The sequence below is a fragment of the Uloborus diversus genome, chromosome 8 (assembly GCF_026930045.1).
Source record: "Uloborus diversus isolate 005 chromosome 8, Udiv.v.3.1, whole genome shotgun sequence".
Taxonomy (NCBI): Eukaryota; Metazoa; Arthropoda; class Arachnida; order Araneae; family Uloboridae; genus Uloborus; species Uloborus diversus.
In genome coordinates, this window is record NC_072738.1 from 45,508,018 (window position 1) to 45,580,106 (window position 72,089).

Below are 72,089 nucleotides of genomic sequence, written 5' to 3' on the forward strand. Positions count from 1 at the left end.
GACTTGATTAGAAAATATTCTCATCATTTTACCAGCTTGTCAATATTTGCGTTTCTATGGTTGGTGCGGGTGCGATGTTCAACTGTTATTTTGGGAGAAAATTATATGGGTTTGATTTTTCGATGCTAACAAGGATGATTAACTTTAAATAAACTGTTTTACTTGCCTTTTTTTTCTTTAGATGTCTACATTTTTAAAAATACAATCTTTTAACATCCGATAAAAGAATCATATTTTGTTCATTTTTCAAGCTAACTTCGTTTTATTAGGATGCAAATAAATGAAAAGTCTATTTTTGTTAGAACACGCACGTCAAGTTTTTAAAGCAAAATTCCATTTTCTTTTATGAGTCAAAAATTAAAATGCTGAATCAATGGTTTAATTTTATTTTTGCTTTAGCTGTGTCCACAGATATTAATGATATGTTTATCATAGGACTCTAAAATGCAATTTAAAAATAATTTTATCAAAAATATTTCTTTTACAAGCCGTTTTTATACCTTTGATGCATTCACTTTGAGAATTGCGATCTCTTTGCATCCGCTATGGGATTCCAATTTTTTGAATTTTTGATGTTTAGTACACTTTGTTAAGAAGAAAACAAATAAAATCTATTTTTATTTTTGTTAAAAATCACGGTATTTATAAGTTTTAAACGAAATTCTGTGCAATTTTAAGTGTGTCTTGGGTCAAAAAGTTAAATGCTGAACCCCCTCGTCTGAATTTTATTTATTTATTTATTTTTTTTGTTACAATTATTTTAAATGCTGTACAGAAATATTTCTAGTATAATTTAACATAATGTAGAATGGTAGATAAATATTGCTACTTGAGTTAGCGATGCCACTCCCCCCCCCCCCCCCTGCTAAATACTAGAAAAACACCCCAGAATGATATTCTCAACATAGAAGAGGAAAACACTCTACTTTAAGTTTAAATGATGTAGTTTGTGCCTGCTCTAAATTCTAAAATTTCGATTTAACAAATTTTTTTTTTTTTTTTTTTTGCGAAATTATTTTATTTTTCACAAAAATAATTCACTTTTCACAAATTTTTTTTATTTTTCACAAAAAACGGACCCTGTGAAAAATACTGGACAGACCCCTGCAAAGCCTTACTGTTGTGGATTTTATAATTAAACAATATTTAAAAATTATAATTAAACGGTAGCATTCAAATTAAGTAGCACCATGAGTAGCATCAATGGACCCCTGGGGCCTCGTAGGTCGCAGTTTAAGAAACGATGTACAGCATCATTTATTATATCTACGGCTTTCTCGCCAAATATGTTTCAACGCTCATCACTAAAGGCATTGACGGCCATCGTTTACGATACGTTTTGTGTTGATTGCATTTAAAATAGCTCCTGGTGGTTATATGTTGATAACCGTTTTCATTTGCTTTGAACCAAGGTTCACAAATTTAATGATCAAAGTCAATCTTTGAAAAAACTTCATCTAGGGCAGTTTTTTACGGGCTTTTCATTTAGATTAAATTCATAACTATACAAAAATTAGTTTGTGCAGAAAAGAGCAATTTTATGACTCAAAATATTAAATTAGACCTCTTTGGGTGTTTTTAAAAAATTTCAAAAACCCGCCTATATGAATTCCTGAGCAACAATTTACCTTTGTGCCAAATTTGGAAGAAATCCGATGAAAACTGTGGATTTGTATAAGGAACATACACACATACCCACACACCCACAAACATACATCCATTTATATATATATAGATGGTTAAATGAGGAAGAGGAGTTACTTGATAATGTTTATAATGATTTTTTAGAAAAAAATATTAGGCAAGTAAGGGTAAAAATTATAAGCATATTTACCCATCTATTTGGGCACTCCTTCACAAAATATTCTCTTTTTTCTTGACACTTTGTTTTATCTTCATTATTTTGCTCTAAGCATTCCCAGTATGAGTCTCTGGAATCCCAACATTTTTTTCTTTGTTCTTTATCAGGAAAAGGCATCTGCAAAAAAAAAAAAAGTCTTAATATTGATGCTATACAAAAGGTTACTAAAAAATTACATGCAGCACAAGATCTTCAACCTTTCTGAGCCAGTGTAAAAATTTGAAACTGAAGCCTTTACCTATCTTCCTTCCAGTTTTTAAGTTGAGTTACAAGGAGAAAAAACAGAATTAGGGTAAAGTTGCAGCCCAGAGCGTCCCCCCCCCCCCCCCCAACTTGCTCCCCCAGATCCTGCACTGATTGTATGCAATTAAAGAATGAAACTTCTTCATTAAAATATAAATATATTATATTTCAGAATAAAGCTAATCTGAGATAAAAATTGCATACACTTTCTGTTACACCAGTTGAAGAACTCAGGGGTGTCACCGGCAGGCTTGGCTCTATTAATTTTGAGCCGCCTTGCAAAAAATCAGCAGGGAACCTAACTGCCTACTGGATTTCTATGCCATTAAGGGGCCCCTGGCCGCTCATAGCGGGTACGTAGACCCGGGCCAGGCCATCAGGCTTAAATTTTTAGGAATGGGGAAATTCTCACTTTACCAAATGAAATTTTGAATTTTACTGAACAATAAAATACAAGCATGGGCATATTCCATACCTATATTACAACTATCAAGAACATTAGGCCTCATTAAAAAAATACATTTAAATATTTTAAAGAAAAAAAAAGAAATGTGGCAGTACTGTCTGCAAATTCGCCCAATCCTCAGCAAAATTTGTTGCATGCACAGTGACCTCCTGTAAACTCCCAAGGGGGCCTTGGGAAGAATTTTATTAACAGTATAAAATAAAAAGTTCAGAGGCTCTGATTTTAGAATAAAACCTTACTTAAAAAATAAAACATAATAATAATAATTAATACAGAATTAATAAGAATACTTATAAGATTGGTGCAGTGAGAGGGAGGATTAGGAGCTCGACCCCTCTCACTACTACTAGATTTTAAGCCATTGTCATTCACCAAATAGTAGTTTATACATAATATCACCTGTATAAAACATAGATCAGCAGCATCAAACCAAACACCAAAGGGATGATATGCAACAAGCATATAGTCCCACAGCGTGAAAACTAGATTGTTTTCAAACTGTTAATATTTTATTTATCATGCTGTAACTCTCGAATCAACATACAAAAGGGGAAGGAGAGAGGAAAGAAATGAGCGGTTGTAAATGTCAGGGTTGTTTGGTTTAAAAACCACCTTGGTTTAAACTAAGTGGTTAAAAAAAAAAAAAACATGTATTTTTTTAATGTTTTTTTTTTTTTTTTTTTTGAAAGTAAAGAGTAAAATCTGATTAATGCAAAGTAACTAGCAAAGATTTATAGATAAATTAAAGATTTAATAAATTTAGAAACTTACATTTTTTAAGGTAATGCGAATTTGCTACATAGTTTTTATTTTGTTTCTTTCTTTTTTTAAGTCCATGCAAGTTCTCTATAAGGTACATAAATATACAAGGCAGACCAACTAAGTTTTTCTAAAAGTATATGGAAAAAAAAAATCTAAGTAGCTTTTTTATGATTTTTAATTATTATTATTTTTCAGTCTTTTGCATTTCAAAATAAATAGTTCAAAAAGCATATTTCAACCAAAACTTCATATACTACCTAATTTGCTTGATTATTTAAGATTTATTGAGATAGATTATGTACCATTGAAGCGATGCATAGTGTAAAAATATCTCAACACTAGAATCTTTAAATGACAAGAGAGAAAAAAAAAAAAAAAAAAAACTAAAGAAATCCAAGAACATTTTGAGTAGGCATAAAATTGTGTTTATACCTGCACACTTTTTGCATCCCCCCCGTTTCATGTATGTATGGTGGTAGAATAAATAAACATGAATTTTTATGAGTCTTCCTTATTAAAGTATGTTAAAAGAGTATTTTCATTAAGGTTTGTTCTGAAGCTTTTAATTAAAACAATTTTTTTTCTTTGATACAAAAAATTGTATTCCCAAATGCATTAAACCAGGAGAAATAATGTCTACAATGGAAAACACAATGATTTTCTATAAACCTACTTGTCCTGTTTCTATAATTATTGTCACTGATACAATAGGTAAATAAATTACATGATTTACAAAATATGCATTGATCTTTTGATTTTTAAAGTTGTAAAATGTGCATCAGACTAATGATTCATTTGTAGATACTGCAAAATATTTTCCATCTTTAAGAATACGTGATTTTAATTTTACTTTTATTATTATTTTTTTTATAGTCAATAGCTATGATTATAAGGATATTAATTTGCAAGAATTTATTCTTGGTTATTTGTAATTAATAATATCTGAACTATCACAGAAATTATTTCTTTGATTATTTATACCAAGACTCATTTACGTATTGTACCTATTTTTTATAATAGTTAACGATTTTCAAACAATATTCTCCTTTGGAAATATCTAAATATGAGGAAATGAAATTACAAGATTTTTCTTTTAAATATTTAATTAATTACGAAGGAATTTGGTACAAATATGAATATTAAACATTCCTTAACAATTAATTCATAAAATCTTCATGATTTTCCTAAAATAAAACTGTATTTCTTACTGGTAGTAATAAAAACCAAATAATAAACTCGGTTTAAAACCAAAAAAACTTTTTTTCTTCAAAAAAAAATCGGTTATTATACCAATTCTGCTAAATGCTAAACAACTATCGCAACTATCAATCAGGTATTACTGCATTTTAGGAGAATTACATTGGGAAGTTGGTAGGGGGTCTTCAAATTTTTGATGTGAATAATTTTATTTTGGTAACCTTGTTGTTTATGGGAAACATATGTAATGAGATACTTTCCTAGTTTTTGTTTCCATAGGTAAAGGAAAATATTTTTCGCGCAAGCGTTATTACCAAAAATTTGACGCCAATGGATATGGATCTCCCGCTTCCCAATTATCGAAACTTTCCATTTTATTTTCTCATAATATTTTCGATCTCTTGCCGTAATAATTAAAAGCGCCACTTTCCTAACTAACTAAAACTAACACGATGCCGAATGAATAAATTCGTGTTAATTATCCAGCAAACCGATTGCCGGCTTTTATTTTGATACAGAATAACAAATAATACTTTCAAGAAGCTTTTTTAGAAACTGGAATTAAAATGCATATGCAATTTATTAAGTTATTTTGATATTGAACGTGAATAAGCATAGTTACAACATACTAAGGTCGTAACCTTTAAAAATTAACAAAAAACTTTACACCTTCACACCATTAGTCTCCACAACAATGATCGATCCCACAAATCCACATGTAAGTGTTTTGCTGCCAACCCTTGTACACATTTTATCGTCATAAAAGGTTATTTACAAAAAAAATTCCTAATTTATTGATAATTGCACTTAAAATCAGTAGAGGTGCTCAGAAGTGCCTACAAATGTGTTATTACATTGCGTGAAGTAATACAAGCAAGATTTTTGAATGAAATTACTGTCATTTCATAAGCTGCGTGTAGTAATTTGATCATCAAAAACTAAACAAACAACCCACGACCACGCGGTTTTTGTGGACATTTAACATCTTCTCTAAATATAGTATAGTGTACTTTCTCGTTGATTTCGTGAATGTAGCAAATTTAAAACACAAAAATACCCTTTAAAGCAATAATATTTTGCTCTAAAGTAGGAACTAGCATTTTTTGTCATCATGGCGAAAATACCAAGGCAAGTAAAAGACAAAATAAAGCCATTAGTTCAAAAGCTACTTGACAGTAAGTTTCTTTTTCTTCATTTATTTCTGTTGTGCTATGAGTTTATACACGTACGTGAGAAATTTTGTTCAATTTCATACTTTGTTTCGTCATACTGTGCTTAAAACGAGAGAGAGAAAAAAAAAAAAGTCTTGAAACTGCTGTAAATCATCCCGTCTTTATTTTGACCAGATGTTCCGATTTTGGCAGGACAGTCCCGCTTTTTGCCTCAAAGTCCCGCGTTTCTGTTAAAGTCCCACCAAATGGGGAAATAAAGATAAATTAGACTTTTTCATCATTTTTGTGAGCATTCATTGTAAGATAGACAGGTAAGTAAAAACCGTATAACACATATTTACCGCAATTTTAAAAGGGAAAGCGTGGCATCTGAAATATTTTAGTGAAATCATAGAAATTTTTAAACTCACTTTTCTTCTGAAATGTAAAGAATTAAAACCAAAATTTCTGCATTGTTAAACAAGAATTGATGGGAAAACTGATATTAATTTCGTTCTTTTTTTCATGTTCCAAAATATCTGAATTAACTCTTTTAATTCAGCTTTTAATTTTGATGGAAAAATGATGCTGTTCATAAAATGGATCAGGAGCAAGAATTTGGAGAAAATTATTTTAAGAGTTTATCGGCCTATAAATAAACCTATTGATATGATTTGGCTGGAGTTGATAAGCAATAAGGGCAAAAAATTACGTTTAGGGAACATTTATAGGCCACCCAATTTAAGCCAGGGTCAAGATGAACAGACGTTTAGTATTATTAGTGACATTTCAAGCAAAGGGTCAGTCATCATAATGGGAGATTTTAATTTTCCAGGAATTGATTGGAATAATTTTTGCCATAGTAATAGCAGAGAAGAGGAATTTTTGAAAATAATTGGTGAATGTTTCTTAGATCAAATTGTAACTCAGGGTACTTGACAGGACGTGATTTTGGATCTAGTGTTCTGCGACTTGGAAGGTTCTGTTCTGGGATTATGTGTAGGGGAACACATTGGAGATTGTAACCACAACAGTATTAGGTTTGCTATTAAATTTGATACGCACATAGTAGAGAATTTCAGGTTTGGGCCCAATTTAAGAAATACTGATTTTATGGCACTTAGGCAGAGTTTGAGAGCAGTTTTTTCTTCCGAATTGGACAATAGCGATGTGAATCTTCAGTGAGCAGAGTTTAAGGAAAATCTAGTGAAAACGGTTGGGGATCATGTTCCCTTTAGGAGAAAGGGTGTCAATACTAAAATTTGGCCGATCTGATTCTCCAGGGAAACTAAAGACACTCTAAATAACAAGCAAGCGGCTTTTCATAGTTTTAAAGAAACTGGTCACAGTGCAGATAGGCTCCAATATTGTAAGGCAAGGCGTAAATTTAAGTATTTGGTACGGATTCAGAAAAGAGAGTTGGAGCAAAGACTGGTAGATAACATAGACAGGAATCCTAAGAGGTTTTTTGCATACGCTAATTCGGGGGAAGTTCGAAATAGTCATATTGGGCCACTGGTTGATGAGCAAGGAATTTTAATTCAGGACAATAGTGATATTGCTAGTATTCTTAATAACTTTTTTTTGAGTGTTTTTAACGATAACTGTATCTCAACAGTGGACACCAGCAAGACACAAGCTATAGTACAGCTTGAGAACTTTGTATTTTCCAGGGATGACATTTTACTTCATTTAAAAAAATTAAGGAGACTAAGGCTCCTGGACCAGATAATATTTATCCGAAAATTTTAGTCCCTTTAGAAAGGGTCTAAAGGGAGTGAAGGAAATTATAGACCTGTGAGTCTAACTTCGGTGGTTTGGAAAATTTTTGAAACATTGACAAAGATTAAGATAGTAAATTTTTTGGAGACTAATAATCTATTGACTAGTTCAGTACAGTTTCAGGAAAAGTAAATCTTTTGCAACTTTCTAATTTATTACATTTCTATGCCAAAGTTACCATGGCTTTAGACAATAAGAAGCCTGTAGATGTTGTTTACATTGATTTTCAAAAAGCTTTCGATAAGGTACCGCATGTTGCTCTACTTAGCAAATTAGCTGACATAGGAATAGGAGGGAAAATTTTCATTTGCGTAAAGAACTGGCTGACCGGAAGAAAACAAAGGGTAGTTGTGAGGGGAAATTATTCTAAATGGAGTGAGGTTTTAAGCGGGGTTCCTCAGGGATCAGTGTTAGGGCCAGTTTTGTGCATTGTTTTTATGAACGATATCCATATAAAAATATTTCTGGGAACATGAATTGTTTTGCTGATGATACCTAAGTTATGGGGAGTGTAGAAAATGAAAAACAAGCAAATCAGCTGCAAGAGGATCTAGATTGCAAAACAAAAGATCATATTACGGAGTGAGCTGATAATCGGAGTATGGCTGTTAATGGGAAATGTCAAGTGCTACATTTAGGGCATTTAAATAAGTGTACAAGTTATTATTTGCAAGGTTCAGTCATCAGTCAGGCAGAAAAAGTTACTGATCTGGGCGTCTTAATAAGTCAGGATTTAAAGTTTAGTCAACACAACAGTGCAGCTTAGCTAGTAACAAAGCCAATAAGATGCTTGGGTTAATCAATAGATCTATTTCAAACAAATGTAAAGAAGTTCTTCTGCCCTTATGTAGAAGTTTGGTAAGACCTCATTTGGAGTATGCTGTTCAGTTTTGGTCTCCTTATCTTAAGAAAGATATTAATGTCTTGGAAAGGGTTCAAAGCCGGGCTACAAGGCTAATAAGTGGACTTTCTCATTTAGACTATGATTCCAGGCTTAGAATGCTAAAAATGTAGTCTTGAGCAAAGAAAAGACCGAGGGGACATTATTCAGTTGTTTAAATTTATTAAAATGAAAGATGTTACGGGGCCAAAGTTTAGCACTGAAAACAGGACAAGGGGTCACTGTTTTAAGCTATTTAAATCTCAGGCTAACATGGATATTAGGAAAACTTATTATTTTAGCAGGGTAGTGGAACCTTGAAACAGCTTACCGGAAGAGGTGGTAATGAGCAAGAGAGTAGATAGTTTTAAGAGGGCCATTGATCTTCTGGGGATGGTAAATTGACTTGGACTAGCCTAGTTGGGCCCAGAGCCTGTTGCTGGTCATCACTTTTGTATTTGGATTTGTATATATAATATATGGAGGAACCCTTAATTAGTTAAATCCCTTCCCTTTCATTAAACTAAACTCTGCTTAACATTATGAACTACTAACATATTTTATTCCATTACCTACATCACTAGTAGCAGAATCCGGTTTTTTAATTTATGTAATCAAATCTTTTATAATATACACTATTAAAAAGAAAAAAAAACAAAACAAAACAATATTCTTGATTATGCAAATTAAAAAAAAATGTTTGCTAAAATAATTAAGATTTTTAAATTTTGCTCTTCCAATTCAGTTTCATGAAAAAAACATTTTTACACATTCCAAGATTTGTTAAAACTTGGTGTTATGGAAATGCAAATATTAAACTAGACAGCAAATTTAAAGACTAGATTGCATATCAGGGCCTTCATATGCCGCCTTATTTTCGTTTATTTTGTTTTGTTAATTTTTCATTTTTAGAGAATTTGCTTTTAGAAAGTAAAATTATTTTCTTCATGTCTTAATGTATTTCAAATTTTTTGCAGAATGCTCAAATGTAAAGGTTTTAACAAGGAAGTTAGAGTGGGAAGAAATTACAGAAATTTTAAAATTAGTTGAATTAATCCAAAACATTGAAAAAGGTGAGCTATTAAATGAATTTCTCTTTCATTTAATGAGTTTTGTAACTGTTTTCATTCATATTACTTTCTATTTTTCTGTATTTTATCAATCTTAGAGTATATTTCTCATATGTAATGCAATTTACCGTATGTAAACTTTCGTATTCTTCATTTGTTCCAAGTTTACGTGTATTCTACTATTTAAAATCAGGGTTTTAGCCCATCAGGCTTTGGTGTCACTAGGCCTTCGTTCAACGAGCAAGACCAGTTACGACCGGTTGGTTAATCAAATGACAGCAATGACGTCAGCGGTTACTAACCGGTTGTTCACAAACCAATGCCTTATCGAACGCTTTCAGTTGATCAGCATTTACTTGTGTGGACATGACACAGACGAATAACACGCAGGTGAAAAATACATATAATTGGTCAAAAATGTCACGTGGTTCCATCTACCAATCAACCAACTAGAGCTACGGTGGACCGGCAGATCAACCGTTGTGGCTCATAAAACGACATCGGAAGCAACCAGTTAACTGGTAGCTCTCATGAACGCTGCGGTTAGCAACTGGTTACTCACTGGTCGACCGGTGAGGGTTGTCGAACGCAAGCTAGAAGGGAGGAGGATGAAAGATACAGGAATGTTTAAAAATAGATTTTGTACTAATTGAGTTAAAATGGATGTATTTGAAATTACAAGTTGAATGATCAACTTATATATACAGCTTATTACTGATATATATATATTTAACTCTCTCAGCTTATATACAAAGAGAGAGTTAGAAATGGTTTGTTGATAACGCTTTATCATCAGTTGGGCTTTTTGATGACGATGAAAGAGGATCAAGTGAATTTTTGTCATACGTATCAAAAATGGAGGATTTCATTGCCGCTCAACTGCACGTTCTCACCTTACATATATATTGACATTGACACTACAGACACTTGGTGGCACCCCTTACTTCTTCCTATGACACCCCGTGATGCCGTAGCACCCAATATGAGAACCCCTGCTGTAGGCGGTTTTGTGGCTTTTGGTGGTGGTGCACCCTTGCTCTTCGGGAGAGGTGGATGGTACCCCTGGCAATTGGATGCCAGAATTGATTGATCGAGCATTTTCATAGAAGTTTAAATAAGAATTGATTCCTTATTACTAACATTTGTTGTATTTTTTCCATTTTAAGCACTGCATATTATTCTTAGTCTTCTGCATTATGTTTTTAGATCATAGGCATCCGTTTCCTGACAGAAATGTACACTGGGACAAATTTTATTCATGGTGTAGGGAAAATGGAGCTGATTTTGATGCTGTTAAAGTGAAAGAGATAAGTGACAAAAATTTTGGTTTGATTGCTGAAAAAGATATTAAGGTACATCTCAAAATTATCTTAATCTTGTTTTTGACACAACATATTTATTAACCATAATAATGCTCTATCTTGAAGAAAAATGCATGAAAAATAATGGTATTTAGGGAAGAACAGTTGATAAAAATTTATAATAAGATAAAAAGAAATAGTTAAAAATGTAAAAATACATCCCAAAAATAGTAACTGTACTTAACTGTTATTGCCTCTAGTGTGAAAAGGATATAATTTATTTAAAATCATAATATTTTTCTAATTTTATTTTGAACCCGATTAAAATTTAATCTGAGGCAGCATATAAAAAGTAATTTTTTGTTTTTGCATTGTTGTATTTGATTTATTCTTATGAAACCAATGTCAGTATCTTAAAAAATAATATCTTTTTCCAAATTCAGTGGAATGAAAAAGGAAATCTTCTAGCCCTACACTTTGAAATTTTAACATCTTCAGTTTTCTTCAATCAAAAAGAAACTTTTAGCCATCATTTTATTAGTTTTATAATCAGTAAAACAATCATAAAAATAACAATAAAACAAAGAAGAAAGAAAAAAGCTACTGCTTGATTATTTTTACACTTTACACTCTTGAACTGAATTTAACTTTTTAGAAATAAGATTTTTGTAGTCTAGTCAGTTTATACATATATTATTGAAAAATTGTGTGATAAGTAAATTTGTGGATGCAATAGTGGTAAATCAAAACTGGAGAAATAAAATAATGAATGAGTTACCTAAATTAATCGTTTTTTATATTTTATATTGCATTCATATTACAAACTATTTATGTTAGCATTTAATTTTAACTAGTGCTCTGCTTTTTTCTTTTAAACTTTTAATACAAATATTTAATACCTAATGCTATATGAATAACTAAATTAATGTTTACATTTTCAGGAAAATGATCCATTTTTATTTATTCCAAGAAAAATTATGATGACTGAAAACTCTGCTAGTTCTTCAAGATTAGGTAATATTTATTTGTATACAGTACTTTTCTGAAACATAAAAAAAATAAATAAATAAATAAATAAATAAATAAATAAAATAAAATAAAAAAAAAGTGTTGAATCAAATTACAAAAAATATAGGATATTTTAACAAATATGCATGATATATGGCTTTAAATGTTACTTCTTCATTACAAAAAATAAATAAAAAAACATGAACTATAAAATATAGAAACTAAAGTGTGCAATGGTGATACTTTGAATGTTTTCAACTTTTTTGATTTATTTTAGGACCTCTTATTTCTAAAGACCCAGTTCTGCAGCATATGCCAAATGTTCAAGTAGCTATGCATCTGTTGTTGGAATTCATAGATACAAATTCATTTTGGAAGCCATATATCAGTATCCTTATATTAAACTTCAGTCAGCTGAAGAACTTTATATATATATATTATATATATTTTTTATTGCTTATAAGTTGTTAGCATCATAGTAAGTTAATATTTATTCATTTTCTGTATAAAAGCTAAAGATTTTATGTTATGTTTATTGTACGAATAGTAACAAGCAATTGGTCAGCTCTCTTAAAAATATAAAGCTGATATGGGACTGACAATTACTAAAAGTTTCTAATGATAAATAGTGGTGTTCCCATAGGTTATGCTCCATATACGCAGTATACTCTCAAACATTTTTTAGACGTATAGCGTATACCCTCAAGCTTCATAAATTTTCATATTATGAGATACTATGTATTTGATCACATACACAAACTGTGCGTAATGGATTACTGGGAGTATACCCTCAGAAAAATTGATGGGAACATCACTGATGATAAAGTAATATAAAGTGACAGATGCCTCTGTTTTTTAGTGTTAATATGCTTTTTCAAGAAATGTTTTTTCTTTTTCATTCAATTTGTGAAAATAGAATCTAATATATTTTAACGAAAATCACATATTCAAATCAATCTAAAAGTATAATATTGGCAACTTATTTGTTGTTATCGTATTTAATAATATTAATCTACTTTTTGCTTTCGAGTTTCACTATTTTCTTGAAACACAGCTATATCCAATGTGTTAGATGGATGTCGGCTGCTGTTTCATGTAATCTTATTAACTGTTGTGGTTAGAAAAAATATTTAGGGGAATCACCTTGGAGTTTGGAAGGACTCACCAAAAGAAAAGATGATTTTAACCTAATTTAAATTACATTTGCATTATTTTTACAGTAAAAATCCAGATACTCCTGGGAAAAGCGTCTCCCCTCACCCCCCCAAACTACAGCACTGTTTTGAAGAAATGTTTTGCTTCTCTGTGGTACTGTATTTTCTGTTTATAATCCATGGATTATGTGATAAAAAAGTTTAAAATTTCGTTGTGCATATTATACGTTGCTCTGAATAATCTGATGAAAACAATTCTCTTTCAAAAAGCTTAAAATGAAGTTTGGGAAGAAATGCTATTTATGTTCTGTAAAATGCATAACACATGGGACTGAAAGCTTTCATGATTTGGTAATGCTTGATTCGATCAACTTCTGCCACCCTACTCTTTGTTCAAGATGGATACTGCTGCGAGCCAAGCAAGCGGAGTCTGGTGTATTCAAGCTAATTTTCTAACCAATGAGCATGGGCGGATTTATGGGGGGCCGAGGGGGGTCATTGCCCCCCCAGTCTTGGGAGGACTTTATACATGGTAACAACACACCTTCAAAAATGTGAAAAGAAAAAATCATGATTTTTTTTCTTTTTTTGAAAAGTTCAGAAGTGAAAATGACGAGAATAGCGACTGTCCTTTTCTGATGGGGGGGGGGGGACACCGTACACTGTATTACAAAGAGTAAAGCTGTCATCGGGTTGTTGAAATGTGTTAAAAACGACTACTTTGAATTAAAACCATCAGAGCAAGTATATGAGTGAAAATATGAGTAATCAGCCGCTATACTTAAAATAGTCAACGACTGTTTCAACAAATTGGAAACTAAAACAAAGATTTGAAAAAAAAAAAAAACGGATTTACCTATAAACTAAACAAGCTATAATTGAGGGCACCCGCTTTGTTGAAGGCCCCCAACTCCGGAAAATTTCATGATTCGTTCTTTAAAGAAAAGAAGAAAAGTACTTGGAAAAATAAATTCCATTTTAAAGTGCTTGAAAAACTTGAAAATTTGGAAAAGTGTGGATACAAACCATAAATTTAAAAATTTATAACAAATGATGGGAGGTGGGGGGAGAAATGCCGAAATGTGTCAAATTTAGCTCTTTGCCACATCATGCATCAAAAATATAAAAATCATGGTTCTCACATTTCTGTAGCATATTACTTGAGATAAAATTTTGTGACTCACATGTTTCATATATTGCTGTTTATTTAATCCCGAATGCAGTAATTTTGGAAATTATTTTGTATTATGTGCGTTTATCTTACTTCTTCTGCATATTGTTAATCTGTGCAGCCCAGAAGGGGGGGGGGGGAACACTACCTCTATTTTTTTTTTTTCGTTTTCTGCATTACTTGTAATTGAAAATAAAAAGTTGTTGTAATGAGAAATCAATAGTTTTTTTTCTTTTAAACTTAAAATGTTGTTGTTCCTGATGCCCCTTGGAGCACCCAAGGTAATGAATAACGAAGGCGCCCGCTTTTGAGACTAATATGAGAGGCTTCCGTTTGATTGAGCCCCATTTTAGGTGGAAGTCTGACTTTTGCTTAGACACATAAGACAGATAGCACAATTCAGATTTATTACAATACAAGGAAATCAGAACACCCAGGGCTGTAGGGGGGAATTGAACGCATGCCTCTCTGCATGCAGGCAGTTGCTGAGCAATACCGCTCGGCCACCGAGGCCCCAAACTTAAAAAAGTTGTTTTTTTACAAAGTTAGAACAATACTGTAAAACAGCACAATTAAGAACTAAATTTTAGAGACTGGAAAGTCCAATTTAAGTGCCTTAAATAATTTTAACTGTTCTCGAGTCCTCGAAACGGATTAAATGAGTCTTTAAAATTCCTAAGCAAAGTGTGCTTCAACTTTATTTCTTATCAAGTGTATAAATTATGAATTGTCCAAATGGGCCTATTTTCTAAATCTATACACCATTTCTTTTAAAGCATTTTTTTACTATTCATCATTTTGTATTTAATTCATTGTTGTATTTGTCGGTGGGTTGGAAGCATGATCAAAAACTAATTGAATTGAACCAACAGCCAAAGTAAGCAAATAACAATGCATAATCTTCTATTCTTTCTCGCTTTTTCTCTCTGAGAACTGCTGTAATTGCTTTGTCAACCCAAAAACAATTTTTACTGTGTATTATCGTATTTTGCAAAAGAGTGTTTTGCTATTTGTCTCCGAGATTTTAGTAGTTCCAGTTACCCCTTCTAAGGCTTCAAAATGCAGAATTTCATATCTATTTTACAAAAATTCCTCCAGGATAGAAACCCCCGTTATCCCTAAAATAGGAGATATTCTATCCCCTATTTAAAAGGGACACCATTTTCCACATTAGATATGGACTCCATTTACCACCTGTATAATAGATGGGGAGGGGGGGCTTTAAAAATGGTCTTTTTTTTGTCACCGATAGAAAAGTTGACCAAACTACTAAAGAAACCCAAACCCTGAAATAGCTTAGGGGCACGCTAAGTCTAAATCCAGCCAGTTGTAATCAATAGAACTGATAATGCTAAAAAAAAAAAAAAAAAAAAAATGCTGCCCCCCCCCCAGGAACTCAGTTCTAAATCCATCTATGCCAATAAGAGTGGCAAATTACACGTCACTCGCCCTCACACATGCTTTCACAACTTAGCTGACGTATGTAATGCTGCTAGAATCATTTGTGTATTCCAAAAATGACTCCTTTAAAATCTTAAAGCTTTAATATGATCTTTTGAGAATTAAAAATGCAAAGTAAAAGCCATCACAATATTTAAATATAGCAAACCAAGTTAGGAACATTATACAACAAACCAGCACGCTAAAGTGTAAATTAAACATCATTCATTCCGGAAACCATCGATGATGTAGCACTCTTTCAAAAAGAGAAATGCGCGCCACTCAACTGCTAGGTAAGATCATTCACCCTAAAAATTGCCCATAGGCGGATTTAGGACTGAGTTCCTGGGGGGGCAGGATTTTTTTTTTTTGGAGCAACATTTTTAATTGCCTTCCCCCCCCCCCTGTCTATTTTCTGTGATGCATAAGGCCATTCTTTACTTCTTTATGTGTCATTTTCATTACTGTGTGTAATCATGCTGTCCTTTTTGAATTGACCTTAAAAGAGAGGGGGCTGGTATTAATAGAGTGACGCAGGGCTTCCTTTTAAGTGGGATATAGAATATCTCTAATTTTAGGGGGCCCGGGGGTTACTCCCCCGGAGGAAATTATATAAAATGGATATAAAATTCTGCATTTTTATATCTTATAAGGGTTAATTGGAAATAATAGGCAAATATTTTTAAAAAACGTTTTATGCTTTAAAAGTGCTTCGTGATGCAAGTTAATACTTTCAAAGAAATGGTGCACAGATTTAGAGAATAGGTATCAAGAGAGTAACAAACTACCCATTTGAACAATTCTTAATTTATACATTTGATAAGAAATAAAATTGAAACACACTTTGCTTAGGAGTTTCAAAGACTTGTCTAATTATTTTCAAGGTTTGGTTGGTTAGATTGGATTTTTGGCTCAAGAGCCCTGGTAGACTATACTGCGCCAATTCTTTTCAGGGATTTTAGAACCTATCGATAATTTGCACTTTCCAGTCTCTGAATTTGAGTAGTAGATTATACAGTTGTACAGTATTGTTCTTTGAAAGAAACAGCTATTTTAAGTTTAAAAGAAAAAATAATTTTTTTTTAAATTTCTCATCACAACTTTTTTTTAATTATAAGTAGTACAGAAAACGAAAAGAAATAGGGGTACTGTATCATTTTTCCCCCGGGCTAAACAGATTAACAATATGCAGTAAAAGTAAGATAAAAGCAATCAATACAAAAGAATTTCCAAAATTCTGCATTCGGGAATAAATAAATAGCAAGATATGAAGCATGTGAGTCAAAAAATTTATTTCAAGTAATATGTTACAAATGCGAGAATCATAATTTTTACATTTTTGATGCAGGATGTAGCAAGGAGCTGAATTTGACACTTTTTGGCATTCCTCCCCCTACAATTTGTTAGAAATTTTAAAATTTAAGGTTTGTAGCCACACGTTTCCAAATATTCAAGGTCTTCAAGTACTTGAAAATGAAATTAGTTTTTCATGCACTTTCCATTTTTTAAAGGAACAAATCACAATTTTTTGGGAGTTAGGGGACCACTTCAAAGCAGGGGCCCTACGTTATAGCTTGTTTAGCTTATAGGCAAATCCGGCTCTGCATGTAATTCACTGTTACCTACAGATTTTTTTTTTGATTTTTTGTAACTGTAACGAAAATTCATCAGTTTTTACAGTTAAAGGAATTTTACGATTTTACCAATCTGTGTAAGGTTTTTATCAAATTTCAGCAAATTTTTTCAAAATTTTTGATGACTGAATTACTCAGATTTCAATAATGACAATAACTGTCTCATTTAAACTTCGATGATTATGACTTACCTTAATTTTTAAACAGTATTTAGAAAGTAAGGAAAATGGTACTTTCCCTATAAGTAAAAAGATTCAATTAATAAGAACGTTCAGATAACTGAAGTTTATTCACTTTGCGATAGTATTTACTTTTCTTTCTCAAAAAAAAAAAAGAAAGAAAGCAGAAAATTTTCTAAGTGCATGAAGTACAGTTCTAACTATTAGTTTCATATATACAAATTTTTTTCTTTAAAAAATAAAGAAAACACAGTTATAAAAACATTTCATCAGGTAATAATGCGATCTTACAAGAGTTGTGCAAAACTTTCATGCCGGAAATATATCTCCCTCGCTTTTTCTTTTATTCAGACGTTTTCCTTACAATGTATGATTCTGGAAAATCAGAAATTTTATTTTTGAACTGCTAGGGATTGAAATTCCAATTTTTTTTTCACCTAAAAAATTAACGCATTGTGTTTACAGTGATTTTACGTTCTGTTTGTTCAATGGTTGGACAATTTTTCCAGTTTTTTGTTTCATTGTTACATACATTCGTTGAGTAAGGTGTTAATTGTTACACTTGATAGTATTTTGCTGTACAAAAACCTTTTAGCTATGTACTTCTTTTGCAATAGCATGCATTTCAAATCAGCCAATTTCATTTGAACATGTGAATCCAGAATGTTCTTCAAACTCTTTCGTCTGTAACAACCCAAAACATCTAGTTTTTGAAATGACGCAAATTGAAAATAAACATTCTGAAAAGAGAGAAAACAAATCGTAACCAGTAGATCGTTCTGTTAGCGCAAACTGTGGAGGGGGAGGGAGGGTCCCAAACGTCAATTATTATAAGTGTTGCAGCTTGAATGCATAGCTCGTTTAGCCTATATTTTCATTCATATACTTGCCCAAATGGTTTTCAGTCCAAAATAATGAATTTAGACTAATTTTCAGTACCCCAGTGACAGCTGTACTATTTGTATTTAATGTTCGGTTTTTCTCTTTTTCTTTTCTCCCTTCAGAAAAGGACATTCGCTGTTCTCTTCATTTTAATTGAACTATTCAAAAAAGAAAAAATCATGATTTTTTTTTGTTATAAGATTTTGGAAGATAAGTAGTTACTATATAAACTCCTCTGAAAACTGGGGGGCATTTCCCCCTTTGCCCCCCCCCCCTATAAATCCGCCCATGCTCTTCTGAACTATTCAAAAACGAAAAAAAAATGTTTTTTTTTTTAAATTTTTGGAAATTGTGTTGTTACTACATAAAGTCCTCCCAAAACTGGGGGGGCATTGCCCCCCTCTGCCCCCCCATAAATCCGCCCATGAAATTGCCGCGGATTATACACCTTTTTTTCTTTGTACTTGGGAAAAAGACTTGGCGGATAATGCCCCACTGCAGATTATTATACAAGAGAATACAGTACCTTAAAAACTGAAAAGTGATCTTTTAATTATTTTACAACACCATTTTGAGTGGAAGAATAAATCAGCACTCTAATTAATCATCATTACCTGAAGAAAATATTCCAACTTCTCTTCCAAGAGTTAAATTAACACTTTTTACTTTGTTAGCAAAATTTATAATTTTGTCTCTGTGCCACCTAAACATGTAAATTCATAACACAAAAATTTGTCAAATTACTTATGGCAGACCTCTGTCCACAACATTAAATTCTGTGCACTAGCCTGAATGCAAGAAACTTGAGGCTGCTTCAAGATTAATAAATGTCAATTTTTATTTGCTTTTTAAAATAGTATTTTACTATGGCTTCCTTAACATTTTTAGATATTCTACCTTCTAGTTATGATACTATTCTATATTTTTCATTGCCTGAACTTCAAGAACTTCAAGGTTCTCCAGTTTTAGGTATTGTCATTGCATGAAATTTTGATGTTTGTATATTTCCTTAGATAATATGAAACTGTGAAGTATCTTTCCCAATGTTATTATGAAGTAAGTTTCATATTGTGCAAGACATCAAAACAGCAATTGAAAAATTTTGTCCAAAATTGGGTCTTTAATATGTAGTACTCAAAATGATCTTGCAAAATTCATCATGAGAAATTTATTGTAAAAGTTAGTAAAATTGAGATTTTAGTGAAAAATATTTAAAATTTATGTTTTTAGCATTTTTGAAGTCAGCTAGTTGAAGTTGCGAAGAAAATTTTTTTTTGGATTTGTTGGGTTTAAAACATGAACAGAGTCACAACCTTTTAAAACTTTTAATTGTAAAGTTTGATCTGACTTTAGATTAATAAAATGGAAATATATTATGCCACATTGGGGCTTTAGTATGTTTTCATCGCAGTAATCTCTTCAAGTGTAATCTCAAGTAATCTCTCTCTAATTACTTCTTAATCTAGCTCTCCCCCCTCACTAGTATTGAGGTTTTAAGCACAGTTCATAAAATTTTTCAAGACAAAATACTTTTCCAGCCTAACTTTTGCTGAGTTTTTAGAATTATTCTTCAGCAATTTTTATTTTTGCTTTTATTTTTATATTTCTGAAATATTTTAAATAAAATTCAATAAAGGTATGTTTATAAAATGTTTTGTTGACTGTTTTTTTTCCTTTTAGATGAAGCATTCAAATTAATACGTAGCGTTGCAAGGCAATACTGTTACTTTTTTCAACTGTTTCAGGTAATGATTTACATAAATATTTTCTTTATTTTACATGTAAGAAAAGTTTGGATATAGACCCGTAATTTATGGGATCGGGAGGGTGCAGTTGCCTGTCTTGCCACTGAAAAATTAATGTATGCATGGTGGTGTGTGTGTGCGTTTTTTTTCCATACAATATGTATTAAGTACAGTACATACTGTCTGACCACGGATTGTATGGAAAGACAAACATCCGTTTTACAGCCGGAAATCGACGAATCTATAATTTTTGCCGATGTCAGCTTTTCCAGAAGCAGAGTCTCATTCAAATGAGCGGAATACACGTATCAAGTTTTTACTCTTCCCCCTTATTCACATAGATTCGTCTTATCTGGACGTTTGAAAATTACATGCAATCTGTGCTTAGATAGTACCTTGTCTCCTGGAGAACATCTCACTGTACTTGAAGTTTGTTACATAACATATTGTTTAAGATCTTTCCAAGTAAAAGTGAAAATCTGAACATGTATGGTCAAGGGCATATCCAAGAGGAGCAGGTATTTAGGTAATCAGGAAGGTCAGTCCTGCCCAGGTTTTGGAAACTGAATGTATTTTGTTGTTTTTCTAGTTAAAATGCTCAGAGTATACCTTTTGCCACTCCAATCAAGTGTATGGAGAGAGGGTTGTGTGTAATAATGCACTTTTTGTGAAGAGTTTGTGGAAAAGGGAAATGTTTCTGGTGCTTTATTACCTTGCGTTACCTTCATAATATAATGCTGTGGTAGCCCAAGTAAATAGCAATAACTTTTCCTTCCCAATGAACTCTTAAAAAGAAATATACCCTTTCCAAATCAGGCACAAAGTTACTAAAGCCGAACTCATCGATAGAAATAGAACCGAACATCAAATAATCAATCTTTAAAGATTTCTTTTTTTTTTCAGTTTTATTTAAAAAAATTCTATTCTGGAAGGGGGCAGCTGCTCTCTCATGCCCCTCTGGATACGCCCACGTATATGGTTTTTAATTATTCATTAATTAGTTCATTGGACAAATATTTTTATTTAATAAAAATCTTTAATGTACATGTTATTTGTTCCTTTTAGAATGATTCTTATGCCAGATCTCTAAATATTGGCTCATACTTCACATTCGAGCTGTACAGGTTAGTTTTATTGTGTTTCAAAGTTATTTTCTCTGTCAATGTACTGATTGGTGTTATGAAAATTTCATGTGATTTCTTGATTTCTTTTCATTTAATTTTATATTTTCTTGGTAAAAGTAAAATTTAGTAAGATTAATTTTAAAAGTTTAATTCTTAATTTATTTAAGTGAAGTAAATTCTTGACTGAGGTGAGCTGCTCTTTACAATTGTTTGGTTATAAGCATATTGGTATGGCAATGTTCTATAAGCATCTTTTAACATCATGAGGTTTCTTAAAAACAAAGTTGTAAATTGTGTTAAAGTTAAGCAATGCTTCATATAAGTAGAAAATAGTTAGTTGGGATTTATGTAAATCACATCCAAGGACTACCACTTCGTTAAGAACTTTTCCCTTACTAATAACTGCAGACTCAGTAGTTTCAGTATACTTAAATTAATAAAAAAATAATGTAAGATCCTCCATTGAGCTAAATAGACAAAATATGGTTTACCACATTTACAATTACTGTTAACAGTTAATCATGCAAGATTTTAAAAATGTATCAGATAATTTAGCAGTTGCAGTATCGTAAAATGATTCAGTGGGTAAAACACTTGCCACATCAAATTCAAAAATCGACAAACGAATTGAAGGTTAGAAAAAACATTTTAATTAAGAACTGTTAGTTGAAACGTATATACAGTGCACATAATTTATATCGAAAATTGGGAACATAAGTCCCATCAAAAGGGGGTGACTTTCGTCACATCAAAGGCGTCGAATTTCAACATTCATCGAAAGTGATTCAGTGGCGACTGAACTCTTGATTCGAGTTCATGCTAGGAAGTGTTGAATGGCTGTTGCCATTCCAAATCAAATAATTTTCCACACACTCCCCACCATGAACTCTTTCAAGAGTTCATCAATATCTCAATTTCAAATAATGTATTAATTACAAAATCGTAATTTCAAAATTTCAAATACACAAAATATTAAATCAATAAATCAAAAATATGCATGAATCAAAACATTTTCAAATTTCAAATATTAAATATAATTCTAAAAATGTTAGTGAAGTATACTAAATATTAAGTATCAAATTTAAAGGTTAGTGCAAAATATTAATATAAATAAATGTTCAATTTAAATTAATATAGAGTTCAAATTTCAAAAGTTCAAAGTTCCAAGGGATACAAGTGTTGTATCGTTCTCCGCAAAAGTCCAGAAGCAGTTTTAACTTCGTATGAGCGTACGTTATTATCCCGTCCGAGAAACGCTCTTTCAATTTTTCCGAGTTTCCAAAGCAGTTTGTTTTTGGAATCCTCTTCGATGAGCACTACATCTCCTATCTTAAGTGCCGGTTGTTTGTTTGGATTATTCAAAGAGTGAACAGTTCTGAGGTCAAGTAAATATTGCTGCTTCCATTTTATCCATAATTGCCGGAGAAGAAGAGATTGATATTTTTTCCGTTTCAAAAGTGAAGATCTTTTCGATCCATTTTCTACTATTTCAGCGAAATTGATAGGATATTGAGGTTCTCGTCCAAAATTTAGGAAGTGCATTGGTGTCAAAGGCAAAGGTTCACTATTTTCATTGTAGACGTAAGTTAGAGGTCGCAAGTTGAGGACGGTTTCTATTTCTGTAAGCAATGTAGACATTTCTTCAAAATTTAATAAAGCTTTACCTACAATTTTCCGCAGGCAATCTTTTACGGATTTCACAAGTCGCTCGTAAAAATCTCCCCACCAAGCCGCCCTTTCAATTATATTTTTCCAAACTATTCTTTCTTCCCGGCCGATGCACCATATCGTAAAATGATTCAATGGGTAAACACTTGCCACATCAAATTCAAAAATCGACAAACGAATTGAAGGTTAGTACAAAATATCAATATAAATAAATGTTCAATTTAAATTAAATTAGAGTTCAAGTTTCAAAAGTTCATCAAAGTTCCAAGGGATACAAATGTTGTATCGTTCTTCGCAAAAGACCAGAAGCAGTTTTAACTTCGTATGAACGTACGTTATTATCCCGTCGGAGAAACGCTCTTTCAATTTTTCCGAGTTTCTTTCTTTAGTTAGAAATTGCGAAAGTAATTTGTTAGAGATAATTTTTGATAAATCTTCTATTTCTTTTTTCGCCCTTTTAAAGGTTTTCGCGTTATCCGAATAGATTACCTTACAGTTTCCTCTTCTAGCTAAAAATTTTCGAAGTGCCGATACGAAGGAATCTTTTGTCATATCGCTAACGAGTTCAGGGTAAATTGATCTAGTAATCGCACATGTAAACAAAACTATGTACGATTTTCGAACTTCTGTAAAAATTTTCACATAAATTGGACCCGCAAAATCCAATCCGCAAACTGAGAATGGAGGCGAGGTGTTACTTCTGTCAAGCGGCAACGGAGCTGTAATTTGATTAGCAGCCTTCGAAAGATATTTTTGGCAGATTAGACACTTTTTGATTGCACTCTTGACTAATTGCCGTCCCTTTGGAATCCAGAAACCTTGCCGAATTCGAGCTAAAGTGCAAGCTGTTCCACCGTGCATCACTTTCTCATGTTCTCTTCTCGCGATTAAAAATGTCAGCCAGGACCGTTTTGGAAGAATAATAGGATGTTTTTCTTCAGTAGATAATTCAGCAAATTCTAATTTTCCTCCTAGTCTGATAATTTCATTTTCATCCATGAATGGCAAAAAGTTAAACAAATCAGAGTCTTTTTGAATCGGATCTCCATTCTTCAAGGATTCGTAATCTTCTTTAAAAAAGATCTTCTGTTCTAATCTTAAATGATTCTCAGCTTCTATTAATTCTTCAGCGGTCAATGTGTTTTCTATATTAGAAATCTTTCTAAATTTCATGATCGACTTCTTCACCCAAGCTGTAATCCTTACCAACTTCTCCATATTACTAAATTTAGTAATGTTGATTGGATTTTCCTTTTCTTCAACAAGACATTCACACTGAAAGATGTCCTTCGATTTCTTTCTGTATTCTAATTCTTCTGTATTTATTGCTTCATCATTTTCTGACTTCGGCCAGTATTCTGGAGAATTCTTTAGCCACTGCGGTCCTGTCAGCCAGGTTGGATCTTCTAGCAGTTTAGAAACTTTTGCTCCCCTCGACAAGGTATCTGAGGGGTTGACTTTTCCGGGGCAAAAAAACCAGTCTGAAGGTGCTGTGAATTTGCGAATTTCTTCAACCCGATTCTTGACAAAAGGTTTGAATTTTTCAGGAATTCCTTTTATCCAAAAAATTGTTATCTTCGAGTCAGACCAGAAATAGCACGGAATGTCACGTTTCAGGGATTTCAAAATATTAAAACTTAATTTTGCAGACAGTACTGCAGCCATGAGCTCCAGCCGAGGCAATGTAAGAGATTTTATCGGAGCAACTCTGTTTTTAGAAGCTACAAAGGCCGTTCGAACGTCTTCATTTCGAGATAAAACACGCATGTAGGCAACTGTTCCAAATGCTTTCATACTTGCGTCACAAAAGAAATGAAGTTCAAGAGTCTTGATATCAATATTTAGGTTTTCGGAAAGATAATGGCGTGGGATTGAAATTTCCGTCAGTTGAGAAACTTCTTCACACCAGCTTCTCCATAACGAACTTAGATCTTCGGGTAATCTGTCATCCCAATCAATACGTAACGTCCAAATCTTCTGCATCAAACATTTAATTCTCACTGTAAAAGGACCTAAAATTCCGATAGGATCAAACATCCGTCCTAAGACCTGGAGCACGTATCGTTTAGTGTCAGTTCTTCTTGAAACAAATTTGACTAGATCTCCAACATCAAAATAAAGAATGTCCTTTAAGTTGTCCCATACTATACCCAAGACTTTGCGAGTCATATTTTCTTCTTTGAGGGGTTCGGCATAATCACTTGAAATCACTCCATGTTTTTTCCATAATTCGAGGAGGGTCTTCGAATTAGTGCGCCATTTGTGTAATGACAAACTAGCATCTTCGAAAATTGCTATGGACTCTAATGTATGAGATGAGGCTTCATCTACAGATGCATGACTACCGATGATGTCATCGACATAAATATTATTTAAAAATTTTGTAGTCACTGGATATTTTTCAGTATACTGTTTCAGATGATATTTCAAAGTTCCTGCCAATAAAAACGGACTGCTACTAATCCCGAATAGAACGCGCGTAAATTTATAAACCTGGGGTGCAATAGAGTCGTCCGAGGGGTCATCGGTAAAGAAAAAACGAGTAACATCTCTATCTTCTTCGTTGAGTGAAATTTGCAAAAATGCTTGTTTCATGTCCGTGGTATAAGCAATGGGGTGAAAGCGAAATCTCAATAAAATATCAAATATTTCAGAATATAAGTTTGGACCTATATGAAGACAGTCATTTAAAGATAAACAATTAGAATCATGAGAGGAGGCATCGAAAACTATACGCAATTTACTCGTCTCACGATCTTTCCTAATTATTTCTCTGTGGGGCAGGTAAAATTTAACTTTGTCTTCCTCATCTGGGTTAATAACTGGTTCAATAATTTTTTGTCGTAAATAGTCATCTATCACCTTTTTGTATTCAAAATACAACTCAGGGTTTCTATAAAATCTTTTTCTAAGTCTAGAAAATCTCTCTTCAGCTATCTTCCTATTATCTTTTAAATCCCGCTTTTCTAATTTCCATGGTAACCCCACTGTATATCTTTTGTTTTCGTATTTGATCTGAGACTCGAATTGTCTCATGATTTCATTTTCTGTTGGGTCAGCATCTTGTTTCGAATCAATAAGACCTGAAGTTTCTAAGTCCCAAAACTTCTGAATTTGTTCTGAAATCGCGCTATTTTCTACGACTACATTCATCATTAAAGAAAAGTTATTTTCACTTTTTTTTCCTTGTAAACACCAACCGAAAATTGTTTCAACTGCAACTACTGTTTTGCTCAAATGCTTAATATTTCCAGTTACAACGTTATAATAATAATCAGCACCAATTAAAATTGTAATGGGTTCTTTACTTTCTGGAAAATCCGCGAGTGTCAAATTTTTCAACTGTTTCATACCCTTAAAGTCTTCAACTTCGGGAGGGGGAATATTTGATCCTGATATTTCGTCTGTAACCAACAGTTCAATTTCTATTTTTAAGTCGGGAGAGTTTCTGTTGATTAACGTAAGTTTGATGACATCGTAGTATTTTTCGATTGGAGTCTTACTTCCGAACGTGTACACTGATAATTTTTCTTTCCTTAGTACTTTGCATTTTAATTTATTAGCTATGTTTTGCGTGGTAAAGCTACGCATCGACCCACAGTCCAGTAAAACGCGTGTACCACAGTTCAAATCTAAGTTTTCATTTTTTGCTAACACATAACTCGTTTGCAAAAGAGTCCTATTTTTATTTCCCATATGCGATACAGCAGAAATTACATTTTCCGTCCCATTGCCCATAAGAGATTCTTCATTAGATTTATTGTTAGCCAAATTGTTAAATTTATAGCAAATATTTTCATTATGTTTACCGGAACAGTATTTACAATTCCTTCCCGACAAACAATCTTTCAAACGGTGTCTTAATCCAAGGCACAAAAAGCATCTACCTTGATTCTTCAATACGTTTCTCTTTTTTTCAACACTTAAGCGACAGTTGAGAACATCGTGTTCTTTTTTACAAAATAAACAATTATCAGTTTTCTTATCAGCGAAAGCTTCATTTCCATTCTTCGCAGCAATGAAAAAACTAATGAGCAAGAGAATGCTCAAGACTAATAATCTCTAAATGCAATAACCTAATTAAATGTATGACTAGAAATGCATGATTAAAAAATAGTTGAAGACAACTTAAAAATAAAAACCAAATTTATTTGGTCATTTAGTAAAGTTAGTTAAATAAAATTAAAAACATTTGAAACAACGCGAACTAGAGCTGAGCTATATCAATCTATTATATATCTATTAAAAAGAACCCGCATCGTTGCATAAAAGCAAACGAACGCTCAAGTCAACTTGCCAGAGAGAAAACACCGAAAAAGTCTCCTTTCTACTCGAAACATTTCCTTTTATCGTAAGTTAACTCATTTGCATGCGGACGCCAAATCACTTGATACACGCCAGCATAGCACCTGGCCAATGAGCATCAGGCACGTGCCGATCTGATACGATGCATCACCGATTACGTGAAGGTCGTGATGTCATAGATCGGCGACTGCACGTGCGAGATACGTCATCAGGCGTCCGCATTAGAAGAAAGAAAAACATCGTTGAAAATTTCTCAATGATTAGGCAAGTGACTGATATTATGGTGGGATAAGTGGTGAGATGAATTCGTTAATTATTATATAAGGGGCGCTAGGCCAACAATGCCCCCCCTCTCACCATCTTATGAACAATATTTTCTTATACATTTAAAGATAATTCATTTCCTAACAAATCTCAATACCAGCTCTAGTTTTACAAAAAGATTTTGAATAAATATAAACATGATTAGTAGATTAGTTAAATACAACAACAAGCAAATTCTTTTATAACAAAATATCACTCAATCCGATTCCAGTCCGTTCAAACTGTTCCATTTTCCAAGTCAGTAAAAAGTCAATCAGTCCAATGTCATATAAACACATTCAATCTGCAAAAATTGGAAAACCTTGGCGAGTATACAAATACTTGGTATAAACACATTTGAACAGTACAAATATAAACTGTAAAACGCAAAATATATATATATATATATATAACTTTAACCCGTTCCCGATAGTTAAAATAGTTTACTTTTCCCATATTACTACATTTTCAAAAAATTAAATTACTAAAAATATCACAAAAGCAATTACATTACAAAAACATTTTCATTGAACTTTATTAGTTCAGATCGAGACAAAGGCTTAGTAAATACATCAGACATGTTATTTTTACTTCTAACAAATTCAACATCAAATATATCTTTATAAATTAAATCGCGTATATAAAAAAGCTTTACATCAATATGTTTTGTCCTATAATTTTCGATCGGTGATCTCACAAAATCTATTGTAGCTTGATTATCAACTTTTAACACAGATTTAATTTTGTGCTCCTTATTAATTACCCCCTTATTAACACATTCATCAATGATTCTATCAAACCAAAGAAGTTCTTTGCCGGCCTCTGTCATTGCAATAAACTCTGATTCCATCGTTGATAAACTAATGCACTTTTGTTTAAATGTTCGCCATGAAATCGGCGATTTGTTAATGAAAACAATCTGACCTCCGAGTGAAGTTCTATCGTCTCTGTTAGAGGCGAAATCTGCATCAGAATATGTTACAACTTGAATTTCATTGCATTGTAATTTAAGTTTGTAATTTCTAGTTTTAGAAACATAGCCTAATAATTTTAATAAACCATCCCAATGCTTTATACCGGGGTTATTTTGGAATTGGCTAAAAATATTTGTAGCGTAACTAATGTCTGGTCTTGTTCTGTTTGCTAGAAACGAAAGACAACCTAACAAATTCCTGTACGGTATTTTTGACATATCTTGTACATCTTGATCGTTATTTGGACAATCTAGTTTAGTGTATATAATACCTTTACTTATCGGCAATGAGGAGATAGGGATATTGAATTTCTCAAAACGTTCATAAATTTCTTCAATATAGCCAATTTGACTTAATGAAACACAATTCAAATCCTCCTCAAATTCTACGCCTAATAATTTTTTAGTTTTACCTAAAATTTTTAGATCAAAGTATTTTTGTAACAAATCTAAAACAGTTTGTATATCATTTTGACTCTTTCCAAATAAAACAATGTCATCTACATACAAAAGTAAAATTACAGAAGATTTATAAATATAGACACAGTTACACCATTCAAATTTACAAAAACCTATTGAAATCAATTTTTCTTCTATTTCGTAAAACCACAATCGTCCACTTTGGTGGAGTCCGTAAATTGCTTTATTTAGTTTACAATATAAATTTTCCATCCCCTTTTCTACAAAACCAGGTGGTTGTTTCATATAAATTGGTTCTGAAATAGGTGCATAAAGGTAAGCATTTTTCACATCACATTGGATGTTTACCCAGTTTAATTTTACCACCAAAAGAGAAAAGAAAAATCTTATAATGCTGAAATTTACAACTGGCGAGTACGTAAGATCATAACTCTCATATTTCAATTGAGAACTCCCTAAAGCTACTAGGCGACTTTTGTATCTCAAAATTTCCCCATTTTCATTTCTTTTGACTGTAAAAACCCAGCGAGAACCAATTGGAGTAGAATCATGCGGTAATTCGACAAGATTCCACACTTTGCGATCTTGCATCACTTTTAATTCTTCCCGCATTGAACTTATCCAATTGTCTTTTTCTCGCGATTTAAGGGCTTGTTTGTAAGTGTTAGGAATAATGATTTGATGTCCTAGTCATGCTTGAGAAAATTCATTAATTACATTACTGTTTACAGAGTTATCAATCTCTCCTTCAGTAGTATTTTTACCTTTAAAGCAAAATATATCTGGCTGATAAACAATATTATTTTTTCTGCAATATTTCTTTACATCATAAATTGATCTCAATCGTTTGTTGCTTCCCTTTTCAAAATAATAGATATCGTTACGAGACCCATCGGGTCTTGGTACGACTTTTCTTTCCCATTTTGTTAATTTTAAACATTTATCACTTTCATCATCTGATGATTCAGTTTCCCCCCTATCTGATTCTTCTGTTTCTGAATGAACTGGTGGTAGTTCGGGAATTTTTAAGATTTCCTCATCAGGAATTTCATCTTCATCTGATTTTGGTACATTTAACCATTCTATGGTGCCCATCACGACTCCACTGCGTTTAGACTCAAATTCGTCTTTGAAAAATTTTCCCTCATTAAATCTGACATTTATGGTCTCTATAATTTTATCATTTTCTGGAATCCAGATTCGATACCCTTTTGTCCGAAATGCATACCCAATTAAAATCCCTTTTTGGGCTTTAAGATCAAGCTTTTGCCGACGTTGCTTCGGCACACCAACATAGGCTACGCATCCAAATGGTTTCAAATGTCTGATTGAGGGTGATTTTCCCCCATATAGCTCAAAAGGAGTTAGTTTTTGATCTCTATGACATACGCGGTTCCAGGTGTACGTGAAATACAACATGGCTTCAGGCCAAAAGTTTTTACCTATACCACTCTCTTCTAAAATTACCCTAGTACCATCTGCCACAGTTCTGTTAAATACTTCAGCCGCCCCGTTTTGCTCAGGGGTATAACTATTAGTGAATTCATGTTTTATTCCTTCATTTTGACAAAATTTACTTAAAATTGTATTTGAAAATTCCCCTCCATTGTCAGTTCTTATTGCTTTCAGCTTTGTTCCCAGAAATCTCTCTGCCCTTTTAATATGATTAATGAGAATTTCTGCTGCCTGATTTTTATTTTTCAATGGGTACAATGACGTTCTACGGGAATAATCGTCAACAACTGAAAGAAAGTATCGTTCACCTCTTCTACCTTCAATACTCGATGGCCCCCAAATGTCACTATAAATTAATTCTAAAGGTTTCTTTGATCGAATTTCGTCCATTGGTTTGAAAGATACGCGTCTGAACTTTCCTAATTTACAATCTTCACAATTTACTTTATCATTTTTAAAAACTGGTAGACCCCTAGTACATTTATATTCAGCAGTTTTCTTTATATTATCGACATTTACATGAGCAAATCTTTTGTGCCATAATTCTAAGCTTTCAGTACTACTAGCTTCATAATTAACATTTTTATGTACATTTTCTGAAATTACCTTTGGGTTAACAAAATAAATGCCATTAGATAGTTTAGCTTTAAAAATTGTTTCACCATTATCTGATACAGTTACCAAACCTTTTCCCCCTTTAAAACATGCTCCCGCTTGGTCAAATCTGGGACCAGACAGTAAATTTCTTCGCAAATGCGGCGAATACATTACATTTACCAAATTAATGATCTTAGGACCGAACTTTAACTTTATCTCTCCAACCCCCTCAATTGGAAAAACATGATTTTGGACTGCTACGGCCATCTTTCGATCATTTACAGGTTCATATTTATGGAAAAAGTTCTTATTATTTGCAAAGTGATGGCTGGCCGCCGAATCAAATGCCCATGATGAAGGATTACAGTCTATCTCGTTAAAGTTCGCTTCCGAAATAAAAAATGTTTTGGAAGGGTACTCACACTTTTTCGGCGATGAGGAGCTGCCTCTTCTGGTATACTGGTTCCTGTTTCTTCCTCTTGACCTCCTCTGGCCATAACTTGACTTCTTGGAGCTTGTGGATGGACTTCCTCCGCGGTTCCTCTCTGGAAAACTACAATCTTTGCGGATGTGGCCTGTACGTCCGCAATTATAACACGATCTTTTTTCTTTTGGAGCAACGTAGTTGGCGCTAATATTATCCTCGTCCTTCAGCTTTAATCTGCTCTCTTCAGAAATTAAGTCCTGTACTATCGTATCAAAAGAAAAATCCTCGGGTTTCTTTCTCAAAATTGATTGGCAAATGCTGTCATATTCCGATGGAAGATATCTCAAAACTTGAAAATTTAAGTATGACTCCGAAAAATTCTTGTCGATTCCCTTTATCCTGTCATAAATTCGACGAATTCTTGATGCGAAGAGATTTATGGATTCGCCTTGCTCAATTCGACAGTTTGTTAACTCAGTAAAAGTTCTCATATGCACACACCTGTTATCAGGATAAAAGTGTGCTTTTAGACATTCCCATGATTTTTCTGGCGACTCACAATGCTCTATTATCCTTTTGAATTCGTTGTCTACAAACAAATATATTAAAGATAATGCCGCTCGTTCTCTGGCCAAAAACTCACGAACGTCTCTCTCAGTAAATCCTGAATCTTTAGAGACTACTGGCACTGTTTCCTTACCAGTTACAATGTCCCAGGCGTTTTTCTCCATCAGGACAAATTTCATATCTGCTGCCCATGACACATAATTTGTGCCATTTAATTTCTCAATAGTTATCTGGGGATTCGCCATTATTTCGACAGAAAGTCGGAAGACAATATCAATGAGCACTAATAATCTAATATTTATCATCAGTATGCTCTTGTCGAAAAAAATCTCTATACGGCCCCCCCATCGAAAATTATCACAGACGTCAAAAACATCATTTCCATCTCCAGTCCTACTGAAAATATAGGCTATCGAAAACAGAATCCAGGTTGCCCATAACCTTTTAATGAGCAAGAGAATGCTCAAGACTAATAATCTCTAAATGCAATAACCTAATTAAATGTATGACTAGAAATGCATGATTAAAAAATAGTTGAAGACAACTTAAAAATAAAAACCAAATTTATTTGGTCATTTAGTAAAGTTAGTTAAATAAAATTAAAAACATTTGAAACAACGCGAACTAGAGCTGAGCTATATCAATCTATTATATATCTATTAAAAAGAACCCGCATCGTTGCATAAAAGCAAACGAACGCTCAAGTCAACTTGCCAGAGAGAAAACACCGAAAAAGTCTCCTTTCTACTCGAAACATTTCCTTTTATCGTAAGTTAACTCATTTGCATGCGGACGCCAAATCACTTGATACACGCCAGCATAGCACCTGGCCAATGAGCATCAGGCACGTGCCGATCTGATACGATGCATCACCGATTACGTGAAGGTCGTGATGTCATAGATCGGCGACTGCACGTGCGAGATACGTCATCAGGCGTCCGCATTAGAAGAAAGAAAAACATCGTTGAAAATTTCTCAATGATTAGGCAAGTGACTGATATTATGGTGGGATAAGTGGTGAGATGAATTCGTTAATTATTATATAAGGGGCGCTAGGCCAACAAAAACCGCTGGTGGAAATGCAAGCGCTATCTTGTCTATTAGACAAAGTTGAATTTTTATTCTTACTGTTTGATTCAAATGGCTTCGACCTACACGAATAAGTTCGTTCTCTTGTTAAAATTTCTGTTTGCAAGAAATTCAAGAATTGATTTATGTCTGGAACGCAAGAGGTTTTCTTATTTTGTCGATTATATTCCAATGCCAATTCATGGGGGATTATTTTCAATACTACTGCTAACAGCATTGCAGAATAGGAACTTGACTCCAATCCTAAAGCGGAAAGGCACCGAACGTTAACTTCTATTTCATTGTGAATCCGTTTTAACTTTGGAATGTCGGTAATTTTGTAAACAGGAGATAAGTTAAGCAATTTGTTCATATGGCTGTTAATTATGACGTCTTTTTGTCCGAATCGTTCTTTTAATATTTGAAGCGCAGAGTCGTAATTTTCATCTGAAATTTCAAAACCCGCAATTGCATTAGCTGCAGGGCCACCCAAATAACTTTTTAGGTAGTTAAATTTCTCAGTTTTTGAAAGCGTTTCATTTTCATGAATCGAGACTTTGAAAATGTTGTAAAAGGAATAAAATTGGGTGCAATCACCGTAAAACTTTTGAATGTTCAATTTTGGAAGCTTCACGTGTTTTGTTTCGTATATTAATTTCTCGCTCATGTTCGAACTTATGTTCGCTTGGCTATTATTAGAGGATTTAATTTCCTTTAATTTTCTTTCAGCGCGAAATATTGTGTTCGAAACCTTTTCAGCGTATTCATATGCTGATATCAGTTCTTTTTCGTATTCTTCTAATTCTAACAACGGTTCGATATCTTCATCAATTTTCTTTAAAAGTTCTGCTTTAATATGCAATTGATTCAATAGCTCTTCTAGGGCCTCTAAATCTATTTGATCTTCTTTAATTAAACCTTCAATAGTATTCGTTATTTTCGTGACTGCTGTTCTAATAACAGTTCGGTTTTTCTTGAGCTTTTCGAAATTCATTTTGGAAAATAAAAATGTCTCTCTTACCTTTTGTTGTCTTCGCACTAGGTGCTAATCCATATGAAAGTCTTCTAAATCAACAAATGTCACACGCAACGAACAAAAGTTGAATGCAAGCGTTACTTTTCGGCCTCTATGCACCATATCGTAAAATGATTCAGTGGGTAAAACACTTGCCACATCAAATTCAAAAATCGACAAACGAATTCAAGGTTAGAAAAAACATTTTAATTAAGAACTGTTAGTTGAAACGTATATACAGTGCACATAATTTATATCGAAAATTGGGAACATAAGTCCCATCAAAAGGGGGTGACTTTCGTCACATCAAAGGCGTCGAATTTCAACATTCATCGAAAGTGATTCAGTGGCGACTGAACTCTTGATTCGAGTTCATGCTAGGAAGTGTTGAATGGCTGTTGCCATTCCAAATCAAATAATTTTCCACAGCAGAATTACAAAAAAAGGGTCATCTTTCAATTTTGTCTTTTACTTCAAAATGATGGTATTTTACTTTAATATTACGTATTATTCAATAAATAGTTAAAATATTTCCAAATGAAGATCAAGTCATATTTGGCTTACATGTAAATTGTTCAATTGAAAATCCTTTTAAAACTGAAAAATTTTATCTATATTACAAGGAGACACTGCAGCTTTTTGTTTAGCCATAGGTTCTTAAATCTCAGTCAAATTTTCTGTATTTCTGCACTACTTTTAGCCCGGAGGCTAGGTAGTGCTGGTAATTAGGCTAACTAAATTAACAGGGGTGTAAAACTTTCTTACACACTTTTATTAGTAGTAATATTTTCTTTGTTACAACCTTTTCAGAGAATCAACACTAGAGTCAATTCACCACTTTGGTAGCATTTATTTGTGATAAAATATGCAAGTTAATTGGACATTCTGCATTCTACTTAAACAGAGTTTATGGGAGAGAAAAAAGTTTGTTTAATCCAGTGTTGATTGATTTATGAGAATATAATTGGGGGGGGGGGCAGAGAGAGAGAGATTAATGAATGTTTACCTTGTCAAAAGCTAAAAAATGATGTTGTTAATCTTCTTCTCTTCTTTTTTTTAAGTCATCCTTCATTCTTTATTTTATGAGTATCTTATGAGGTCTAATTTATTCTTTTCAGTTTTTTTAGATTTTTTTAAATGTCTTAAACGTATATGTAATAGGTAAAGATGAAAAAACAAAAAAGTGTTTTCTTAAATAAACAAACAAAAAAAGAAAAAAAAATTTTAAGCAGTTCAACTAATTGTGTAATTTTTCTCATCAAATCAATAGCACCAACTGGTCAACAATATGACATTGGCATCCATTAAGGCTAATTCTTGTACAGAGAAACCTGTGTAAGTTGACCACTTGAGGTACACTAACTTTAGTGGTCAACTTAGACAGTTGGTCAACTTACAAAATGTTTGTTATATGATTCTGAACCAAAATTGGTGCATATTGGTGGTCAACATAGACAGGTAATCAACTTACAACGGTGGTCAACTTTACAGGCTTTACGGTACTTGTTTTAGATCTTCAAATATATTTTATGTGATTAAATAGTGTTAATCAGCCCTCCCCGGCCCCAAAAAATGCAGGCGTTTTGAAAATAAAATATTGCTTTATAGCAATATTTTATTTTCAAAACACCTGAGAAGTAGAAACCTAATATGAGAATGCAGGATAATAAGAAGGTTAATTACATTACTTATACAATTAGAATGATTACAAAAATTGAGTTCTTTTTCATTCACAAATGTTGTATCAACCCCATAAAAAAGGGGTTTATGATCAGCAAATTAAAGGAGAAAATTAATGAAAAATTTATATATTTTTTTAAATGTAGGTGGGCTGTTTCAACAGTTATGACAAGGCAAAATTTTGTGCCCTCTCCTGATGGTCGGCAGAAAGTTACAGCTTTGGTACCTCTGTTTGACATGTGCAATCATATTGGTGGAAAAGTTAGTTGTTTATTTTGGTGCACTGTTCAATAATCAATATTTCTTTTTATTTAAAATTTAAAACATTTCTTTTCTGTCTTTAACTTGTAGCATTAATATTCAATTAAGAAGCTCAATGAAAAATTAGTTACATTCCAAACTTCTTGCTTTCAAAAAGTGAAAACAAAATAAGTTGTAGTGCATAAATAACAGTGTTCGCACTCAACCTTTCCTTAACCTGGGTCCCAGGGACCCATCAAGGAAAATTCGGGGCTTTCGGTGAAAAAGTCCCTCAAATTTTAAGCAGAAAATCTTATATATTTTTAATGAGTAAAATATATAGGGTGTAGTATTTGTATACTTGAAAAAAATATGAAAAGAAAAAAAGAAAAACAACTCAAGAATTTAAAAAAAATGTTATGAAATAAAATAAATCAGTTATTTTTCCTCTTATTTTCTATGATTATCATTGTAAAATTGTTTTCAAATAATACATATGATAAACTTTGTTATGTGAAACTATTTTTCATTTAAAATAAAATTAATACTCAAAAGTGACTTTTAAGAACAATTCTGCCATAATGTATCAAAGGATTGCCTCCGATTTTTTTAAGCACTGTCTTCCTCTTTGTTTTCCTGGAATTTGTTTTAGGTGAAAATACTAAACAGCCACTGCCTTCAACTGAATTATGATTGGCAATTGCAAAGAAATAGAAGAAATATTGCAAACTCTAAAACGAACTCAATGCAAAAATCGCGATTGTATTTTGCTGTGCCTTACAATAAAGTGAACTAAAATTGGTCACAAATAATTATGATAATATTTTGTGAAAGAAAGACTTTATTTCAATGAAAAGTGTATATCAGCCAATAGGAGAGCAGTGGGACTTCTTACAATACATGTTCTCCTGAGGGAAGTGGTCATATGGGTCACATTCCCTTGAGGTGTAGAGGGAAAAAAAACTACAGTTCTGAAATGTCTGTTTTATTCTAAAACAGCTCAAAAATCTAACTCACCAGAAATTTGATTATAAATTGCATCCATGTGTAATTGATACTCTTATATTGAATAATATAAAGCAACATAAAGAGATTTTTATAGAAATTTTTTTTAACATAGTAATAATTTAATATATGTATGTATTTTAAAACAGTTTAAGCAATAATAATAAAGTATGTCATAAATAAACCTACTCTGTTGTTAATGTAGTAAAATATAGTGATTGATCGTTATTTTTACATTTGAATTGAAAACATTTTACCCAAGTTTTTTTTTAATGCTAATTAGGTTTTCTTTTGTGTGTTTTCCCTTCTCTTGAATGAAATGATTGTTTTAATTTTTAGCTGTCCACCGATTTTAATTTGGAAAAGGATTCTTTAGTGTCTTACTCTTGCAAAGCCTTTTCAACTGGAGATGAAGTAAGTAATTATTTTTTTAAATTATTATTGCCGTTGTTTATGATTATAAATGTAATTTTAAAAATGTAATTTAGACTTTTATTGTACTTCCCTAGCATTTTTCAAGTCCCTATTTGAAATAATGAAGATATCCCACTCCGACAAAGAAAGTGACACAACTCAAAATTTTAGAAAAACGTACTAACTATTGATTTAAAATCCAACTTTAATGCCCTTTCTTGCCACAAAAATTGCACAAAGTTAGCTTATATAACTGGTACTGGGGGCATAAAAGCGTTATAATCAGTAATGACGCATCATTAAAATTTCATAATTCAGTTATGCTTTTTTAGTGTAAAATTATTTATATGGCAGTTTATTTTTTTATTGCATCTTAGTTTATTATTACCTTTTAAACTGGAAGAAGAGGCAAGGTTAAAATGATCAAAAAGTACAGTGGCATTAAACTTGTTAGAAATAGCATTTAACTGCTGCCTATTTCCTAACTTCTCATTTTTGATGGTTAGTCAAAATTTATTGAGAAACGGATAAAGTAGATAAAACTAGAATTATTGCAACACAAATTTTCAAATATGTTGCCCACATGGACTTTGGGTTTAAAGAATCCCATTTTCTGCTTGTCATTAATTAACATTCGACATAGGTGTATTGCCAATTTATGCACACATTTAATAATGTGTGCATAAATTGGCTGATGATATTCTATTTGTTAAGCCTTTTTCTTTGCTTCCATGTATTTTTTTATTCTGTTTTTTTTGGATTTGGGAAAGGGGGGGGGGTATGTTATTATGTTGGAGGGGAGGTGTTATATTTTTTCATAAACATTAAAAAAAATTGAAATTTAAAATGTATAGCAAGTTTTTAAATGACTTAGAAAAAATTTTCAATTTTCTTGTTTTTATGTGAAAAGAAGGAGAAGAATTAAAATGTATCAATGTTCAGGGTGTAATAATGTTTTTACCCCCTCCGCCTCTGTACAACCCTGACATTTGTTTAATTATTTTAAATGCATGTTCAAATTAAAAATTCTTAAAATGCATTTTATCAAGCTTGTTGATATTAATTTTAACTTGTGTGAAAAAGCAATTACGTCTGGACATAATTTTTTTCAGCGTCTCTATTTTCACTGCATTTAATGCTTTTTGTACCACATTAATGTTTTTTCACTCCCTCATAGAAAAAATTATATGCCCTTTTTATTTTCCAAATTTTAAAGAAAAAATTTAATTCATTTCTTCTGCTACAGTTGATTAAAAAAATGTACCTTGAAACTTTAGTACTTCCAAATCCAGTGCCGATTCTTTCCTCCACCAACTTTCCATACTTGATCCATTGCAAATAGGCCAAGAAAAGCTCGATAAAATTTCTATGGCATAGAAATAGGAACACTTTGAATATTGTATTTTTATTGTGCATTGTTGTTCCAAATTAAATCAGCCCTTCAATTTTGGATTCACCGCAAATATGTATAATCTATATATATGCATCATGTCCTCGTTTAACCTGTAACACCTCTATTTTTGCAATAGTTAGTCATAGATGCATACTTCCAATAGCTAAAATAGTCAAAATCAGATGCAGAGTTAAGGTATTGAAAGTTTGAAGCAAAAGAAAATTGCGTCAAAAAATAAATTTTTTATGCGGGTCCTTGGTTTCCTAGCTTATGTTTAGGGAAGTAGTCTTCATTGAAAAATATCACCATCACAAAAAACTTGACAGTTGTGCAACCAAAACTCCAGAATATATTCGAGTTCAAAGTTTTAAGATACCGTGCAGAAGATGAGATTGGAATTTTTTGCCTTTTGAGAAAAATGGCAGGTTCTCAAAGTAAAAAGAACAAAATATTTATATTTTATACTAGCAGTACCCGCACAGCAATGCCCGTGCTAAAAATTTAATGGAAGTCCGTTGAATAAAAAAAAAATTGACACCCCCCTCCCCCTCTGATGTGAAATAAATCATTTTTCTTTGTATAAAATACGTACACACCTTTTCAAAAAAAAAAAAACTATTCAAGTTTTTTTGGAATTTAAAACTTTTCGTCAAATCATTAAATTAGATTTACAGTTGCTTTAAAACTCTATTTAGTGAGTGAAGCGGTTTTTACTGCAATTTAAAATATTTCACCAAATAAACAAAAAAAAAAAACATCAAATAATATTTTTCATATGTAAAAATAATTCCGCAGCTCTATTGTTTATCGCAAAACTTGCCCAGCAACCACGCTATCATAATCGATCCATCTAACGAAAAAAAATGTCATACATTTCACTTAGATAAAAACAAATAAAAAGTTTCTTTTCTTTCAAAACAAAATGCCAAAACAATGAATTACATTAACGGTTGCCTTAAAACAATAATCCTAGATTGAATTGTTCAGCGCCTAATGCGCCAAGCGACCACGCTAACGGAACCCAGCCCTTTTGCGAGTGAAGCGGATGTTTTTTCTTTGGCAATAATAAATGTTTCGCCAAACAAACAAAAAGGTATAAAATCACATTAACAGTAGCTTTCAATTCTTTATATATTAAAAGCTGCGGTACCCGGCTTTGCCCGGTCTACCTTGAGAATAAAAAATTGTGTCAAGTGACATATGTTCAACAATCAAGCTTAAATAATTAAAAAAAAAAAAACACCATGCAAAATTACCCTTCCAAACAATGACGACAGATATTCGCAACTCCCAGAGCTCGAATACGTAACCTTGAGGTGATTAACAATACTACCGAAAAAGGTAAAACATTCCATTCCACATGTTTTCTTTGGGGTAAATTACCGGCTTAAGACAGTTTGTGGTGTAATGTAATTTCAGAAGAATAGAAAAGAAAACTTACCACAAACATGATGAAAAATTACTGTCATTCACAAAGCGTCAAAGCAAGTTATAAGTTAGGCATTTGTTTGTTTTGCCTTTTTCATCCGCCTTTAGACAGTGGCTGCAGTGCTCAATATAGTTTATTGCAGTTGCGAATCAAAATACTTTTAAGAAATTAAGATGCAAAAGATGGATTTTAAAAGCGTAACTATGGAAATATGAAATAAAATAAGTTTGAGAAATAAATGCAAAATGAGGAAATAAACAATGGATTCAAAAAGTGTAACCGTGGAAACGCGAAAATAAAATGGTTAACAACTTGAATCAAAATGACATATTTCGAAATTGATTTAAAAACGCTTGTAACTTTTTTTCCTTTGAAGATAGAAGCTAATTTTTTCAACCATAGGTCGAGAGAGAGCTGGAGTAAAAAATGTCACTTTTTCCAACGGTGCCAAAAAGAGAACTGTGGGACAATTCCTTCACTTTTTATTGATAGATTTAATGAAGAAAGTAGTGCCTAAATTTCAGCTAAGCCTAAAAAAGTTCGAGATAAAAACGCAAGTTACTCCCGCTATAATTAAGTTAAGAGCATTGAAACAAATTGTTTGGAACGCAGAAAATTCTACCCTTTTCAACGATACATAATATTAATATGTGCAAGTAATAATTCACCCCTTTTTTTTTCGAATTATAGCCTATGTTACTCGGTAAGAAAGCACCTTTCATATAGTGAAGAAATTTTTCAAATAGGTGCAGTGGTTCCGGAGATTACCTCGAACATATAAACACACAAAAATCCACCCTCTCTCTATAATGTTAATATAGATTGCTATTGAAAAAATAATTTAAGTATTATGCTATGAGATATAAAAAATACACTGTAGAAACTCGTAAAAATTTGACAAAAAAAAATCAACAACCACTATCTATGCTCACATATAATTTTAAACCTATGCAGTTCTCCCCAAAAGGTGTTATTGACTGCAAGTGGGAAGTGGTGTAAGTCACTAAATGCTGCATTTCATATCTCATGTATATTTGTCGGACTGTCAAACATTTTGTGTTGGAATTGTTTTTCAATGGATATTATTTCTCTCGATATAATTTGGAAGATCCGGAGTTCGTATAAAATGTCAGCTTTCGTAATTTTTCGCTTTTTTTTTTGCTTCAAACTTTTGATATTTTAACTCTGCGCCTCTTTTTACTTCCATTTTTGCAATTGGAAGTATGCATCTAGATCTCTAATGGATGCAAAAATGGAGGTGTTGCAAGTTAATCAAGGACATGCTGTATATATGAGAGTGCTGTGTGGATGTAAATAATTTTAAATCATGTACAGATTCGTTTTTAGGTTTGCATGTTTTATGGTGCTAGAACAAACGGTGAATATTTTGTACACAATGCTTTTGTATACCCAGAGAATGAGAATGATGCCCTTGAAATTAAGTTAGGTATGTTAAAAATTTCATGATCATACTCAAATAAAAAGATTTTAAAGTGAAAAGCTTCAAACCTTGTTTTTATTAATATAGGAATAAGCAAAAGTGATCCTCTCTATTCTCTTAGAAATGATTTGTGCAACAAAACCATTGAATTTTCCATTGTAAGTATTTCATTGTAAGTCTGTTTAAAAAGAAGTTTTTAATCTATTATCAACCACCGGTTTACAGATTTTTTTTTTTTGTAAAAGCACAATATCCTTTAACATCTTACAATAATTATTTTGGGGATTAAACTAGAAAATGCTTCCCGGAAATATTTTTTTATTACGATAATGCAGAAGGCAGGCTTTAAGCTGCACAAAACAAGATTCGCATATTCTTTTATTCCTGTTATAAATATTTGCTTCCTATACTTTTTTACGTTTATGTGCTATGTCTTAAATGAAGTAAAAGTTTATAATATCTATTGTTTACTGCCAGCTTACCAAAAAAAAAAAAAAAAAAAAATTGTAAAAGCATAACATCCTTTAATAACTTACAACAAATATTTTCTATTCTAATCTTATGCAGTAGTAGTTTGATGATCACAAACTTGGAACCCAGTTTAACTAGTATGTATGTGTCCCTTACATGGCTGTTGGAAATAAGGGATAAAGAGGAGGCGCTGAATGCTCCCTATTAGCATGTTGTATTTCAGACTAGAAAAATGCAAGCTTGTTGACATGTATACTGCCATGGGATGATAAAGGGCAGTATCTACAGAAGTGAGTTTTTGAGATATTTGAAGAGATGAGTTTTGGAGGCTATACTAAAAATAGAGAAATGTGGGAATTTGACATTTTTTTGTGCTTTGTTTTCAGCTCAAACCAAAGGAACAAGCTTGTGCAATAAAGCTAAAATACAGTGGGCGACAAAAGTGCAAAAAAAAAAAAGTTTCAGATACAACCTTTTACCTTCTCATGGCAGTATGTGTCTGCAGGCTACATCTTTCTTAAAATACACTACCAGCTCAGTTATTCCATCCGAGGACTGCAGTTTCGTCCTTTTTAGCACTCATCAGCCCGGAATAGGAACCACATGAGCTGGAGGAGAAAAACCTCTTAAGAGAGCCAAACAAACTGGTAGCTAATGTAGAATTAGCACAAATAACTGAACTGGTGGTGTATTTTAAGTATTTCTGCCTTAGCCCTGGCTTAGGGCGATAACTTACTACAAAATACATAATGTGTTGCAAAAGTTTTTACTTATCTGATTCAGCTATATTACAACAAAGAAGTAAACATTAAATTACCTTAATAGTTCAAATTTATCAGGAAGCTCCTATACGTAGTTTTGATTGTTACTTAAAAATGTGCTTCAAAGATTTTATCAGCCTAAACAATCTAACCACCTTTGGACTTTGATGTTTCAACAAACCTTTAAATGTTCAACTATATTGTCATCATGTCATCACATTGCTTAATTTTTCCCCATAGAACTATTTAAAAACTTTTTTGCTGTTCAATTCCTACTTTTCCAAGAAATCTGCCACTTCCAGAATTGAAATTTAATTACCAATTTAGTAAAACCAAATTTTAGTTAAAAGGATTTTTTAGACTCATGTCTGTACCTCAGACTGTTTTAAAAATTTTTAAGCAAACCTCAGACTTTTAATCATTTAAAACTTATAACTATGGCCCAATTTTTTCTCTTTTTATAAACATAAAATCATACCAAGCAATATTGTACTTTGAATTCACCCATCTTAAGTTCTGCTAGTTTTTTGAAAAGAATCTTCGTCTCGCGACTGCTTCATTTCCAGAATGATGGTCTGTTATCAGGAATTAGCTGTGGTACAATTCTTTTAACAAGCATTTATGTTGACCTTCAGAAGGCTGCATCATTAAATTTTTATTGCTAAGAAGTATGCCTATATTTTGTATGTTTTTTTGAACAAAATATGACTTCACTTTTTCTTTTCTGTGCAAAATGTTGTGTATATTTTCAGACTTAATTGCCCTCTCATGCTTGTTATTGATACTTCAATTATCACTGCAGGATGTGTTTATTACAATAAAAAATTTAGAAATACAATTTACAGTCACAGTTTAAATGATTAACAAATGAGAAGTTTTACATCAAAATCTTAAGAACTGTTTATATACATGTGTCCATATTTAATTTTTGATAAGATCATATTTTGTTTATCTTGCGTAAAAATTCTTCGTATGAGTTCATTATAAAGGAAGATTTGAAATAGTAAAACAGCTGTTTCATTTTAGTAAAATGAATGCACAATTTCAAGAATAATTAAATTTAAGAAAAAAACAAAATGATGGTCTGAAAGTTTAAATTATATTTGGGGTGAGGAGGAAAAGAAAAAAATTAATTTAAAGAGAAGTAGAGCTGCATAATCTATACTAATATTATAAAGAGAGAGACCAGATTTTTGTGTGTTTATATGTTCAAGGTAATCTGCGGAACCACTGCAACTATTTGAAAAATTCCTTCACTACATGAAAGGTGCATTCTTACTGAGTGACATAGGCTATAAAATATGCTTATATGTCTTTATACTATTTTTTAAAACTAATAAGTTCTCTTCTCTACCAGTTTGTGTTTTGTGCTGTTTAATTCTTATTTATACGTAAAAACGAACCACGTTTGCTCTGCATCCGCAATGACAAAAAGGTTGACGGTTCTCTTTTAAACTGAAAACTGAGGGATGGGCACATGTGAAAAAGATAAAGATCTCACAATGCCACCAGGAGAACCACCAAAACTTTTTCCGGTATTTGAGGATGCAGAAGATCGGGTTTGTCGCATTATATTAGCCTAGCACATTGAAAACCGTTTAGGGTCACATAATGTTAGCGCATCAAAATTTAGTGAAATGAAATAAAACTGCGATTCGCTGCGGAAGAATTAGTTATTGAATTCAATTAGTGTAGATAGATGATAATAATCCGTGTTTCTGAAAGCTGTAATTTTGCATGCATTAGTACATTTAGTTTAGAAAATTAGTAACTGAAAGGGTAATTGCACACAATTACCCTACTTTCAAATTTAAGAGTTAAAACAACAATGAACAAAAAACAGTGGAGAGGAAAGTATTTGACAAAGAGGAAAAAATAAATAAAAATTATTTGTGGAACTATTCTTCATGATGACTTTATTTAAGCATTTAAAAACGATATGAAGGGCTACGGGGTCCAAAGGATATGAAGGGGTACGGGGTCAAATTCCATTTTCCTAAAAAACTCTGGTTAACCTATAGGAACACGTAGATTATTACAGACAGTATTCAAGAGAAATATTATACAGGCAGGAATCATCGTAGTGAGTGAGTTTTAACATGGAAGAATGAGGCTAACTTGGATACGATTCGAGATTTCAAGCTCAAAAACATAATGAGGAAAATTTGAGCATGGTGGACTATGATCATTCTTCCCCGTGGCCCTTCATATAGTTAACTAATAGTAAACTAATATAGCTCACAAATAGCCTATCAAAAGGAAAATGCAAAAAAAAAATTTTTAAATGGAGGCATATGGAAAAAGCAAGTTTCCTGATGGAAACAAGAACAACCTTTTAAAAGACATCCCTAGCTTGAGAAAAACTCACCTCTTAGTAGAATGTACAATATTCATTCTAATAGCTAATCTGAATTTGGTCACCTAAGAATTCATTTGTAATATTTTCGTGGTCCTACATATTTACAAAGTCGATTAACAGTTAAAGATCCTGCCAGCCAATCAAGCAGCATATAAAGAACTCGGTCTTATAGACGCCGACATACCTTGGAAACTTATATGTGTAATTTTCTGACTCTGCTCCTAAACTCAGATAATTGTTTACAACTATTTTAACTTTTATGTCAACTTTTAAACCCTATTGCTTTATGGCAAACATTTAAAAAATATCTCTTTGACGACATATTGCGTGGAGAGGGTTAGCAGAAATACTTTGATTGTCGTTCAATGTCAAGAAATATAAAAATTAAAGGCAAAATTTGTGAATGAAGCGGACACTCAACAGGGGACTTTTGTTTGCTGCCGCCGCAGAGAATCAACGAAAAAGTTCTATTGAAACATGATTATCACATGAAAACCAGGAACGTAAATTAATGTTGATCGGCATACCCCGTGGAACTGGAAAAAAATAATAAATTCAGCACTTTTAAAAATCAACCAACAGGCTTCTGCGATGTTTATTTTACGGAACTGCAGGGAATTTAATTAGAAGTAAAAAAACTGACCATTTCACATTAAAACTACTTTGAATATCTCCTACAGAAACACTCCGTATTTTTAACAAGAAATAATGGACAATTGGGAGAATTTCTTTAATAGGGTAATCCTCTGGACTTCTCTTCATGCTTCTAAAATTAAAGGCGATATCTTACTAATTTTATTGCGCAACTATAATTTGTCTAATCTCTTCAGTGGAATTCAACCCCAATGTAATTCACTACGGAATAATATGATTGCTCTTACTGTTGCATCCCCATGGTCCCCATATATTTTCTTTTCCAATTTAAGCAATTACAATATCCAATGAAAATTTCTTATGCCATTTACATCATCAAACGTACAACTATACGATACCTAGTGCAACGTTACATACAGGAAAAATGTGGACATCAGTGGGAATTATATGTTGGTCTCTCTTGATCTGGAAATGATGTAATTCAATTTGTTTCAAAACTCATAAAAATGAAAGAAAAAAATATTGCTTCAAATTAAATAGTACCTTTATAATATTCCATTTAAGATAGATAGTATTTTTAACCCGAACTAGGTCAGGACGGGCCTCTAGTGTTATTAATAAATTCAGTGAGTAAGGGAATGATTGATGTGATGTATTCTACAGACATAGATCTAATTAAAAACTAGCATCAGTTATTTACAAAAGGAAAAGTGAGAAAAAATGACATTGAAGTATATAACTGCAATGAAGGGAGATATATAATAAGGGTTTTTACATAATTAAATTGGAAAAGGAAATTTAGCATTCAAAATTTCTTTATCTTTTTTTTTTATTAATAGATATTTTTAATAGAGTTTTTCTTTTTCTTCTAATCTCTTTGAATCAGGAAGTAGTTGATTCTGTGTGAGAATTACTGTTATGTTTAACCTTTCCAACAATTGATTTTTCTTTAGTGAAAAATGTTTACTCTGTCTTCATACTTAACCCATTAATGCCGGTTTCGAAAAAAAACAATAAACTATGATAATTTTATTAGTATTTATTTATTTTATGACTAGTAAGTGCATTATATACAAATTTAATTTTTCCCGTTAAATTTTCTATTTTTATTTTTATGGTAGATTTTTCTACCAACCGGCGTTTGTATGGTGTGATCACATTTTGTTTGCAAATTTTGCATTTATTGTTTGATTGCAATAATTGCATTGATTACCAATTATAATTATTTATAATTGTAGAATATTACTTACGCTTACATAAAAGAGTTTTCTCATTACAATTTCATTTATTTCAAAAGAAAAAAGAAATGTGTTCATTTTGTAAAACAAAATTTTATGAAATATGAACTTGAAAAAATCGATACTAAAAATGTAGTAAAATTTCGAACTGAATATATTTTTAACCGAAAATTTATGCATCACAATCTTCTCGAAATGAATAGCGAATCTTCATTTCAAAAAGTCTGAAACATTCGCCATTCTTTTACAGCACTTTGCACAAATTGCCCCCCAAAAAAAGTGACCACCACATTTTTTTTTTTTTTTTTTTGCAACAATTTCTAATACCGTATTCTTCTACGGATCAAAAAGGTCTATCCGACAATACACTTGTTATCTGTTTCAATTACTACGATATTGGAATAATAAAATTATTTTTCTCAAAAGCATCTCATTTACTGTTTGATTCACACCATGTCCTGAATACTTCATTGCTTGTAATTGCTACTGCAGTACTGCCGTTCCATTTTACAGCATCATCTTTATAGCAGCATTACCACACGCTATTCTTGGTTGATTGTGTGTGTGTGTTTCTTCATTTCATGTCTTGAACCCAATGGAACATACATTTGTATACTCTTTCAATGTATAAGTTGAAAGAATATCATTTAGCACAGTAATAAAAGTAAAAAATTGCCCATAATGGCATGCGTTTCCTCTGGTACTTAGGTTCTTATTTTTCCATACTATACCAATATACTATACAAATACTATATCAATACTAATATTTTATGCTTTACCAATTCGTCTAGGTGACGCAATATGGTACCGAAAAAAAATAAAAGTCCGTATTACGAAAATAACACCCACAGCTTATATTCAAATCAAATCGAATTTCCTCTTATCAGCTTTTTGCGTCCATACCGTCCATAATAAATTAACAATAATACTAAAATACTTAAAAATCTTTTAAAAATATCACTTATTTGTACAAATTTTAGATCAAACACTTTGCCCGAAGCAAGACATTGACTACATATTCGCCGGTTGGTACAATTTTCTACCATTGAAAGTAAAAGAGAATTCATAACACGAAACAAAGATAAAAACATCTTTTTAAAAGTATATCTGAATCAAATACACTGTTACAATTATGGTACAATTTTAAAACCTTTTTGAAATTACTAAAATACATGCAAAACTTGCATTTTACTTTTTGACGGAAGATGAATGCTTTTGGAGTTATGATTTATTCAAGTTTTAAGCCTACTGTTACGACCGTTTTTAACAAAGATACAGTAAACATATTTTTTTCTCCTTTCTGTGATTATTTACTATGTAAAATGTACAGCTATTGGGGTGATAGCATCATGTAAGGACGAATTATAATTTTTTTTCCCGGTTGGTATATTTTTGTACCAACCAGCATCAATGGGTTAGCATTAATTTACTTAGTAATTTCTTTAATTTCTTTTTTAAGGATTAAACATAGATTTATTTTTTGTTTTTTTAACCTTTTGCTGCCAAAATAGTTATATCCCATAGAAAAAAATATATGCGTATAATGTTAAGGAGTATTGTATTTAACACACATAAAGTGGATTTTTGTTTTTAACATTTTTGAATTTTCAAAAGAGGTGTGTGACTCTGTGACTGAAATATTGACTTGTGTTAGTACCAATAACATTAATGTAAAGCAAGCAATATTGCAACACTTAAGTCACACTGGTAAACAGAGGATTGATGCTCCTGTAGGGAAATATAATAGTGAACTTTGATGTGTCTTCACAGTAATGTGAGCAGTAGAGGGTTAAAATTTTTAGAATTTGAAGGTTGAAAACAGAACCATAAAGTACACAATACAAACAATTTATGATTTTTTTTCCATTTAATTGATATTCTTTTTATGCCTTTTTTTTGTGTGTGTGTAAAAAATGTAGCACTGTAAAATTGGTTTTTATTTTAGGAATGATGCTTTTCGAATCAGTAAAGAAAAATATATTAGTGAAAGACTATTATTGTTTTTAAAGATAATAGTTATGAAATCAGGTAAGTGTTTTTTTTTTCTTTTTTTTTTCACCTGAATGACATTAAAAAAATGTTGATGTATTTTTTTTTTAGTAATAGTATTTTTTAGTTCACAAATACCATGAAAAAAATGCCCAATTAATAAAATAAAACTAAAGAACATGCAATGAAGTTTTGAAGCAAACTTATGTTTATTTAAAATGAACTATTCAATATCTATTTAAATACATGTTTTGAATTAAACATGTACATTCTTATCTCACGGTAGCTAAGAAAAATTCTTCATTCGCCGTTTGATGCTTGTACCTTTCTGACACTGGAAATTTAATTGAATTTCAATCATGTTTAAATATGAATACATGTGATAGTACATTCATAAATTACATCAAAACGGTTTGAAAATCATGTCAAAAGGAACAAATGCCAATTTACTTGTATGTTATATGGTATGTTTGGCTGGTATTTTTTATGACTTTGGTTATATCGTGCTTTCGGATGTATCACGCTTTTTTATTTTTGTCCCCCGAAAAGAGCGATATAACAAGGGGTTACTGTTTAAAGAAATTATTTATTGCTAGGATCAAAAGTTTAATAGTAAGAAGTGATGTTACAGAAATATTTATGACAATGCTCATAACTTTTTGAAGTATACCCTTCATGGTAAAGGGGGCAGTATTCTATTTGAATGCTTAGTAAATACATTAGTGGATTTATACTTTGATTATATATTACCATGTTTTGAAATTTTAGATGAGCTGCAACATGCTATAAGTGAAGCAGACAACATACACACTGTTTTAGAAAAAAATTCAGACCTAAACCATAGAGCTTTAAGATTTTTGAGAGACAGAATTCAACTTCTATTAAAATCATACAGAACAACTTTGGAGGTAAGACTGAATATGACTACTTTTATGAAATGCTAACTGAATAATGTTTAAAAATATTGATTTAAATTTTCTCATGAAATAAAATTTCATATTATATTGAATATAATGCTTAAAAGTTGAATATTTATTTGAACTCAACTTGATAGGGCATGTTTCTGAATCCACAAAAACTTGAAAAGTTTAGTGCATCATTAATGAGAATTTTTTTTTCTGAAAGCAAAGCTGACTGTTATATCACTGTAAAATGCAGCTCACTCTGAATAAGAAAAACATTCATGCATCTCATGAAAGCTGATTTTCCGCAAAGTCATATAAAAGATGATGAGATTTAACAGAAAAAAAGTAGTTATTTAAATGAATTTTTTGCTGGAATTACTTTAAATTGAGGAAATGGGGGGTGGGGGGGAGAATTATAACTAGTATGTTGTGGCCATCACAAAACTTTCTTCTATATTTTTCTCATAATTCTGATCCCTCCCCATGCTTGATGAGGAAGTAATATTCCCAACGAAAACAGAATTACACACGTCAAACCTTGACAACCGTCCCAATGTCTGAATTATTGCAAAAGCAAAGCAAAGAGTGAAAATTGAAAGTTACTTTAAAAGCCTTGCTTGAATTAATTACAAATATTTTAATTGTTAACAAACATAAGATGGCAACAGTTAAAAATTTTAAATTATTGAGATAATATTTCCAATCATTTCCATACAATTAAAATCACGAGAAATATGCAGACGACAGTCTATTACGATTTATCTTTCTTATTGTTGCATTAATAAAGCTATTTTTATTCAAAAAAAAAAAAAAATACCAGCACCTCTTGGAGCAATTGGTGCCAAAATTGAACCAATGCCTGTTTACGTATGGATTCACATTTATTCCAAATTTCATCCAGAACGTAGCATTACTTCTTGCGATATGGCACTCGCAATGGAGAAAAAGAACGTGCGATTGCATCACCCCCCTTTTCCGCTGTTGACACCAAAATAGAATCGGTTTTTATACCCTCTAAGGGAAACTTGTTGATAAATTTTTGTTTGATTCCGTTCATTATTTCTTAAGATACAGCAGTCACAATTGATAACAAAAAACGTTCTATAGCTCAACCCCCGTTTGAGATATTGACAGCAAAATTCAATCAGCACCTGTTTTTTGTTAGGGGCAACATATGGACCAAATTTTGTTTGATTCCACCTGTTACTTCTGGTGGAATAGCAGGCATGCATAACTCAAGAAACGTCCCATTGCTCCACCCCCCTTGGAGGAATTCGAGCCAAAAACCATTGGGCACAAGTTCACATTGGGGCACATGTGTACCAAATTACGTTCGATTTCATGCAGTAGTTTTTGCTGTAGAGCAGCCACAAAAAACTGGTCACACACTTACGTGACACACGGACATACACAGACAGACATACATTTTCCAACTAGTATGTTGTGGCCATCACGAAACTTTCTTCTATATCTTTTTTAATAATTCTGATTCCCCCCCATGCTTAATGAGGAAGCAGTATTCCCACCAAAAACAAAATTACATATGCCAAAACTTGACAACCGTTCCAATTCCCGATTTATCTCAAAAGCAAACCAAAGAATGAAAATTGAAAATTATTTTAAAAGCCTTGCTTAAAATAATTTCAAACATTTATTTGTTAACAAACACAAGATGGCAACAGTTTAAAAGTTTGAATTTTTGTGATTTTCTGGTCATTTTTTATCAAAGAAAATCACGCGAAATACGCGGACGACAGTCTATTACAATTTCTCTTTCTTATTATTGCAGTTATAAAGCTATTTTTATTCACTCAAAAATTTTTTTAAAAAAATCAGCCTCCCATGGAGCAATTGACACCAAAATTGAACCAACGCCTGTTTACATATAGATTCACATTTATTCCTAATTTCATCCAGAACATAGATTACTTCTTGAGATATGGCACTCACAATGGAGAAAAAGAATGTGCGATTGCATCACCCCCTTTTCAGCTGTTGACACCAAAATAGAATCGGCTCTTATACCCTCTAAGGGAAACTTGTCGATAAATTTTTGTTTGATTCCGTTCATTATTTCTTGAGATACAGTAGTCACAATCGATGACAAAAAACGTTCTATAGCCCCCCTTTTGAGATATTGACACTAAAATTGAATCAGCTCCTGTTCTTGTTAGGGGCAACATATGGACCAAATTTTGTTTGATTCTGCCTGTTACTTCTTGGGGAATAGCAAGCATGCATAACTCACGAAACGTCCCATTGCTCCACCCCCCTTGGAGGAATTCACACCAAAAACCAATGGCACAAGTTCACATAGGGGCACATACGTGTACCAAATTTCGTTCGATTTCATGCGGTAGTTTTTGCTGTAGAGCGGTCACAAAAAACTGGTTACAGACATGCTTGACACACACGCACACTGACAGACACATTTTCCAAAAATGGTCGAAATGGACTTAGCACACCTCAAAACGTTCGCATCTGTCAAAATTCGAAATTCGAAAATATGCACGAATCCAATACTTTCTTCTATACATTAGATATAAAAGAAAGAAAAATTTGTTGAAATGGACTCAGCACATCTCAAAACGTTCAATTCCTTCAAAAATCGAAAATTTGCACAAATCCAATGCTTTCTTCTATAGATTAGATGTAGAAGAAAGTAATAAAAAGCAGAAATGGATAGACAATTAAGTGTGTTTTTTGTTTCTCAAAAATAAAGTGATGTAGATAAAGAGCAAAATTACTTTTGTCGCAAGTCACAAGGCGGCTAAATGAAGAAAAAAAAGTGGTTTTTTAAAAATGTTAATCACCACTAAAAAGAAGCTAATGATTTGAAAATGTATAAAGTGCATTAAGTAACTGGTAAAATATTTTCTGCCAAAATCCAGATGCAGTATTTATGTATTAATTTATTAAAAATATGTTCTTTCCATTAATTATTGTACTCAGGGATTATAAACTTCAACAAATAAAAAAAAAGTAGGGTAGAGAGAAGAGGGAAAAAAAGGGGCTTCAAATGAAATTGTTAATGGATTGTGATAACTGAACTGTTGGTATGTTGCATGTAGTTCTGCTTTAACCCAGGCTTAAAGACAGTAGCTTACTAATTAATTATCCTCTTTTGCGTGTAAAAGCTAGACACCAGGTAGTTAAAGTATCTCCATTAAATGATTTAAGCAAATTACCATTTGCTTTGCCGAAGAAAAAAAAAAACTTAATAGTGGCCCGATTGCTAATAAAGAAAGCATTTTCTAAAATTGCCATAATTCTCAAAAAGATTACAGACATTAAGAAAGTGTTAAAATACATACAAAGTGATGTTTTGGCTTTTTATGAAGAAATTTGGCCCAACACGGATTTGAATGATCCGGGAGAGAGTTTCTGAATTTATAGATTTGGTTCAGCTTTTAGCCCCTTTGGTACATTGCCGAGAGAAGCGGATAGATTCTTACGACTAGATTTTGCAGGAAAGCAAAGAAAATTCTGGAAGAAAAAAAGCTCAAAATAATAAATTGATGGTCACACTCTATGTTACTCAACTTTAATCATCAATAAGTTTATTTATTTATTCAAATTAAATTTATCAGTCTTACATTTATAGGATTATTTTGTAGTTAACCATCTGGCAAACACACAATATATTAAAAAATGCACACAGTTACTCTAAACACCAACAATGTAAGATGTTAGTGTTAGCTAGTCACAGAAAACAACAGTAATAAAATTTGGCATTTTATAACCAGGGCTGCAGAGTCGGAGGAAAAATGACGGACTCTGGGAATTTAAGAGCCTTCCACTCCAACTCCTTTACCCCAAAATCAGCCCGACTCGTGACTCTGCAAGCTCTGTTAGAGTTGTGGACTTTGAGGGAAAATGACCGACACCACTTCCAACTCTTGAAATTTTAAACCCTTGACTTCCGACTCCGATTCCTTTACCCCAAAATTAATCCGACTCTGCAGCCCTGTTTATAACGTCATTGCATGATGATATTTATGTAGAATAAATAATCAATTATTAATGCTTAAAATACTTAACATAAATTAATGGTGCCTTATTTCTTTTTGCTTTGTATGGAAGCAAAAAGCTGTAAATTTATTTCCATTTTTATTTTACTTTATCTTAACAGGAAGATGAAACTATACTCAAGTCCAGTGTGTTTGAATCCAACCATCAGCAGTTAATTGTGAATCTGCGAATTTGCGAGAAGAAAATATTTCATTGCGTCTATGATTACTGCTGTAAAAATGTTGAATGATTTTTATATTTGTCCTATTTTGAAAATTTACCATGTTTTGAATTTTGTACTTAATTTGTTTTCTGATACTTGAGTGCTGTAGTTTGTACATGCTTGTTTTTAAATTAAATTGAAAAATAAGCTTTTAAGCTGAAAACTTTTTGTAAAAGATCAACTTAATAAGCTTACATTTTTTATTCACTAGCAAAATACAGTTCCATTTTACAAGTTTCGGACATTCATTAATGCTTGAAATTGCAGCATTGAAAAAATGCATTTCGTTTTTGAACTTAATTTATATTTAAATCATGGACTTTGTGAAAGGAATAAGGAAGATCTCATAGACCGGCTGAAAAACAGGCTATAAAAATAATATATAAGATTACAGTTTTTAAATAAATAACAAATATTTCATTAATTAGAATCTAAGTTTTTCTCTTTGAAAATTTGTTAACCATGATCTCGTATTATGTTAGTCTTTCAGATTGGCACCTTATCTTAATATCAGTGGAAAGTGTTCAGTAGTGTATTACTAAGTTTGTCAATGGATCTTTACATTTTTTTAATGACTCCAAATGTGGTAGGCTAAATATATATTATCTTGACCCAAAGATAATCCAGACTGATTCAAATTATTTGTTCAATTTTATTTGAATGCAATAAGATGCTGGTTTATAAAGCTTTAGATGAATGGCTTTTAATTTTTTTCAGCTAAAATACCAATTTTTGAAGTTTGTAAAGTTTTTAAGTGTTTAGTTTAATTAACTTTTAAGTGTTGTAAATGTGCTTGCTGCTTATGATAACACTTATAGTTTTATTAGGACACTTGATCCTCAGCAGAGATGGATTTGCAGACGTGGATCAGTATATTCAAGCCTTGAATCAGTTGCTAGAAGACTTTGCATTTATTTGCATTTACATAGATAAATCTTTTGATTTTATAATCGAAGTTTAGTTCGATTTATTTTGGAGTATAGTTCAGTTTTGGTATTCTTATCTCTTTTTTGTGAAAGGGTTCAAAGAAGGGCTACTAGGCTAGTAAGGGTACTTTTTGATTGAGATCAAGATATCAGACTTAAAGTGTATAGCCTGGAGCTAAAGAGATTCAGGGGGACAGGATTCATTTGTTTTTCTCTATCAAAATGAAAGATTTTAATGGGTTAAATTTCTGCGTGGAAAGCATGACTTAGGGTTATTTTTTTCAGCTATTCAAATCTCAGGTAAACCTGCAAATTAGGAAAAATTACTACTTTGGCACGGTTGTGGGAACTTGTAACAGCTTTCTGGAAGAGGCTGTAATGAGCAAGAGGGTAGATAGCTTTAAGAGGGCCTTTGATCTTTATTGGGGACTAATCAACTGACTAAGACCAGCCTAGCTGGGCCCAGAGCCTGTTGCCGGTCGTTACATTTGTATTTTATTGTATTGTATCAAAGGGAGAATTAAATTCTTCTCATATATCTTGTATTTATTTTCTGTGCCCCTAATGTGTGCTATGGGATTTTGTTCTTCCTTATGATCAAAAAATTGTGAAGTATTAATTGTTGCCTGTCAAGTTCTTCAGAAAGAATAAGTTTAACATTTTTTCTTTTATTTTCTATTCATCTGTCGTAGTTCAATCAATTTCTGGCATAATAAAAGTTCTGTATTGCATTACCTTATCAGTATGTTCATAGTTGGCATATTAAGTTTTATTCTTTCAATATATAATTGGATGTGACCACTTAAGAAGTTTCTTCAATACCTAGAATCATTGATAAATATATATTTTTTTAAAATTTGAATTATGTTGATGATTTAGATTACACAGAATATTGGCTAAGATTAAAAATGCTTTAAATAAAAAAAAATATGAATATGTTATCGCTTAACATTGTGCATACAAATTAATAGCAATATTTATTGGGAAATCACTCTCCCCCTAGGGAGGATATCCCAAATATAAATCTCTACACACACCCATGTTACTAAGGAAACAGTCAATCTGCCTTTATATTTTAGCATTATTTAAAGGTATAAACGAAGTTTGAATTGAATTGTTTTCTTTGTTTTATATAAACCCAAATAAATTATATAGACACATTTGTTTATCCTTACTGCTTTTATGACTTTTTTTTTTACCCACTGCTGCAGGATGATAGCCCAAAAAAGTAATGAACGGTTTATTTTAATCTCCCTTTCTGAAAAATTGTCATCAATCTTTTGTAAAATTTTATTTATATTTTGTAAACTGTTTTCTTGTGTGAAAATATTTGCTTTGTGTGATATTTGTTATTTGTCTCACATTTTTTTAAATGTTGTCAAGGTCTTTTCATTAGTTAAAAAATGCTTAATAAAAATTTACTTTGTTTTGATTAAGGGTTTCTTTAGTGGCACTTTCATTAGAATAAAGTTTCAAATCAAAAAACTGTTATCAGGGAAAGTATCTAATTAAATTGGAAATTCTTTTTTAATCTAATGCTGTCAAGAAAAGAAGAGAAAAATATAAATTCTGGCTTTGGTTCCTGAATGATTTGTAAATTTAATAAACCATATTATAAATTCAAATAGACTACCTTTTCAACATTTAGCATCAATATACCATTATTGCCTCTCCCGACCTGCCAGTGGACATTTAAAAATCTGACTTATTGGGGGTGGTGGGGGTAGCAAGAGGTCTCCTGTCTGCCCTAAATTCGATTAAGATCAGGTTTCACATCAGCACATCTCGGATTGCCTTGAACTGAACTGGGAAGATATTCAGTCTTGTCCCCTACTAGTGTCAGACTTCATTAATGTCAACGGTTTCATTGATCTGGTCTGACTCTGGGAGGTAAGAAACAACAACATATACCATTATTAACTTATTAACGAATGCATTGAAAAGTTCAAGTGCTGACAATTCTGTACCTCAGAGAAAAAATAACGTAAGTCACATTCCCTACTTTACCGGAGAATGGGAAAATGGTAGCTTGCTGCATACAAAGTATTGGACTCGAACTCTTTAAACACTGGCAAATTATTACAAAATATTTTTTATTTAGAATTACATTCATATGGCTTGATGTGGAATGGGATTATACATACAATGCACTAATAAATGAAAAATCGCAATTTTTTGACTTAGGTTAGTCTGGTTTTGAGGTACTACAGAATTTAGGATTGCATTTTTTATAGGTTCACAAGTAACCAAAATTATTCAATGCATTTCAAAACAATGAAATAAAACCTTAATTTTCTGCTTTTTGATTAATTGTTTTGCATGGTTTCATCAAAACAAAAAGAAAAAAAAAACTTTAGTAACGCTCATCAAACCTTCAAAGACACTAATTTCCTGGAAGATGTGAATAAGCAGTGCTTCTCAACCTTTTTTACTTTACAGCACACTTGATAGTTGGCTCGATCCTTGTGGCACGCTGAACTAAATTTCATATGTCATTGTGGCAAATACTTTTATCATTCTATAGTCAAAGCAAGGAAAGGAAAATTCCAACATTTCTATATGGATATAACAATTAATATTTTAACTATTTCATTTTCTCTTTAGAAATTTAATCAAAGGCCATCATGAAGTTTAATGCTTAATTACTGTCAGCAAGTACCAAACTTACACTTAACACAATTGAGACACTTGTGCCTGTCTCGAGCCACAGTGGCGCTTTTTGTTCATCTCTGATGGGAAGAGCTACACATAGGGCTCTAGACATGATATTTGTTGTTCTTGAAAAGTGACAATGCTAAGAACCCCACGTTACAAATACATGTTCTTTAAAATAGCAACAGTAACAGCTCATAAAAAGTGTGATCAGATAGTTTTCCTTTTTTTTAATGGCAGCTAATATGCTTCCAAAGGCACTTTGCTGAAACCAGGTTTTAAGGAACGATTGCTCTGATGTCGATAAATTTTTCTTGCTCGTTCAAAGAAAGTTCCTAGCTGATGCGTCAATGGGTCACGACTCACGAACCCAGTCATATTGTTCTACACTTTGTCAACTTGAAGGTACTGCTCATCTTGAATCATGACCAAATGCTCTGCCACCACAAACTGATTTAAACACTTGGAATTCGTTTTTTTTTTTGCATTCAATATGAACCTTTCGATATTTCCCGTTGTTGTAACTGCTCCATCACTGCAAAAGCAACACACAGTTGGAACACTAGATCCTGTTGCTTTTTATTTATTTAGCTGTAAGGTGGAATATTTCATCACCAGTTTAGAAAATATATTGATCTAGAATGCCGTCCTCATTAGAAGGAGTAGTTCACCTTTCATTCATGCTTGTACTTGAAATGAAAATTTTCCATCTATTTGTAGTTTATCAACCAATGTTTTTAAATGTCACCATTCATGTCATTAACGAAGTCATGCCTGATAACTTCATCTGTAATTGGCACTCCGACCACTTCCTTCATTACATCAAAACCTATTGTTTCCCTTACAATTTCTTTGCATGCTAGTAAAATAAATGTTTCACTGTTGGTATGCAGTTTTCGGCACAATTTAGTGATTAATTAAACTAGAAAAATTATATCTTAGCTCTTGTGCAGGTAAAATACATTTCTATTAAGCATTAAGTTACCCCCCCCCCCTCCCCAGCAAAGGCTAAGGCACAACTACATGATGAGCTCCAGCTCAGTTATTCCGTATTCCATACTGATGAGTCCAAAACTGCAGTATCTTGATGAAATAACTGTGCTGTTTGTATATTGCATGTAAAATACATCTGTGTTCTTTTTTTTTCCTACAACTTCGAAAACAGTGTGGCACACCAAGGAACTTTTCGCGGCACACCAGTGTGCCGAGGCACACTGGTTGAGAAGCACTGTTAAAGAGAACTTCTGAAATGGTGAGTAGAAGTTAAGCATTGATTTTCTCTTATGCTAGTATCTCTCTCTAACTTTTGATAAGCATCTACAATATTTAGAGCTTTTATTGATTTGATTTTTTATGCATAATTGCTTTCATTTCAAGTTTATTATTTATTTATTTTTTGAATTCGGTTTTATTTTCTGTTTGCTTACGGTGATACTGAGAAAATACTAAAAAAGGTAAGGTCCAGAAGGGTTTAAAGGAAATTTATTTTCAAATCATAAAACATTTTTTTTTTAAGTGCATTTTATTTAGTTAAAGTAGGCAAAAATGTGCGATTGTAAAAGTTGAAATATTTGAAGTTCAAGCTTAATTACTTAGAAACCAGTGAAACAGTAACTAAAGCCTTTGTAACCTTTCTGTGCAGAATCAATGCATAACATCAAAATTTTAACCCTAAAAGCAAATTAAGCGGCATTGATATCTGTGGGGAAAACTCAATATTCGTTCATCTACAGCAGAGGCAGACAAGGTCACCAGTATACCAACTCCTCTTAACCTTCACCTGGACGCTCTCCTGAAAAAGCCCCCCATTCAACGATCTCCTTTTTAATTTTAACAGAAAACAAAGAATCTGGTCGTCAACACATACTTACCTATATACATTGTTGTTCATCCCAAGTTAAAAACCAAGTATTACAGTAAAATATTACGATTAATTAACAATCTGCAAAACCTTCCCATTTCATTTTGAGAGAACCGTTGATTAGGAAAATAAATCAAAAACAACAAAAGAAATACCAACACTGATAATGCGAGATTAGTTATTAAAGCATACTGTCGTAGGGTTAAAACAATATATATTATCGTTGTAAAACGACGGCACAAAACAAGCAACTGAATATTTTTCAAAAATTCAGCTATATTTTTGGATAAAAGTGCAAAAATGTTCAAACTTGAAAGTATGAAAATATTGAACACACAATTCAAAATGAATAACTTTGTGAATACAAATGGAGGAGCTTTTTTTCTTGTTTATTTTTGTTTTTAATAATATATATATTTTTTCTTTAACGTTTCATCGATAACAAGGGAGGGCATATCCTGCTTCTGATTTGGAGTAGGTCCTAAGAGTCATTTTTGGGCAAAAATGAAGTGGGTGTGGGGCAAAAACTGTGCCCAAAACGTAGCTTTAGGTTATCTTTGATTCCTTGACTCTCCACCCGACCTTGGATTCCCTGGATTCGCGCGCACCCAGAGACAGCATCAATTTCGTCCTTCACTATAAAAAATAGAAACGTTCCTGGAACATAAATGGGCAACTTATGTGTCCAATTTCTGCAAGTAACATTATGTGCAATAAATAGAAATGTTTTCTGCAGAAATTCAGTAACCTTCCTGAAATTATCCTGGTATCTTTCTAAAGAATTCAGTGATCTCACTAGTTAAAGCCAATCTTCTATCTGAAACCTTCAGAGAAAACTTAGATAGGTTATCCTTCCTGCTTTGCCAAAAAAACTCCAAAAGCGTTATTACAATCATAGCCGAAGCTAAGACAGAATAGCAAGCAAGTACTATGAATCTAACTAGCCTGCATTCGTGAAAAGCTACGTAGTTCAGCGACTTCATTGAGTGTTTATTTAATCTGGATGGACCGTACTCGAACTGAAGCTGATACACTTATTATATACGGTCAGTTAATCTTTATACTGGTAGCCAAAAAAATATTTTTTACAGCAGTGAGCAGTCTGCATTCATGTAATTTGTAGCAATTCAGAAAACGTTTTGACAAAGATACTTGATTTTCTAGGAAGTGGATAAAAACCTGTGAAATGGCGAAACGTGCGAAAATAGTAATCAGTAACGTTGCGCAATTTTTTTTTTTTTTTTTTAGTGTTGAGATAACTTATCAGAAACTGAAAGCACCAACGGAAAACCTTTCCCATCTTCTGTTTTGCACGGTGTAAAACACGGCTTTATTTAGCACTGAAAAATTCACTCATTTTGGCGAAGGCATTCGATAGGGTTTGGATTGATGCGCTAATTTACAAACTTATATGCCTTGGGTTACCTCATGCACTCATAAACATTATCAGCTCCTATCTTATGAATAGGCACTTTATCGTTCGAGTGAGAGAAACTCTCTCAACACCTAGACACATACGGGCCGGGGTGCCTCCCCCCCCCCCCAAGGCAGCCTCTTAGGCCCAACTCTTTACTCAATTTTCTCAAACGATATCCCACACATGGACAACACGCATCTTGCCATTTATGCAGATGACACCTGCATACTAGCCTCCGCTCAGGGACTTTATCAAGCCTTTTCAGCAATTCAAAACCACTTAACACATCTAGATATCTGGCTAAGGACTTGGAAAATCAAAGTTAATGCCAACAAAAGTATAGCTACCTGCTTTTTTACAAGAACAACTGAGCTCCCTCCTATTAAACTGCATCTTTATACCGACCCGATTGATTGGTCTCAGTGGGCGAAATATTTAGGCATAACTTTCGACCGTAATTTAACCTGGCGACCTCACATTGATGAGGTACGCAAGAAGTACCTCACTTCCAAAAAACCACTAAATTGTCTCCTGCACAAAAAAAGCGTTTTATCAACGGACTGCTCATTTATAAGTCCTGCCTAAGACCCATTATTACCTATGGAGCGCCCATGGGCGACTTCTGCAATCTCTAACTTTAACAGAGTTGAGAACTTGCAGAGAGTGATGGTTCGAGCGGCGTGCGACCCTCCCTGGTACGTCCGTACGGACAAGCTGGTGGAAGAGGTTGGCATCCCGACGCTCCACAACTTTTGCAAAAAGCTCGCCAAGAGATTTCACTACAACATCCCCCATGTTGGCAATCCACTACTTAACATCCTTCCAAATTACGATCCATTGGATCCGGCAAATTCTCGCAGGCCTCGCGCTCAGCTAGCTTAGTTTCAATTTCGAAACGGGGTGAGTGAATCCCTTATCGGGTTCATACCTCGTTTCGACTCTAGTTATTGTGCTACACTCTGGCTGGGAGCATGCTCCTATCTATTTTCATTTCACTATTTTCTTTTTAAATTTCTTATCAACATTTTATCATTGTCTTAATTTTATTTTATTTTTATTCATTCAAATAGCCTAGAATTCCCCCACGGGGGAAAAAAGTATAAAACTTTAAAAAAATATGTAGGAAGCGAAAAAAAAAATACTTAAACTTATTTAAATAAAGAAGAACTTCAGTTGAAATTTACTTTGAAGAGCCTTCGGCTAACCATTATGGTACTCCTGTTAGAGGAAGCCACATCTCTCGTACATCCACGCAACCACCTTCTGCGCCAAAATAAAGCCATGCCCCCAACCGGGGAACTATCAACATACCACACCAGAGGATAAGGGGCAGGGCCCCAGGTGCCTCAAGCAACGAACTTATATTTCCGTGGCATTTTGGCAATACGTTATTCTTTAATTTAAGCTCACGATTTCAAATCTTTGCCAACGTTTTCGATGCTTTAAAGAAATATACAAAATTATTACATAATTTCATACCACTGACGAATTTTCATCCTGACATTTCAGGTAACATTTTCAATGTTTTAAAAAGAAAAACTTGCTTTTGCTGCAATCAATACTTGAATTTATTATTAGTTCATGCAGTCAATGAAGTTTTCTATCTAAAATAAAGAATAGTTACGCTGTAGGAAAAACTTAATTCCAGTTTTATCATTGATTTAGCGACAAAATAACGTTCAAGATGCATATTGTCTTGCGTAAACATTAATTTAAGATAATAGTGCTGTTTAGTCCGCTAATTAGACAAGAACGTTCTGTTATTCTGTCTGTCTGGAAAGCACGTTTAGCTTGGAAAGGTGGGAAATGCGATATTACCAACGCTTGCAAAATGACGATACATTCCGTTAAAAAGTATACATACATCACTTGGTTTGGTTTCTTGCTTTCTAACTTGGCGACAACAGAAAAATTGTTCAATGCAATTAGCGATACGTACAAGTATAACGGCAACCCTAGAAATTGAAGTTGTTCAATGTCGCCGACTAAGAAAGTTATATTATATAGCTTTCAAGCTCATTTTTTCATGCTTATCCGAAATCAGTCAGGAAAAAAAAAAAAAAAAAAATTCAAAATTAATTTGAATTCTGAACTTTTGAATTCAAATTATGTTTTTCGCAATCACGAGTTGCGACAGGACCCTACTCATTGGGGGCAATTGTTTCTAGAAACAGCTCCTATCCCCCCAAGCCTACCATTCCTCCTGGGCGGTTACGTGTTTATAGTTGTGTGTGTGTATGTGTAGGCACGCGTGCGTGCATGCGTAGGCTTGTGTGTGTGCGTAGACCTGTGTGTATGCACGTAGGCGTGTGTAAAGGCTTGTGTGTATGAGCGCGTGTGTGTGTATGTGTATAAGCGCGTGTGTGTGTATGTGTATGAGCGCGCGCGTGTGTGTAGGACATGGACGCCACCGACCAGGAGAAATGGATTCCAGGAGGCAGTGCTCGGAGCCGCGCCTGCAGAGGTCGGTGGGCGGTGGTGCTGGTGTCCCTGGTCCAACCTGAAAAAGGAACCACAACATCAAAGGACGGTCAAATGAAAGCAATAAGCAATCGTGATTGCTCAAAAAAAAAAAAAAAAAAAAAAAAATTGAATTTTGTTATCTTGAAATCAAATTATGTTTTTCGCAATCACGAGTGTGTGTGTCTATGTAGGCGTGTGTGTTTGTGGGGGGGGGGGATGTGTGTGTGTGTAGGTGGTATATGTGTGTTAGTGTCTGTGTGCAGGCATGAGTGTTGGTAGTTGTGTGTATGAGTGTTTGTGTGCGTGGAGGCGGTGTATGTGTATGTGTGAGTAGGCATATGTGTTTGTGTCTGTGTGCAGGCATGAATGTGTGGGTAGTTGTGTGTGTGTGTATGTGTAGGTGTATGTATTTGTGCGTGCGTGTGAGTGTGTATTTGTGTGTGCTTGTGTGTGTAGCATATGGATGCAACCTGGAGACGGTTTTCGCTATAGGAGCAGCATCGTGAGGAGCCGGTCATCGATGATGCTGCAGAGATTGCTGGTAGGAAAATAAAATGATAGCGCATCAAAACAGTCAAATGAAAGCAATAAGCAATCGTGATTGCTCAAAAAAAAAAAAAAATAAATAAATAAATAAATAAATAAAAATAATAATGATAATAATAATAATAATAATTTGAATTTTGAAATTTTGAATTCAAATTATGTTTTACGCAATCGCGACAGGACCCTACTCATTGGAGTTATTCTTTCTAGAAAGGGCTCCTGTCCCCCTAAGCCTGCCCCTCCTTCTGGGCGGTTACATGTGCATAGTTGTGTGTGTGTGTGTGTAGGCTTGTGTGTGTGCGTAGACCTGTGTGTATGCACGTAGGCGTGTGCGTAGTGTATGTGTGTGAAGTCATGTGTTTGTATGTGTGTGAGCGTGCGTGTCTGTAGGACGCCTCCGACCAGGAGAAGCGGAAAGCTCAGGACCGGGGGACAGCCGCGCTTGGAGGACGGCGGGCGGTGATGCTGCAGAGGCTTCTGGTGCAAGCTGAAAAAGAACCACAACATCAAAAAATGTCAAATGGGAACAATAAGTAATCGTGATTGCTCAAAAAATAATTATAAAAAGAAGTCTATTCTTTCTAATGGTACCAAAGAAAAGAAGATGCAAGGTGACAAACTTGAGCTGCAACGCTTTGAAAATAGGCTATTTTTTACTTGAACGATTTTGTTAGCCACTCTGGATAATAATCCCTTTTAGAAAATCAATATTTAAGCTCTGCAACTGTAACCCATTAAAAACATACACTCAAGAGCCAAAACATTATGACCACCTGTCAATAACGAGTTGGCCCTACTTTGGCGCGCAAGACAGCTTCAACCCGCCTTGGCATGGATGCCACAAGTCCTTGGTAGATGGCCGGAGACAGTTTGTACCAGATGTTTAAGCAATTGTTACGCATATCCGAGATATTGCGAATTGGTGGTCTTTGAACTCTGAGCTGCCGTCCCATGACATCCCAAATGTGTTCTATCGGATTGAGATCCGGTGAGTTAGGCGGCCAGGACATTAACCGGAATTCAGCATCATGTTCCTCGAACCACTCCAACACAATTTTAGCCTTGTTACACGGGGCGTTGTGTTGTTGGAACATTCCATTTCCAGCTGGAAAAACAGAGGCCATGTAAGGGTGCAACTGGTCCGCAATGATGTTCAGATACACTGTGGCATTCAGGGTCTGCTCTACCACAACTATGGGTCCCAGAGACGCCCAAGAGAACGTCCCTCAAAGAATAATACCGCCGTCACCGGCCTGAGTATGACCTACTGTCCATTGAGGGAGCAATTGGACGGCTTATCCTGACACGATCATCGCCGTGATGCATAGCAAAACGTGATTCATCTGACCAGGCAACTCTCTCCCACTGATCCATGGACCAGTCGCGATGTCCCCGGGCCCAGCGCAGGCGCAGTTGGCGGTGACGCTTGGTCAGCAAAGGCACACGAGTGGGACGTTTGCTGCGTAGCCATATATCCAAAAGTGTCCGCTGAACAGTGTGCTTCGATACTATTCTACTTGGCCCTGCATTGTATTGGGCTGTCAGCTGAACCACTGTCTGGCTCCGATTTTGTTTCACCATGCGAGACAGTTGCCGACGACCTTTTTCTTCGATAGCGTGTGAACGTCCAATACCATATCGTCTACTGCTGGTTTCACCGCCATTCATCCACTTTGCATAAGTACTAACAACTATAGGTCGCGAACAACCCACGAGTCGTGCAGTTTCTGAAATACTTGTTCTAAGCCTTCGAGCCATTGCAATCTGCCCTCTATCAAAGTCGCTTAGATCCGCAGTCTTTCCCATCACACACAGAAGTAAGTGAAAGAATGATTCTTTAGACTCTCCAGCAGCAGTTAAATACCACTTCCACCTGATCACGTGCCTTCCACGTCATCCAGGTGAGTTCTGTGAATTCATTGCAAAATGTAGGGGTGGTCATAATGTTTTGGCTCTTGAGTGTATGTATTGACAAAATATTTACAAATTATGAGTTTTTGAAGTAGGTTTGTTCAAAATTTGATTTTTTAAATTCCAGGAAAAAAAATGTGAAGATGCAAGACGACAAACTTGAGCTACGCAGCGCTTTGAATATAGGCTATTTTTCATTTGAACGGTTTTGATAGTCACTTTGAATGACAATATCTTTTAGAAAATAGATATTAAAGCTCTGCAGCTGTAACCCGTTAAAAACAAGTATATAGACAATAGCATCAAAAAGACAATCTTTTGAATTATTTTTGTTCAAATTTTATGCAACCTAAAACCCAGAAAAAAATTTCCTCGCCCCACTTTTTCACGAATTTACATGAGTGTTACACAAAATCTAATGAGCTTAAACTCACAAAAATGCTTGAATGTACTAGGGACGTTTTTAAAGTAAGTACCGTTTTGAAATAAAACCAGCTGATGTGTGCCTCACATGATCTCCTTTTACTCCAATTTAATGTCATTTTCCCATTATTGGTAATTTTAATGTGATTCAATAGTTTGCTCTTAGCTGCAAATTATGATAAGAAGATACCACTTGGTAGGAATGTTGTTTATGACTATACAATGAAATTAAGACCCAGAGGCATTTTCAAAAACCATTTAAATCCAAGATGGCGGCGTTTTTCAAAATGGCTACCCATATTAGGGTTTTTTAATATATGTCGTACAAAAGATGTTTTTGTATCGAATTATAGGTTTTTCAGGTCACACATTTCATTTTTTATGTTGAAAATAAGCTAAATCTTCATTTTGGTTCTTTTTTTAAGTATAATTTTATTACTTACAAAAGAGATTATGTGCTTTTCAAAGTACCAATATAAATTGTAGGTGCACTTAATGAACTCAGTGCACGAATCAGAAATTTGCAGTAACTCTGACCATTTCAGTTGCCATCCAACCCTATTCACTTGGAGATGGTGCACGTATAATGTTTGTGAGCTTGTCCCCAAATGTGTTCAGCCTGGAAAGCACTACGCAATACTTTGTTGGTGGCAAACTTTCAAGTGGCCGATTTTTTGTCATAAACAACTCTTTCCTTGTTTCATTTAAAATTACGCAATTACTAGTGGAACAGTACAGTAGTACTACTACGTACCTTTCAGGTTTCGAAATAAATAAAAACGCCACAGTTGCTTCTTTGAATATCATCCATGCCTTCCAAGTTGATTTTTTGAACTTCCCAGTAAAGCTAGGAATGCTGTCACAAAACCTATGAAGGCATGAAATCCTGGTAAAGCTTTTCTTTTCCAATAGCTTCCTATATGGCATGAACTGTAATGCATTTGCTGTTGTTTCCCTGTTACAAAAGCAATCCAAAGTTTATCCAGACTTAATGTTGACAAGGAAAAAAAGTAAGATATTGCAAAAACTAACACAACTGCATTAACAATGCGCACGACAATATTCCTGAAACGGTTTTCTACCATGTCTTGAAGATGCACTATCATGCTTCAGCTTGTTTCTTCTGGGCCAGGGCAAGTAACATCAGTGGGGAAGTTTTTGCAGTACTATTTCCTTTAATGTCTTCATCGAAAGTCGTTAGAACCTGCACATTTGTTATGGTACTTACAGCTAACGTACCTAAAAGCAGTGGTGACGGTTGAGGCTTATAAGTGGAATGGGGGGGGGGGGGTAAAAAAAAACACTAAAAGCCATGGGATTTTCAGCGGCAGCAAAAGATGAAAAAAAAAGTACATAAAAAGGAATTGACATCACTGTGCACAATAATCCTGCTATCAATTACGATAAGGTTCTGGTCATTTTCCAAAAATGAATTTCTAAGTTCTTTCAAAGTGCTATAAAGAGCTCGAACCTTAGTAAAATATTTAACTTGAAATGAGTGGTACTGCTCAAGATGGAGTCGACTATTTTCTTCATGTTTTAGCTTAATATCACACAAAGTCTTTTATTATTAATCGGCTTATTTGTGGTCTCTAGGAACCATCCAACGCCTAAGTGCTGATGTGATGACTGTGTCAATCCTATTGCACCGCCATCTCCTTTTACTATTGCATTATTTTGTTGGTGTGCTTGATCAATACTGATTGCTGAGAATAATCTATTATATTTTCTTATCTTAAACTGTCCCGAAATAAATGATCGATGTAGCTCTGGTAGTTCAATCTCTGCATCATAAAGATCTTTTTGGATGGATTGAAAACGGACGTGCGTAATTTAAAGCCACAAACCTCTAAAACATTTGTTGATTACTATGAAAACATATATAAACTTTACCTTTGTAATGATATTGAGACTTTCCAATGCCAAAGAATTGATTTTAATTGGGGCATATATGTTACACCAACGATTAAAGGTCAAACTAGAGAGAAGTGGGGAGCAGGAATAAGAAGACAAGTGCTTTCACACGGTACTTTACCTAAACATTGGCCAGGATTTTTAAGAAATTCAAATAACAAAGAAGGGTTCTTTGCTCTGTTAGGTACGTTTAGCTGTAAGTACCATAAAAAATATGCAGGTTCTAATGGCTATAGGTGACGACATTACAGGAAATAGTACTGCAAAAACTTCCCTCATTGATGTTACTTGCCCTGGCCCAGAGGAAACAGGCTCAGGAATGATACTGTATCTTCAAAACATGGTAGAAAACGGTTACAGGAAGATTGTCTTGATACAGATGTCTTAGTCTTAGCAATATCTTACTTTTTTTCCTTGTCAACATTAAGTCTAGATAAACTTAGGATTGCTTTTGGAACAGGAATCAACAGCAAATCCATTGCAGTGCTAGCCATATATGAAGCTATTGGAAAAGAAAAGGAAAAGAAAGGCTTTACCAGGATTTCCTGCCTTCATAGGTTTTGTGACAGCATTCCTAGATTCACTGGGAAGTCCATAAAATCCACTTGGGAGGCAAGGGTGATATTTAAAGAAGAAACTGTGGCATTTTTTATTTATTTCACAACCTCAAAGTTCTATACCGAGCAAAATTTTTGACATTTTTGAAAGGTAAATCGTAGTACTACTGTGTACCTTTCCACTAGTAATAGCGACACTGTAAATGATTCAAGGAAAAAATTGTTTATGACAAAAAAAAAAAAAAAAACAGGCCACTTGAAAGTTTGCCAGCAACAAATATTGCGTAGTGCTTTCAAGACTGGACACATTTGGGGACAAACTCACAAACATATCATATGTGCACCATCTCCAAGTGAATGAGGTTGGATGGCAGCTGAAATGGTCTGAGTTACCGGATATTTCTGATTCATGCACTGAGCTCAAAAAGTGCACCTGCAAAATCTGCAAGAACAAGTGTAGCTGCAGAAGTGTTGGTCTGTCCTGCACACTATTATGCAAAAATTAATGCGAAGAATGAAGCACTGTTTGACTAACGACGTAGTACTAACATTTAGCTTATTTTCAACATACAAAATGAAATCTGTGACCTGAAAAACCTATAATTCAATATTAAAACCTCTTTGGTACGACATATATTAAAAAAACCTAATATGGGTAGCCATTTTGAAAAACGCCGCCATCTTGGTTTTAAATGGTTTTTGAAAGTGCCTCTGGGTCTTCATTTCATTTTATAGTCATAAACAACATTCCTACCAAGTTGCATCTTCTTATCATAATTTGCAGTTTTCCATTGATTTTTGTCGTTTAGCTCCCCGGCTATCTCTAAATATCACGAACAGTGGCCAAATTGAAACCGGATTAAAAAAAAAAAAATAATCGTTAAATTTGTCACCAAGTTGGCGACAAAACTTGGCGACCAAAAGACTGGCGATATATCGCCAAGTGTCCGCCAAATTGTAACACCACTTGAGTTTACATCGAAATTAACTATGATTTCCCCCCAAAAAGGAGCAAAAGACCCCCTTAGAAACACCCGAATGCAACCAAAAGGGGAAGTGCACAACTAGACCCCACTAGGAGTCTACGTACCAAATTTCAACTTTCTAGGGCATACCGTTCTTGAGTTATGCGACATATATCCGCACATACATACAGACGTCACGAGAAAACTCGTTGTAAATAACTTGGGAATCGTCAAAATGGTTATTTCGCGTGTCTATACGTTCTTAGGCACTTATCCACGTGTGGTCGAGTCGAAAAAAAACTCAACATTCATTCGGGGGTGAGCAAAATGGAAATTAAGGTCGATTTTTGAGTGAAAATATTTTTGCGAATACAATACTTCCTTTTTTGTAAAAGGAAGGTAAAAGGACAAGTCTAGAGGATAGAGTAAAGAAATTTATTGCACAAAAATCTACAGCCTTACTCTGTTTTCGACAGTTCTCCTGTGGTTTACCAAGCATTTCTCATAGCGTGGTACAAGTTTTTGTGTACATATTCGTAGAAAGTTGCCGTCTGTGTAGTCAATCATGAGGTCTCTTGCAGATCTTTGGCTGGGCTGGGACGTTTTCGAATATTCTCCGGACTGCCCCGACCTCGCTCGCAGCAACTTTCATTTGTTTTGCCAGTCTTTCCTTGACAGTCGATGGCACAACATCAATGATGAGCTCAGGAAACATGTTACCTCATGGTTGACTACACAGGCGGCAACTTTCTACGAATAGGTATACAAAAACCTGTACCACCCTATGACATATGCTTGGAAAATCACGGGAGCAATGTCAAAAAATAGCATAAGGCAGTTAGATTTTTGTGCAATTAATTTCTTTGCTCTATCTGTACTTGTTCTTCTTTTTTTTATTTCGAAATAGTACTTAACTGCACTACAACAGAGACATAACTACCACGATAGCCAGACTTAGAACGGGGCACTTGAAGGGCATGAAGATTATGCCTGATGGATCCAGAATCTTCCAATATTGCCAACATTGCCCAGACAAACAAATTGACCCGGAACACATTTTCAATTGCCTGTCCATCGTAGCGGCCCGCTTTAAAATTGACCTGAACTGCATAAAGCGAACTCTCTACACAGACAAGGCCGTATAAGTCGCCAAAGCCGTTCTTGAAGCTTTAGGCTCAATTTGACTCGATTTTTTTTTACTATATTTCATTTTGTACTTGCCGTACGATAACAACGGTACATACTTTAAAAACACCCCTTGTATTAACAGCTAAGCGTACTTGAAACTCCCAAAATTTCAGCTTCCAGCGTGATAAAATGTTTTGCAATCTTAGCCTAAAGATGGCAATTTGTCACAAAGCCATTTGGGTAACTTTTTTGGGGCGATCCTAGATCCTCAGGATTTGGATCTCGGAAGCTGAAAATTTGCACAGGTTAGTTTCAGTGCTATCTTTACACCTCTATAAAATTTCATCCAATTCGGAGATGGTCGAGCAGAGATGATTTGAAAAATTAGGTCAGTTGACGTGAAATGACTCAAATGTTAGTTCAAAAAATTCTATATAAAAGCTTACTATGATCTTCCGTTTAGAGTCTGTTGTGTCCATTTTGGCGACTTGATCAACTGCGCCGACGAAATAGTTAAGTACCAAACAGATTTTATTGAGATAAATAAATACCTTTGTGCTGAAAAATAAAGTAAGAAAAAACAACGTCCAAAAAGCACAAATTGCAGATTACTGCAGACACGTGTTTCGGCGTTTTAAGGAATACCTTTTTTAATGCAAAAGTCGCATGTCTTTTCATCCATAAGCTCATTCTTTTTTGCATTGAAAAAGGCGTTCCCTGTAACGCCGAAACACGTGTCTGCAGTAATCTGCAATTTGTGCTTTTTTGACGTTGTTATTTCTTACTTTAGATTTTAGTGATTTTGCAACCTGATGAATTGTTCTTAGTAAGTGATAATAATTTGCCCTTATTCCCAGAGTAAAGGCCAATGTTTTCAAATATATTTTATTCTCTTTTACAGAGCGAAATGGTTTCCTTATGGTGAGCGAAATTACTTGATGTGAATTATGGATTTGACAGCGAGTTCGTATGGGACATTTTCTGAACCGCTAATGTTGAAGCATATAGAAAAGACCAGAAGCCAGGATTGCTTTAAAACGGTAACAATTAGTGCGATCAAGATAATAAAAAAATTGTCAAACCCGCCAGAACAGAACTTTCGCTAAGTTGCAGGAGACTTAGAGGTTGCATTTGTTGCAACTAGTTAAATGTATCAGAATTGGTTTTTTTCGTTATAGGTACATTGCGACGCATTAATAGTCTTGGTAACTATTTTTTGTTGAATTTATTGTCGCAATGTTTGGTCAAAGTTTAAAAAAACTACTTACATTTGGTACACCGCACATTATTTTCTTTTTTAAAGTACTTTCTAAAACAAGCCTCTT

The 72,089-nt window shown here is 33.4% G+C and overlaps 1 protein-coding gene across 1 annotated transcript; it reads left to right on the forward strand.

Annotated features, from left to right (window-relative positions):
• The first annotated feature begins 5,487 nt into the window (after positions 1 to 5,487).
• Positions 5,488 to 54,028, forward strand: LOC129228341 (actin-histidine N-methyltransferase-like). The gene is given in 16 exon segments (XM_054863020.1): positions 5,488 to 5,704; positions 9,320 to 9,415; positions 10,619 to 10,764; positions 11,655 to 11,727; positions 11,999 to 12,109; positions 19,070 to 19,150; positions 19,862 to 19,926; positions 20,992 to 21,050; positions 35,675 to 35,789; positions 37,113 to 37,187; positions 41,357 to 41,456; positions 41,538 to 41,591; positions 41,593 to 41,608; positions 48,819 to 48,901; positions 49,631 to 49,770; positions 53,900 to 54,028. Coding segments are annotated over 16 exon segments (1,407 nt in total). The 5' UTR covers positions 5,488 to 5,640.
• Positions 54,029 to 72,089: the final 18,061 nt, after the last annotated feature.